The sequence below is a fragment of the Melanerpes formicivorus genome, unplaced genomic scaffold (genome assembly GCF_026170545.1).
Source record: "Melanerpes formicivorus ecotype bairdi unplaced genomic scaffold, bMelFor1.0.p_v2 SCAF_14, whole genome shotgun sequence".
NCBI classification, from domain to species: domain Eukaryota; kingdom Metazoa; phylum Chordata; class Aves; order Piciformes; family Picidae; genus Melanerpes; species Melanerpes formicivorus.
The window spans coordinates 3,163,484-3,224,431 of record NW_027142366.1 but is presented as its reverse complement, the minus strand read 5'-3'; the positions used below and the strand labels follow the sequence as shown (position 1 = coordinate 3,224,431).

Sequence of the window (60,948 nt, the reverse complement as noted above, 5' to 3'; positions counted from 1 at the left end):
CTCCTGCAGTCTCACCACGAACCCTGCAGGCTCACTTACCTTTAAAAATGGATCACATCAGTTTTGAGTGATCTCCTGCTGCTGCACCTGCCTGAGGTGAGCTGATTTGAGCACAGGGGTGTTTGAGCAGGTACATCCTCTTCCCCTCCTCAGCCAGGTGGAGTCATCATCCCTGGAGGAGTTCCAGAAGCTGTAGATGTGGCACTTCAGGATGTCCTTTAGTGGCCAAGGCAGTTGGGTTATGGCTGGACTCAATGATCTTAAAGGGTCTTTCCCAATCTCAATGATTCTCTGATCCTGTGATGGTTGTTCTGCCCCCCAGCAGCACAGCTCAGCAGTTGAGATCCAGGGAGGAAGAGTTTCCTAAACACCAGGGAGCTCCTGGAACACCCAGCTGAGCCACAGCCATGAGCACCAAGGTGCACAGAGCATCCCCTGCAAACCTCAGACCTGGGGGGATTGAGGCTGTAAACTCCATGGGCACCAACCACCCCAGCACTCCCACAGCTCCCAGGCCAGCTGGGGCTACATCCCTGCCCACACATTCCTCCATCTCACATCCCTGCCCACACACTCCTCCAGCTCACATCCCTGCCCACACCCCCCTCCAGCTCACATCCCTGCCCACACCCCCCTCCAGCTCACATCCCTGCAGCTTCCAATGCCCCCCGAGAGGATGGCTTTGGGGCTTTGGTTTTAAAGGGAAAGAGGAGGCAGGAGGCAAGGAGAGAGCCCTGGTTCCAGCTCAGTTTCACTCTTTATTTGAAGTTTTACATGCCACCAGCATACAGGAAAGTTGCACATTCAGAACTCGACTCACTACTAGAACAAAGGGCCAGATGCAAACACAAGTGGCAAACGAGTGCACAGATGGAGGAGCCCAAACCCAGCAGCTTGTCGGTCTTTGGGACCAGGTTATGCCACATTCCGAGGGCACCTGAGGCCTCAGAGGTGAACCCCACAGTTCTGAGGGCCACCTCCCTGCAGGACCATGGTTGTGACCTGGGTCTTCTCTCCTGGACTGGCACTGTTCTCCCCCAGCCAAGCTGAGGCAGCAGTGTTGGGTACCCACCTCTAGCAGAGCCGAGGGCGTTTGGGGACCGGCTGCCCGGGCGATGCTTTTCTGCGCTCCCCCTGTCCGTGGATGCCAGCAGTTTCCACCAGGAGGAACAATTCCCACTGCTGCTCATAGGGGGAGATGACAGAACCAGGGACTCTTACACTGACATTTTCTTTTCAAAGAAAAACTTTTGACAGAAAACCATTCCCCCCCCCCTCACCCTCCCAGCCCCCTCCCTGGCAGCCTTGGGCAGGGACTCGCAGCTTCCACTTCAAAGGACAAACTTCAAACCCCAAATCCAGTGTCCTAATGGTTTTGTGCTACATTACTTAATTGTCATACAGCTAATTAGCAATGCCTGATTTCACATTCTCTGTGCAGAGATGAAGTCCACAAGAGAAGGGGGAGGGCTACTTAATAAATAAAACAAGGCACCAGGCAGCCAGGCTCTGACGGCAGCAACATAAACCGTTACACTTGACCATTTAAAACAACAAAATAAGTGAAATAACACCACCCCCCCCCCCCCGCCATGATTAAACCTATATTGATCTGGCCTCCTTCAGACCTCAGAGCTCTGCAAGGTGGGGGGAGGGAGGGAGAAGCCGAGGCAGGGAGCGGGGGGCTCGGCCGGCGCGGCCGCGGCTCGCCGGCGTGCGGCAGAGATCTTCACCGCTCTAATTATTTCCCTATCACCCAGCAAGATCAGGATCGATAGAGGGTACAGGCTGACCCTTCTCCTCCAGTGGCAGGGGGAAATGACAGGAGGGAAGAGAGAGGAAAAATAAAATAAATAAAGGGAGGAGGAAAAAAAACCCCAACCCCGAAAGGGGGAGGGTGAAAGGAGAGCGTCAGAGGTCAATGCCACAAAACAATAGATATTGATGTCTCCATTCATTTCAAACAGCGGAAAGGTCAATGCCTCCCTTGCCTCGTGTTTTATGGCTGAAATCCTGCTGCTAACAGCAACAATGTTAGTAGTCAGACCTCATCCATCCTGCTTTATTATTATGATTATTTCTAACCAGGTTAGCCATTTTGAAGAGTGGAGGAAAGCTGGGGAGGCAGCAGTGGGAGGCAGGGCAGGGGGAGAAGAGGGGAAGCTGCCCTGCAAATCAAGGGCAGGGATGGTTCCCGTTAGTTTTTGAGCCAGCCTGTCCCATCCCCCCCCCCCCCCCAAACCTGTGCTCCAGTTTGTCCCTCACTGCCCCCTAAAAAATGAAGAGGGCCTGAGGCAGCATCCCTTCACTATTAATCATTATTCCCTGTACAACATCCCAATTGGTTTCTATGGAAATGATTCTCCTGCTAGAGTACCCTGGCTGCACATCTCATCAAAGAGGCAGGAGAGCTGCAGTGGAAGGAGATTTGCCTCTGCAGTGCCCAGCACGGCTCCTCTGGCTCCAGCACAGGTCTCCCTGCAGGCAGGGGAGAGGAGCCTTGGCTGGACACTCTCTGCTGTGACCAGCCATGGAGGGACAGCATCTCCCATCAGACACAACACTTCTGCACCCATCAACTCCACCAAGGGAAAGGCCTCAGGCCCCTGTGGCTGTGGAGGACATCCCATCCCACAGCACCCTGCACCTCTCAACTCACAGCCCTGCTGCTGTATGCCTGTCATGCCTCTGAAGAGCAGCAAGTTGAAGGGACATATCCTGCCCTGCCAGTCTCAGGTGCCTCAGCAGAGGAGGAGGTGGTCATGCAAGTTAAAGCCATCAGGGTCACTGTCCTGGTCCCTCTCAACCTGCATTCACAGCCCCAGCCCTGCCCTCTCCTCACACCTTGCCTGGAGGGGACAGTGTCTTGCACCCCTGCAAGCTCCCTCGGGCCAGGCAGGTGAGTCCTCCCCTTCCACAGAAGGGGAAACTGAGGCCAGTGGCAGTCACCAGTGTGTGCCTGGCTTCCAGTTCGAGGTCCCTGGCACAGTCCTGCCCTGCTTTCCTTTCACTCCCATCTCTTCTCCTGCTGAGCCACCTGCCCAGCTGACAGGCTGCTGTAGTCCCAACCTGGCCACATCACACAGCCCCTCTCCAAAGCTGGGCAGTGGGTTCACTGCCATTTCCTAAAGAGTCTGAAATCAGCTTTGCAGAGCAGCTCAGGAAGCATCCTTCAACCTACAGTCCCTCCAACAGACCTACTGAAACCCCAAAGACAGCCCCACCACACACCAAACCCATGACCTCAGAGCCTGCAGGAGCCAGCCAAGCCTTTGAACATCAGCAGAGCAGCTTCTGATTGTCCACTCCACTGGAGTGTCCCAGAGCAGCCTTCTCCCAAAGGAGCAGGGACACCTCAGGGGTGGGCAAAGCAAAGATCTCTCCTGCAGTCCCCCAAAGATCAGAGGAGTGGATTTGGAGCACAGCAAGAGACAGGCCAGCAGGGCCTGGGAATCCTGCAGGGGCTCTCCCTGCGCGAAGGGCACCTTCTGTAACCGCACTCATTTATCGTGGGCAGCGGCACCAGCAGGCTCCCAGATCACCTCATCAGATGCTCACAGACAGCAGAAGGCGGATTTCTGGGGAGAGAAGGGGGCAGACACCAGAGGAGGGGGGGGGGGGGAATTCACATTCACTGAAAGGCAGGAACAAAACCTCCAGCTCTCCATTCTTCTCTCCTCCTCCACCGCCGCAGCGCGGAGCCTGGGTGCTGCGCGGGCTCCGAGCCCCATCCACTGCTCGGCTCAGAACATATGGTGCTGTGTTTAATAGCCCAGCTCTGCCAATTGGGGACTATTAGGGTGGGTTCTTTTCCCAGTGTAAATGTTGCAGAATATAAATTGTAATTAACACCGATGCCAAAATAGCACTTAGAGAAAATAAGCACATTATTAACATCTGGTGGATCCTGCCTGGAGTGCAGAAGCAGCGGAAATTCTCACTCACCAGAAGAGGATCTGGAGTAGAGACGTGGAGCACTGGCCCAGGGTTGGGGGTGGAAGGAGGTTTTTTCAGCTCCTCCTCATTATTTGGGGTCCTGTCTGCATCACCTGTGGGTGACCTTTCCCAGCCCTGATTGCCACTGGGAGGATTTGCAGCAGGACTTCTGACCCGCTGGTGGGTGGTCAGGTGTCAGAACGTGGTGCCCCGGGCACCAGAGCAACAGTGCCAGAAAGCATGCCTGCTTGCCTGCCCTGACCCAGCCAGGCTGGAGGCAGGTGGGCATTGCTCTGCCAAGCAAGAGGCACAGCAGGTTTCACCAGGTGACTCCAGCCCCCAGACCAAAGCCTTGACACCACCATTAAGCAACTGGTGTTTTCTGTCCCCCATCACAGGTTTTCCAGCTGGGCAGGAACAGGTGAGTTGGCAGTTCTGCCAAACTCTTGCCTGTGCCATGGTGTGGATGTGGAGGGGACGCCCCTGCTGAGGGTAGGGATGGCCTCACTCCTCTAGCACCAAGCACTGGGATTCCTCCACAGGACAAAAAGGTCCCTGCAGGCAATAAGAGAGCTGCCTCCATCCCCTCAGCCTTCCCTCTAGCCTGCCCGGAGGCGCAAGGAGGAGAAAGCAGCTTTGCTAATGCTTCAAGCAAGGAGGAGGAAGCAGCTTTGCTTTACCAACACTCACTGCCTAGCCCTCACTATTCTAGGAAAGAAAGCCAGACAAAAACTAGGCAGAGCTGAAGTGGCCTGAACTGGACAGAGCAATGGCTCACGTTCCTGCCAAAGAGCACAGCTGATTCGCTGGAGCGAGGGAGGAGAGGAGAAGACAGCTGCTGGAGAGGGAGGAAGGGATTCAAACAGACAAGTAATATGACAAGAGGTAGAAAGAACGACCTCGTTGGGAGAAGAGGAGAGAAAACAGTGGCAGGATGCCAAGAGCAGGGCACCAGCTCCTGGTGCTCGCCTGCCTGGTGCCTCACCTGAGGCAGAGTCTCCAATGCTTCAGGAGCGATCGCGGCTCAGCCACGCCTGCACCAGGAGGAGCAAGACCCAGCAGCACCACCCTGTCACTGGCTGCAAACTGGAGACTGCTGCTCTAACCCTGGCCCAAGGGGGGACTGGAGAGAAGCTCAGGGCAGACAGCACATGCCTGCAGGGGTCACTTTTGGCAACGCACAGGCTTGTGCTTGTAGAAAGGTTGGCAGCAACCTGCTCGTCAACACCGTTACCTACCCAAGCACCAGGCCTGCTGCAGCCTGGCTCAAGAATCACAGCAGCAAGGCAGATTTCCAGGCAGGTTCACACCTGACTGAGGGAGAAGTAAGGAGGGGAAATCCTCCAAAGCTGTAAGATGCATTTAGCTTTCTTCTATCCCATCAGACCAGGCTTTCTATGCCCTGCTGATAGCAGAGCGTCGTGTGGGAGCTGGCACCTCGTGTAGAAAATGCCAACGAGGCTACGGGGACATCACCTCTGGGTGACACTGGGCCTGCCCCAGAACAGCACTGCTCAACACATCAGCTGAGATGGAGATGTCAGACAGCTCCAGCTGATGGCTGTTTTGCAGAAGATAGGCCCAGTGTGCTGCCACAAAGTACTCCAGCAGAAGGGAAATCCGACTGCCACCCCGAAAGATAGCTGCAGGAACTCCTGTCTCGGCTTTTGGTACAGCTGTCTGATGCTTTCAAAAGTGCTCAGTAAATAAGGCAATATGAAAGTGATCCAGACCACTACTGATGCCTGAGGAAGATTCTGTGGAGCAGAGAAGCTGACTGAAATCACACACTGAAAATACTTCCTAACATCTCTAAAATTAGCAGGAGCTGAAGGCATGGGATCTAAGCACAGAGCTGGAACACCACATTCCCATCCGCGCTGCGAGACGGACCGCGCTCAAAGCGGATTCCAGCCCCCCACGTACTCCCTGGAGGAGGCATCACCTACCCTAGCACAAGGATTTCCAAAGGAGCTGATGGGACAGCACCAGCAAAGAACACACTGTGGCTGAGGTGCCAATGACCTTAATTTGTTGCTCACAAATATTAACTAAAAACCAAAAATGAGTCCTTGTGGTACTTCTCAGTCAAAAGCAAAACCCTCCTTTAAACATCAGCAATTGCATCTGTGGGGCTGCCAAGGCCTGCCTGCAACACGGAGGAGATGTGATGCACTTCAGCAGAGCAACACAGTTTTGTGCCCCTTCGCTGGCTCAGGCTTTCTACTTTGCCAACAACAGACTGAAGCAAAGAATGATGTCCACCAATATCACAAAGCACACTGCCAAAGTACACAGGGGCCCCTAGGAGACACACCAGGCGACACGGGGTGGGGGGGAAAAGAGCATCGTCGAGTCAGCTGCTCTTACCTTTGACTTCAACAAAACAACAAACCCACTCATAATTAACTGCAAGGAAAATACCCATCAGATTGCAGAAGCCTTGGAGACAGGATTGTTCAGATGCAAGCAATATCCAGCAGCAATATCCCCACTGCAAAGGAGCAGCCTCTTCCATTCTGCAGTCGCACTGGTTGGAAGGGATCGTGCAGCGTCCATCGAGGCGGCCGGGACCGACCCGGGGGAGCCCAGGCACGCGAGAAGCTGCTCCGCGTGCTCACGCCGTCCTTCCCACGCCCAGACAGTCACCACCACAGGTTGGGAGGCTCCTCAGCCACTCTGCTTTTAAACAAGGTAATTTCATCCAAGTGTCGCATGGGGACATCTCTGATGACCTCTGTCAAGTCCTCGTGAAGCAGAGGGAAAATGACGACATTTAACGCCGGGCGGTCCGCCTGGAAACTGAACCAGACACAGGTTGTTAGCTGAGGGAAAATGCAGAGTCTCCAGAGCAAGAGAAGAGGATTGCAGTGGGGGGGCATGGAGAAGTTGCTCAGCTGGAAGTCAAGATCTCCCACTCTCTTCTCCATGGGTCAGCAGGGAGTGCAGGCTGGGCTTGCAACCCTTTCCAGCGAGCCTCTTGAGCTGACACAAACCCAGACCGGGCCTGACGTGGGGAGAGAAAGGTTTCAAACATTAACACAACATCTTGGTATCCTCAGAGGACCAGAGATCCTAAGAACTCTGCCCAAGCTGGGCAAGATAACGACTCAAACCACCTACAAACCAGCAGCAAGTTGCAGAGCCATTAAGGAAATCAGGCCAGAGCAGTGCCAGGCATTCCCTGGGGGCTGAGCCTGGGATTATCGCTTCAGGCTGGGCTGCTCTGCATGCAGAGGCTGGGCTCTGCAATTAGAGCACCAGCCAGTTTAGAAAGCTCAGATCTGCAGATAAGCAGTAAGTGTGCACACACACACACACACACACACACACACACACACTGCAGCCTCCATATAAATCCAAACTGCAGAAAATCTCTCTTGGCACCACAGGAATTTGCCCCAGCAGAACCACACGTGAGTATCTCTCTTTGCTACTCAGAATTTTTGGGTTCCAGTTTCTCAGCCTACAAGCTCTTAGAGAAACCTGTGTTCTCCCCTTACCCTCCCAGTTCTTCATGCCAGCATCACACCACTGGGTCTGCCTTCCTGCACACAGCCCATAGCTTGTGAGCAGGAGGCCTGGTACATGAGAGAGGAGCAGCAGGGTTATAACTACAGAGCAGAGCAAGAGAAGAGCACAAGTTAAAGCCATTTATACAGGGTAAAAAGAGCTGAACAAAAAAAGCCCAGGTCCCCATCAGCAATACTCTAACTGATAGCAACCTGGTGAGTAAGAGAGCATGGGGAGAGAGGACTAGTGTTACTCAGTGGAGCATAACAAGAGCTCAGTCTTTTAAAGCTGGAGGTAAAGGGAAGTTAGGCTACAGCTCAAGCTACACCCTTAAGATGAAAAGACTTGTGACTGTTAGCCCCATGCCACCAAGATGCTTTCTCCCAACCCTGTGACAAGGCCCAGTTCATTATCACTCTAAAGGAGGCAGAGTCAAACTGGCAGCATCAGTCCCTCGAGGCTGAGCCAAGTTGTGCCAGGTCAAAAGAGGAGTTCACTGCTCAGCACACTTCTCCTACACAGAATCATGCCTGGAAAATTCCCAGCCCATCTCTACCACTGAAATGGCTCCAGATTCCTGGCAAATGGAGATGTGGCTTCTGGCAACACACATGAAAGCCCCAGGTAGCAGTACCACCAGCTGAAGAAAAGGCCAGGAGGCACTGGCACTTCCTGGGAGACAGGAAGGATGTTCCCATCCCACTGATGATTTGGAGCAGAGCTGCCAAAAATGCAGTGGAGAAACTCCCATTCCAGGGCTGGTTGCTTAGTTCTGGTGGGTTAAATTAATTTGCCTGAACCCAAGCAGTTGCAGGAGTCAGGATTTCCAGCAACAAAACTACCCAAGGGCAATTTTATCTCTTTCTGCATCGCAGCCCTGCCCTTCATGCCTTGTGCCTAAGGGCTGGCAGAAAAGGACACTGCTCCTCAAGTGGATCTGGGGGCTTGTGGAGGAGCCTACAAGAAATCAACCAGCAAATAACCACTGATCTGGGGAGGCAGTTGGTAAAGCCTGCAGTGAAATTACATAAAACACAGCAAATGTCTGTTTGATAGTCCCTCCTCTGCCTCAGCTCTTCAGGTTCCTTATCCAACACCACAGTCCTGCAGAGAAAATCATGTTAATAGAGCAAGTTTACTGAAGTTCAGTGAGGAAGAAACAGCCATCTCCCCAAGGCAAAGAAACCTCTGCCTCTCTCTCTCTCTGCATTACATAGGCTCTCTCGAATTAGGTCTGCGTGCTGCTGCCTCTCACCCTACACCAAACTGCAGCTTAGAAGCAGCCTTACCATGCAGCTATATAAAAAGCCAAGAACCTAGACAAGTTTAGAGGACAATCTGCCACCACCACAGCTGAAGAACACACAAAAAAACCCAAATCACCCCAAAAACCCCACAAACCAACAAAACCCAACTGAAACACCCACCCCCAAACTCCAGCGCAGTAAATATACCTCGCCGAGAGAGCCTGGGTTTAGAGGAGAGGTTTGCACTTCAGCTTCTTCATCAATGATTAAATAAATTAAAGGAAAGCTTTGTAATGTTGTTCTTCCCCCTCCCCATATACACACACCCCCCAACAGGAAACTCTCTCTTACTGCAAACCTTGTAAATTCCATACCCCAGCAAGTTGACGCCGGAGAATTCTTTCCATGTACAATTTGGGTGATTTAAGAAAGAGGGAGCTGGGGGCAGGGAGGGGTGAGGGGGGGTGGAAATCCCAATCAAATGCACATGGCTCACCATTATTCTCAGCTAAACGTGCGTGCAAAGCCTCTCCTTTAACTGCCTCTTTAAAGAAACACCCTGATTCTTAACGAGCAGCTGTCACAACGTTCGGCTGGGATTAGCGGCTCCCCGAAAGCAAACTCCCCCTCCGTGCGCGCCCTGCTCCTTCAGTCCTGCCCCCGGAAGGCAATTCCGTTCTTCATACACCTGCCCAGGTGGGCTAGATTAAGTGAGAAGCACTTAGAGCACCGGTTTGAAAGGCCCGGGGCACGGGGAGGAGGAGATAACAAGAAGGGGAAGAGATTGAGTTAATGAGTTGCAGAATAGCTCCTGTAATCTTCCTGACGGTTCTTTCCTCATTCCACACCTGGATGGACTTCAAACTGGAGCTGGCTCTGCAAGCCCAGGGCTCGTAAAATTAAAACCCCAAGGACAGAGAAGGATGTCGACCTGGGGAGACAAAAGAGCTGCAGCTTCAGACATGAAACCCTGCTTTTTTTGCCCCCTTTTTCTCCTTCCCCCCCCCCCCCCACCTCCCCAAGGGAAAGAAGCCAAGGACATGCTTGCTTGCTCCCTCCTACAAAACCTCCAGACTAAACTCATCATGATTAATTAAAGGAAAGTAAGTTTTCTAAGGCAACTGACTAGCAGCCCCTTGAAAACAGATCCTTTAATCAGAAACAACCAGTGGGATAACAAAGAAAATGCCCCCTCCCCTCATCCCCCCCTTCATCCCCACGCACATATTTTCCAGCATAGCTTCTGGTCCAGCAGACTCAGCCCCAAACCAACAACCACCCAGGGGGAAACTTCCACACAGAGGTCTATGAAGTGTCCTGGTTTGGATGTGGACACGTCACAGGCCTGGCTTCAGCAGCTGGCTAGAATCATGCCTGGAGCTTGGAAATGAAAGCAGGGAGCACCCCGTGTCACACATCCCTCCCAGCACCCAGGGAGGTTTCACCTCACTCTGCACTTCCATCCCCAAGGGGCTGTGTGTGGCCGAAAGGGTTAACGGTGCTTCGTTATTTGCCTCCAAAATTATCCCAGAGCAGGTGTGGACTGGCCACAGAAAGGTTATTTTCAAGTGAACAGCTTGGTAAATAGCCTAACACTACGATCTCAATTACTTCCAGCCAGCATGGCAGGATCCAATATGTAGGTCAGGGACAAAGTCAAAGAGAAAAAGTCTAAAGCAAGGCTGCACTTTGATCAGATTTCCTCGATTTTAGCAAGACAAAAGAGTCCCTCCCTGGAATGCAGTTATCTGCCGGCAAACATTCTCTCTGTGTGTTTTCAGACATACCTCCAGAGAGGCCACCAGTCCCCAGGACTCCACCTGCTGATAGAGCTAAAGGGCAGCTCAAAGCCATCAGAGAATCTCATCAGCCAGCCTGTAGGGATGGATTATGCCCCACTGCATCTCTCTGCACCACAGACCGTAGAAGACAGCAGCTCCGCTGCGCTGGCTGCTGCTCAGACTTACCTTCCCTTACTTGTAAGGCAGCATTTGGGACTGAAGAATGCCTTTCCCCTTGAGATTTCCAGAGAAACCTAAGCCCTGTGCCAAATTCAGATGTTTCAGCACGTCCCACTGCACAGATGCTGGCAAGCAGGGCTAAGGGAACACAGGGTGGTATAATTAAGCACTGGCAACAAAAGCAGCTAACACCAGATAAAACAAGGAAATGTGGTGTAGCAGGAGTGGAGGAAGGCCAGAGCTTCCAGCTCCACAAACAGAGAGGAGCTTATGGGAAAAAGAGGCTCTAGAGAAAGAAGAGGACCAGGAGAAGCTTAATTTGGGGGGAACAGAGCAAAGAGAGGATGGAGCAGGTGTGGACTCCAGCTTGCAGGACCAATATATGCTGCAGCCATGCACCTTCCCCTCGCTCCATATAGACTTTCCTTGGGCTGGTGAGCTGCTTCAGGAGAGGCACAAGCTTCCCAAGAAAAAAGAATTCAGACCAGCTCACTTTTTGCCATGTACACAACTCTTCCAGCCACAGGCACAAAGCCCTGTTAATCCCCTGCCAGGCACAGCCTGAGTCTGTTTTCCCTGGAAGGCTTGCCCACAGCTGAAAGTTCAAACGTGGCATCAGCCCTGAAAGCTTCCGCCAGCCTACCTGAGCCAGGCTGGAAACTCCCATCCCTGAAGCATGGCATGGTGGAACAGAGGAAGTGCCAGGACAAGCTGGAACAGCTGACACTGGCATGACCCACCACACATGCACACATTTTTCTCATCTCTTCACAGCAGGTCAGACAAACACCTAGAATGTGTTCCGCTGGCCGTGCCCTGAACTCAGGACCAGGGAATGGCAAAGGCTCTCCCTGCTTACAGTGACTGCCAGAAGTGCAGAGCTTCTCCAGAGCATCTTCCAGACATGCTGAAGAAACTGTGGGGTGGACTTGATCTCTGGAGTCCCTTCCAACCTCTAACATTCTGTGCTGCTGTGTGCAGGACCCTTGCACCCCGGTCATCCCCCAGAAACCTCTCACAAGGGGGCTAAAGCCTCCACACGCTGACTCGGAAGCAGACCCATTCCTCAGTGCCACTCTCACTTCCATCCCTGCCAGAGTACCCAAGCTGAGCAGACTTCATTGCCTAACCTCCAAAACAGACTTCAAATGTTCTTGAGGAAAGCTGTTGTGATTCCTTCAGGCTGTTCTTAACTTCACACACTGAGAGATTTCCTCCATGAAGTGCTTTCCTTCAAGGGTGTCTTCCGCCCCCTCACTTCCACATGGACCAAGTCGAGTCCTCCCAAGGCTTGCAAGTTCCCCTCACCTAAAGCCCCACCACTACAGCCTCCAGCCCCAGACAGAAGGGTGCACAAGGCACTCTGGAAGCCATTCACACACAACACTGCCAACTCTGCCACTATCTTCAACACAGCATCCTCTGCCACTGCATCACGTCAGGGAGAAGGAGCAACACACATCAGACTCATCCCCAGCAAAGGCAAATTGCATCTCTCAGCTGTGGTTTCCCTCTGCAAGGCAGGAATGACACTCTGCTGCTTCTCCTGTGAGCTGAGGTTTCCATCAAGCACGCTCACAGGCACAGCTTCTTCCATTCTTTTGCCAGCTGAACTCTGCATCAGTCAAATGTGACCGGACAATTAGAGGGGGAGGGCGCAAGAACCCAAAGAGCGATGCCAAGGCGCCCAGGACACGTCCTAGGGGAGTGCTCTGCCAGAGCAAGCTGAAAGTTATTTCCTAATCTCTTCCACAAATTAAAAAGCTACTGCAATAACTGCTCAATTAGATTTATTTTACTATGGAAATGCTTTAAAGCTGCAGTTAATGCTTCCGCTCAGCCTTTTACACCCTCGTGAAGGGAGAGCACGACAGCGCTGTTCCAATCTTATTACTCAGCCAAGAGAGAGGAGAGGACACTCCTTGAAACCTATTTCATGCACAAACCAATCTGCCCACTGAGGAAGGACTCAGGACTGAATTCCCTGAGCCAGCAGTTAGAACATGCCATTTGGGTCAACCACAGGAATGCATTTAAGCAGGGGGCTGAGTTAGTAGCCCCTAAAGAAGCTACACTAATGTGCCAAATGGGGGGTGGGGTGGGGGGGAGGGTGGTCTCACAAGCTTGTAAAATACTTGAAACACCCCCCCAACCCCCCATAAAGAACATCCCTGGTAGAAGCAAAGGTGTCCAGGCCACACCTCAAGCAAAGTCAGCCTTTGCCAAGCCTGCCAAGGAATTCTTGGGTAACACAAGCTGACAAGGATGCAGTTTGTTATTCAGTCTGTGACAGAATGATTCAGGGGTTTCCAAGAGCAGGAAATGAAACAGACAATGAAAGCTGGAACAGGATGCTAATGATTCACTACACCAGCCTAGTAATACATTAAATCTTCTGCAATCAGATGCAGGGCCTGAGCCCACAACATGCTTAGGCTAGTGGAGTGGGACTGGCAGCTACTGAGCTGGGATCCAGGGAAGCCAGTGGTGCACTCAGAGGGACTCTTTCAAGGTCAGAAGGAAGAGAAGGTGGTGAAGAAACTGCAAAAGCAGCTTGAAAAATCTCAGCTAAGCCCTAGGTGGTGATAGCAGCTTGCTGCAGTGTCACTACAATTGCAGCGAGGCAGGTGGGCAGCGTAGCAGGGACGCTGCAGGGCTGGGCTGGATTCAAAGACCCATTCTGCACTCCCTCACTGCCCTAGCAGCCCCCTCCCACCCAGCCTAACAGGGAAAAGGATTACCCAAAAGGGCTTTTCTGAGCATGAGCCCACCAGGAAAATCCAGGCAAGGAGACACATCCAAAGCAACAGCAGCAAGGCTGAGGGGGAGATACTCAGCTCTGAAGTAAGCAAAAATTCATGTGTGACAGTTCAGTCCTGTGCTAAATGCCAGCAGAGGGACTGGCTCACTCAGCACTTCCCAAACACTCAGTTTCACCCCCATGCTCCCACCTGAAAGCCCTATCACTGCCAGTGAGGCCCAGGAAGGTGCTTCACCCCTCCAGCAAGCAGCGTGGCTCTCACTACCACACAGGGCCACGGCTTGAGGAAAGGTAAGATCCAGCCAAGAGTTTCATGTTGAAAGAGGACAAGAACTAGGAGGGGAAAATTTAGGTAATGCCACAGAAGCTTGAATAGCAAGATCTAATTCAGACCAAAATAGCTGTTCCTGGAAAGTGGCAGGAGTCCTGTTGTGCAAGTCACTTCAAACTCAGCAGTGCTCACGCCTGACACAGGCAGGAGGAGGAAGGGTAACTCAGTGTTTCTCTGGGCCCTGGATCCTCAGATTAGGCAGACTGGCCTAAAACTGTGAAAGTCTCTGCACTCCACAGCATTGGTTAACCCTCAGAGTCATACACCCAGTCTGCAAAGCCATTTGCTGGAGCCAGGCAGCCACTGTGGCTAGAGGAACAGCGGCAGAGTGCTTGAGCTAGGACTGCCAACTCCTTCCTCCAACCCCACAGCTCTCAAAGGATGCTGCACCAGCACCCCAGACAGCACCTTCCACACCATCTCCCAACAGCTGTCAGACCTCAGGAGATGACAACAGTGCTGGTGGATGAGAAGCTCAACATGAGCCACCAGTGTGCATCTGCAGCCCAGAAAGCAATTCACATCCTGGGCTGCAGCAAGAGGAGCAGAGCCAGCAGGGTGGTGGAGGTGATTCCCTCTACTCGGATCTGCTGAGACCCCACCTGGAGTACTGTGTCCAGTTCTGGAGCCCCTAGGACAGGAAGGATCTGGAGGTGCTGGAAGGTGTCCAGAGAAGGGCCACGAGGATGAGCACAGGGCTGGAGCTGCTCTGCTACAAGGACAGACTGAGGGAGTTGGAGTTGTTCAGTCTGGAGAAGAGAAGGCTCTGAGGAGACCTCATTGTGGTCTTCCAGTATCTGAAGGAGGCTACAAGAAAGCTGGGGAGGGACTTTTGAGGGTGTCAGGGAGTGATAGGACTGGGGGGAATGGAACAAAAATAGAAATGGGTAGGTTCAGAGTGGAGGTTAGGAAGAAGTTGTTCCCCATGAGGCTGGTGAGAGACTGGCACAGGCTGCCCAGGGAGGTGGTGGAAGCCTGATCCCTGGAGGTGTTTAAGGCCAGGCTGGATGTGGCTGTGAGCAACCTGCTGTAGTGTGAGGTGTCCCTGCCCATGGCAGGAGGTTGGAACTGGCTGAGCCTTGAGGTCCCTTCCAACTCTTAACAATTCTACGACTCTAACAGAGCTTCTGGGAGATGGAAGCAGCTGGGCCCAGCCACTCACCCACCTCCCAAAACACTTCAGCTGGACCTTGACCTGTCCCTTCCTGACCAATATCTGTGCTGTGGCTGAGCCTGGAGTGCATCTCTGTAAACCACAACCCACCTCCACGCCTCGCTGCCTTCCCCCTGTGTGAGAAGAATCCCCAGGCTTTGGGACTTTTCTTTTATTGTTGCTTTCCTGATCCTTTTCAAGGTGTTTATTCAAGGACTTTTCCAAGGCTTGCATTCTCTGTATTGTTTGTGAAGTCCTTGAGATCGTTACAAGGGCAGGAGCTATCCAAACGTTGAAGCTAAAAATCGACCAAATTCTAACAGGAACCACACTGGAAAAGCAAAGCTGTCCTTGGGGCCAAGGGGATGGCTGCCAAAGCATTTCTCATCCCCTCTCTTCCAAGCCTGTTTTCTGCTGGTATGCTCCACCAGGAGAGCAGCTTCTGCACGTTGGTGAGGTGCCCACTAACCAAAGCAGGGAGCTGTGCGATCCTGAAGTCATCCAAATTCCTCGCCCGCAAGATTTCTAGGGCAGAGCAACACCGCCGTACAAATCCCAGCGCTGGGTATGCCAGGCACGGGCGAGCAGGGGGACAGCTTCCACGGGTCACAGCTCCATCTACTGACTACTGCTCAGCAGCACAGCCCTGCAAACCCCCGGGAAAGCTGCCGCTGGTCCCCCTGGAGCAGCCTATGGACACACGGCTCCTGGCGAGCCTGTAGGAAGAGTCCCAGCGCAGCAACTCAAAGAGGGAGAAGTAGGTTGAGCAGGAGCCAGCGATGTGCTCTTGGGGCCAAGGCGGCCAACGCCATTCTGGGGTGGATTAGGAGGGCTGTGGCTAGTAGGTCCAGGGAGATTCTCCTCCTCCTCCTCTACTGCATCTGGAATAGTGTGTCCAGTTCTGGGCCCCTCAGCTCAAGAAGGACCTCAGGGAACTGCTTGAAAGAGTCCAGCACTGAGACACAAAAATGCTGAAGGGAGCAGAACATCTTCCTCATGAGGAGAGGCTGAGGGAGCTGAGGGCTCTGTAGCTTGGAGAGGAGGAGCCTGAGGAGTGACTTCATTAATGGTTGTAAATATGGAAAAGGTGAGTGCCCAGAGGCTGGAGCCAGGCTCTGCTGGGGGCTGCCCAATGGGGCAGTGCTGGAAGCTGAGGCTGAGGAAGTGCCATGGAAAAAAATTCTCCCTGTGAGGGTGATGGAACACTGGAACAGGCTGCCCATGCCCAGGGGGGTTGTGGAGTCTCCCTCTCTGGAGATACTCAGAGCCTGCCTGGATGAATTCCTGTGTGATCTGCTCGAGGTGATCCTGCTCTGGCAGGGGCTGGACTGGATGAGCTCTCAAGGTCCCTTCCAGCCCCTAGCATTCTGTCAATCTGTGTGAAATGCCCCTTTGCTGCAAAGAAGCCTCTTTGCACAGCCAACTGGTCTGGGCTAACAGCTGGACATACACCCATGGGTCCACAAATTGTGCTAGTGTGGTGTTTCTGGGATGGCCATGGCAGTGGTTTTAACAGAAGGGTTACTGAAACAAAGCAAACAGGCACCTGGAGCCAAGCACTTTGGCCAAGCCAGGGTCTAAGCAGAAAAGGGGCAAACATTGCTGCTGCTTGGATTTGCTGCTGTCTGAAGGGTGGCAGCAGCTGAGCACCATGTGATAGGAAAAATGATGTAAAAAGAGTCATTTTACAGCAAAACTGAGAGCAGACCACTGGTCACATGTGAAACCCCAGGAAGGTCAGGGAAGTGGATGCAGATCCACTCCAGCCACATCTCCCCCTCTAACCACCAGGCTCTTGTCTTATGCAGAGTATCTCCCCCCCACCCATAAAGGAGATCACTCCTCCCAGTCACACAGAAGAAAGAAAAAACACTGCAATGATTTATCTGCCCAGAGGGAAACAGTCTTCCCTAAAGCCCAGAGGAGACCTTGCCCTTGCAAGCCTCGTGGTTGCTGATGAGGGCTCCAGATGAGCGCTGCTCTGCTCGCTGTGTTTCGTTGCAAAAGAGGCAGAGCTGAATCAAAGGCTGTTAATGGCTTCAATGCACAAACTAATCTGTCCCAAATAGCAGCAAACCTCAACCAGAAAACTGCCCAGGAGAAAACTGGTCACCCCAGGGCCTGGTTTAGAGCTGTCACAAGACTAACAGACAGGAAAACAACTCTCTTTTCAGGGCAGGAGAACAGAAATACATAATACAAACCTCATTTTACAGTCAAGGGGAAGAGGTTGAGAACCACTTCAGGCTTTAAGCCATCAGCATGAGGCAAGAGATTTAATACCCAAGCTCCCATCACCACACCCTCTATGCACATCATCTTCCAGCACAACCCTGCAGCAGAAACCAGCCTGTTCTCCCCAGATCAGTCCCAGCCTCTTCTCTGAGCTGAATCCTCCTGTGCACCCATGGCTGGAAAAGGACTGAACTGCACTAGATGGCATTCTCAAGTCCTCCCAGCTCTACCACTTGCACCTTCCACTCAACACTTCTTCTCTTTTTAGAGGCCTTTGGAGAGGGGGAATCACTTTGGTCCCATCTCCCTGCTCAAAATCAGCAATCACCTGGCTGCTCTCAGCCTAAACAAGATCATCTCCAGAACCCTTGCTGGGACTCAAGGAAAATGGATCAATTCCACAGAACCACAGAATTGTTTTGGTTGGAAATGACCTTTAAAGTCATCAAGTCCAACCACAGCCAGGTCACCACAGGCTTTTCAATCCCTCTGCAGGTGGGGACTCCACCACTGCTCTGGACAGCTTGTTCCCAAGGCTGGACAGCCCTTCTGAGGAAGAAATTGCTCTTCATGGCCAACTCAAACCTCTGCAGGTGGGGACTCCACCACTGCTCTGGACAGCCTGTCTGTCCCAAGGCTGGACAGCCCTTCTGAGGAAGAAATTGCTCTTCATGGCCAACTCAAACCTCTGCTGGCACAACTGGAGGCTGCTTCCTCTTGTCCTATCCCTTGTTCCTTGGGAGAAGAGAACACTCAAGAAAGGAAGCAGAGAAAGGCTGATGACATCCTTGCCTTCCCTCCTCTCACCTCCTCCTTCCCAGGCATTCTCTGTTTTTCCTGCACACACAGCATCTGCACACATTCAACAAACAAAACCCAAAAACCCCACCCCACAACACCTTACTCCACTCTGGCACAAGGGCTGATCACTTCACACTGGCTGCCCAATGGGCTCTTCCAATTTAAAGCCTGGATTAGACAGACACTGGCAGCTCATTTCCAGAGGAAGCCACGCTGGGTGCTTCAGAGCCCTAACCACAGCTTTAAGCCATGAACTAGCTCACACACAGGTTCTACTGCACAGCTCTTTGCCCTTGGAGTAGCAGACAAAATGCAGCCAGGAGAAAGCCAATTGCTGCCCCCTGTCCAGAGGCAGATTTGTGCAAGGATGAGGATGGGCTCGCTAGGAAAACTCACACGGCTGAAGACTCACTGATGGCTCCTGGAGGACTCCAGGCTTTGCTTGCCCATCATTTTGTGTATTTGGTTCCTTCCATTTTATTGCTAGAGACAGTTGCATGAGAACTGGATCCCTGCTGCTCAGGAGAGCATCTGCTCCCACTGCTTCTCCTCCTCCTGAAGTCGTAATCTTACGTGACACCAAAATCGTTTCCAGAGCCACCGATTACAATGTCACAGAGGATTATGACTTCAGGTGGAGAGCTTGCAAGGGGAGCAGCAGATGCTCTCTTCAGAAAGGCAAAAGATCCCCAACCCCCACCCCAAAAGCCCTTCAAAAGAGCCTGTTTTCCTACAAATGTCTCTATTAATAAAACACAAAAGAAGAAAAAATAGCCTGACAGCCAGAACCGCTCCTAGGTATAAAAATAGGAGGGGGGTAACATTTCCAGGAGGCATCAGCTGCTCTTTGGAAAGTTCCCAGGGTTTGAATTATTAAGAGGGACAGAGTGGAGTGAGAATCCAACCACAATGGGAGGTAAAAAATAAAAATAGGGGGAGAAAGACCACAGGAGAGCCTATTTCTGCTCAGTCAGTGGACATCAGCATCCTGGCCAGCACTGCAGTGGCATACGAGATTCTAGAGGATAGCTGTTACTAGCTTTAGTGTCCAGGATCACCAAGGTTGGAAGAGACCTCAAAGATCATCGAGTCCAACCTGTCACCACAGACCTCATGACTAGAGTAGGGAGGACACTACTGCCCACTGCAGGCCATTAAGGGTCTTATGTGCTACCAACTGAGCATCTCAGAGGGGAGAGCTAAACAAACACACCAACAACACAACCCAGGGGCTGTGGGGTTTGGGTTCTTTCTAAGGATCCCTGAAGCACAACTGAAATCAGCCAAGGGATGTTTTCCAAGATGGGAAGCTCTGTGAGAAAGAAGCTCCCAAGCATCCCTCAGGACATCACAAGGAATACACTTGGCTGTTTCCAACAGCCACTGCCCCCCAGAAGGACACAAGAGCCCTTTAGAGGCAGCAGCAGCAGCAGCAAACTGTCTGGTGTGTGGTTTGGTAGGTAGCTAATACAGTCATAGGCCCTCCTGGATTTGATCCGTGGAAAGAAGCCAAATGCAATAAGTCAGTTTGAAGCTGGAGAAAAGGCTGGGGGGAGGTGGGAGGGGGAGGAGCAACCCTTTAGGATGCAGGAATAATGCTGTGTGATTTGAAATTTTTATTAGAGCTTAACAGAGCAAAGAAACAGCAGGTGACAAAAGGAAAACAGGCTGAAGGCAGAGCAAAAAGCCTTACAGGGAGGAGGGGGAGAAAAAACAAACCCCCAAGCAAAACCAAAACAACAAAAAACAACCCCCACACCAACAAACCAACCAGTGATGGCAAGTCTGGTGCATGGGAAATGTTTTGTGAGATGACTGCCACTCTAAGGAGGTTTCAAGATGCCAGGAGTCATTAAAAGCTCTCTTTTCAGATGCAGTTCACGGCTGGCACACAAACGTTCCCCACCACGTGAGCCTCAGAACACTGCAAGGGGCCGAGCAACATGCACTTAAGAACTGCCAAACGTGCAAAGGCAGTTTGTAGTGATTCTCTCTCCCCCCACACACACCCCCCCCACCACCTCACACACTTCCCACCCCCACCAAGAAGAACCCTTCACAACAACCCTTTAAAGGCTTTGAATTGCGCTGCCGGGGGGCGGGCGGGGAGGGGGGCTGTCAGTAAGTGACATTTACAAGTGATTAGAGGACAGAGCATTATCTTAGTCACTTGTGAGGAAGGAGGGAAGCTTCAAGGTCAAATCTCTCCGTACTTAAAATGCCGGCAGATGTTTTGTTTGGGCAAAAAGTGTCCCTTGGTTTACCGTGGGAGCTCTGCCTCCAGATCTTCCACTCGGCCAACAGAGCTGCAGAGAACACGGGTGGGAATGGAGTCAACAAATTCATGTAATGCCTCCCAACGTTTCACTGATTCACTCTTATTAAAGGAAGAGGCTGGTCCACGTGCCAAGGGGTGACACAGTACCTCTTGGCTCCCTGGAACGAGCGCCGTGAGCCTCAGAAGGGAAAGGGAGATAAACCTTCAACAGCTCCAGAAACCCCACACCAGCCTCCTTCTGCACTCACCTCCGGACAATGGACTGCTGGAGATTTCTGCAAGCAGTAAGAGACTCTCCCATAAACATGTGGCACATGATGACCTCAAGGCAGCTGGCCATGAATGACATCACTGCGTCAGACTGCAGAGTCCCGCTCCGGGAGACGATGCAAAGCCGCTGGAGAGAGGAGCAGTGACTCAGGGCCTGGAAGAACTGGGCACCTGCACAGAAGTAGGGCTGCTCCAGCCTGCAGGAACACAGACAGACAAGTCAGTGGGCAATCCATTCTTGGGCTGCTTCCAGCCAAGGGAGAAGGTAGGCAGCACCTTCATGGAGGGCTGGAGAATGGAGCAAATGGACAGGATAGGATAGGACAGGATAGGACAGGACAGGACAGACCAAACCAGGTTGGAAAAGACCTTTGAGATCGAGTCCAACCTCTCCCCCAGCACCATCTGATCAACTAAACCATGGCACCAAGTGCCTCAGCCAGGCTCTTCCTAAACACCTCCAGTGATGGTGACTCCACCACCTCCCTGGGCAGCACATCCCAGTGGCCAGTCTCTCTTTCTGGGAAGAACTTCTTCCTAACATCCAGCCTAAACCTCCCTGGCACAGCTTGAGACTGTGTCCTCTTGTTCTGCTGCTGGGTGCCTGGGAGAAGAGACCAACCCCCAGCTGGCTACAACCTCCCTTCAGGGAGCTGTAGACAGCAAGAAGGTCTCCCCTGAGCCTCCTCTTCTGCAGGCTAAGCAACCCCAGCTCCCTCAGCCTCTCCTCACAGGGCTGTGCTCCAGACCCCTCCCCAGCTTTGTTGCCCTTCTCTGGACACCTTCCAGCAACTCAACCTCCTTCCTAAACTGAGGAGCCCAGAACTGGACACAGGACTCAAGGTGTGGTCTAACCAGTGCTGAGCACAGGGCACAATGACTTCCCTGCTCCTGCTGGCCACACTCTTCCTGATGCAGGCCAGGATGCCATTGGCCCTCTTGGCTGCCTGGGCACACTGCTGGTGTCCCCACCATCACCTGTTTCAGTTACAAGTGATAACACTCTACCTGCTTGTGCCAGCAGTATGGCCAAGCAAACCCAACAGTGCCAGCTCAGAACTCTTGCTTCTAGTTACTGTTGAGTGGGGTGTGCTAAAGGGACAAGGACACAGAGGCAGGAAGGCCCTGAACTGCAGAATGCCAGTGCCTGCTGGGAGCAAGCCTGATTCTGCACAAAGGACATTGGGTAAGATGAGCCATAGGTCTGACCAGCAGATAAGAGCACAGCCTGGCTTTGCTATCTGACATACAGAACAGAATACAGAATGAACCAGCTTGGAAAAGACCTTGGAGATCACCCAGTCCAACCTATCACCCACCACCATCCAATCAACCAGACCATGGCACTGAGTGCCTCATCCAGGCTCTTTTGAAACACTTCCAGTGACCTCCACCAAGCAGCTGATGTGGATACAGGGACTTGCTGCTCCAGTGCACCAAACTGGTTGTCTTCAGTTTACTGCCCAGAGAGAAGCAGGGATATAGAATCCACACCACACACACATGGTGACTGTGGAACTTGGGCCTCTGAGCCAAAGCTGACCACAATCAGTGCTCCCCAGTCAGAAGGTGGCAAGGGATCTCCCACAGGAGAATCAATCCCATCATCAGTTCAACTTTTCTCTGAAGCACCCAGCCCAGAGGAGAGAGCCAGGATCCTCTATCATGGCTATCCACAACCTCCCACCACAGCCCAGAGCAGGGCAAGGAAGTGCCATGGTGAAGCCATGCCTGACCAGCAAGCTGGAGTTCTGAGCTGGCACTGTTGGGTTTGCTTGGCCACACTGCTGGCACAAGCAGGCAGAAGGCTATCACTTGTAAGTGAAACAGGTGGTGGGGGACACCTTTTGCTCCATTCTCCAGCCCCCCCACCTTAACCAGCAGCAGAACTGGACAGCTCCTTCACACAAACCAGTCTGCAGGAAGCAGAAGCTGCTCGGGGCTGGTGCCACCAGGAGAACACATCTGCTTAGTGCAGATTTACTACAGAGCCTCAGAGCACTTGGGAATCCCAGTCATTGGGTCAGCAAGGCTGAGAGCTCCAAGAAGGTTAATCCATTAGGTGGCACCAAGCTGTCGGCCCCAGCCCGATCTGGATAATCTCTGTGCAGGCTTTTGGAGTACCTGGGGGGTGTCTCACCCATTTAATCCTGCTAACTGATAGATTCTGGGTTAGACTCTCAGCCTGTGACTGTGGGTCAGGTAGCACTGCCTGAGGAGATCCTAGCAGCCCATGAGCACTTTCAATAGCTTTGCATTAATATAAAGGAAAGGAGAAGCCTCCCCAGTTTTTCGACGGTGTGGTTAGTCCACTGCAGACTCAGCAAAGCAGAGAACCTCCTGGAACCTGGCAGCAGGTTTCTAGGTTCATCTCAGAGACAGGACAGCCACACTTGCAGTACTGCCTCTCACTCACTAGATGACAATGTTGCTTTGGAATAGCCTCTGAAGCTCATTTCTCAGCGTGGAAAATGGAGAAAGGGGGAAAAAAAGGGCAGAAGCAGCAGAGCATCAGTCACATGGAAAGGAAACTACACTATGGGGAGGAAGTGCTAAACGTTGAAATCCTCTTAAAGCCACATAAAACCTGAGACTTGACTCAAGAAAGAGCAATGACAGCTTGTGTGGCAACACCTGGCTGTCACAAGGAGAGATCCTTGTCCATCCTTCCTTCAAGGCTCCATGCTGCCTCCCATCTCTATCACTCCTGGCCTTCATTTCAAAGTCCCTGGAAACTACAGGGTTTAAACTGAGCCAAGTAACTCTGCAGACCCAAACTTCCTTCCCCAGATCTTAGCTCCTCCACAGCTATTTAGCCTCCTGAAGGTTAAAGAGACATAACCCAAGCCCCCAAACAACTGAATTTCCAACAGGTGCCATCCATTGGATGAGAGGCCAGCACACCCCTTCCCCGTTAGAAATGGGAAGCAGTGGAAGATGAAAACTCTCCTGAAGTGTCTCAGTCACCCCTGGCTCCCTCCCCTATGGCAGTGCAGCAGGGATATGCACACAGAGACTTGCCTCAGCTGCCAAGCAATGATTTTAGTCACACTGCCTCTGTGAGCACAGGAGTGACCTTGCTGTTAGTGCTGTTAGGCGTTTCAGACCCCTTTGTGAACGGATGATGACAGGGGGACTGACAAGTCTAGCAGTCTCACCAAGAGAAGCTGATGGAAAGGGGAGGGGGGAATAAGAAAGAAAAAAAGGAAGGAAAGAATTAAGAAGGGAAAAAAAATAGGCCTCTTTCTCAAGTAGCAACATTGGTGTTCATATGCACTGGTGCAAGGAAACCATCACCAGTTCCCTGTGCCCTTTGCTTTCATAAGCACACTTTGACTACTGTAAAGCACCTTTGTGCACCTTTCAGAATCAGACCTTTGGGAGGGTCCTTCAAATCCTAACAAGACAGAAACACCCAAGAGGACAAACTCTAAAGCTGGGATGGTGTCAATCTATTATCCAGAAAGATTTTAATACATATATCTGGCAAGATTTTAATACAAACCTAAGGGAGAGGAGTATCTCACTGGGAAACCTAAGGAGAACTCTGCATTATCTGGACACTGCAGGAGTCTTTTCCTCCCTGGAAGTTTGAGAGATGTGCATGCACACAGAGCCACAAAACCAGCAAGAGTGCATAAGCAAAGGCTGCTAGCTCCTAAATGTGCAGCATCCACTCTTCCTTATCTAAAAGGAAAGCAGTTGGAGCAGAGGGGCTTTTTGCTCTTCAAACACTGTTTTTAAAGGGCATACCCTGAGCCTTTGCCTTCCTGCCCTCCACAAGCCAGGAAGGAAAGCACCCAGTTTTCAAGCCACTGCAACTCCTTCTGACCAGGACAGGGACACACGCAGTTTTAACACCAGCTAAAACAAACCAGGCACTGCATTTCTATAAAGCCATAAGCACAATGGAGATGTGGAACAGCAGCCCCTCACCTGAGATCTCTCAAGCACTTGCAGTGTTTCAGCATGTCCATGAGAGCAGACATATAGCCCACCTTCCCCATCATGCCCAGGTTGGCCAAGGAGAGAGTCCGCAACTGCTGGCACTGCAACCCGATGCTAACGAGCCCGGAGCCAGTGAGGATGTTTGGCAGCTGTGCTAAGGTGAGGCTCTGCAAGTAAGTCAATTGGCTAATGGCAGCCACCTCTGAATCCCCCACGCTTTGTGCCCTGACACAAGGAGGCAAGGAGTTGCGAATGGCTGGCTCGTTGCGGGGCATGGCGGAGGAGAAACTGGACCCGATGATCTCCAAGGTTTCCAAGAACCGGAGGCTTCCCATCAGAGCCCAGAACACCGAGGACTCTATCTTCTGATTCGCCTGCTCTGCCAAGCTCCTCGGACACGTCTGTATCCCAATCCGAACCTTCCTCCCGAAGGCCTGGGGCACCAAGCTGGAGGCCGCAGGAGGCTTTTCCACGCTGGCAGCAACGTTTGTGATGGAGCAGACGGGCAGTGCTAAGGAGAGCAGGTGCTTCAGCCGCGACAGGAGCTGGCACAAGTGATTCCCTATGCTCTCTGAGCTGTGGTGGTGAGCGGCAGAGAGGTTGAGGTGTCTCAGGTTGCAGCAAGACACCACCAGGCTCTCCAGAATGCTGCTGTCAATGTCATCCTCTGCTTTTCGAAACAGGGACTCCGGGGCCAGACAGTGAACACAGCCACTGAGGTTCAAACTGGTCAAGCTTTTAAGATCCTTCCCGCCGTTAATGACCCTCTGGATCAGGTGCCCACCGGACAAGGTGCATCGGCTAAAGCTGAAGTAGAAAGGGTTGTTGAACTTCAAGTGTTGCAGGAGCCCAGAGCCGTTAATCCAGGCTTTGGGCAATTGTAAAGCATCCAGACGTACATTTCGAGCCATAGAGTCCAGGAGGTTTTTAGTGGCCCCTGTCTCCGCAAAGCTACCAGGGGCAGAGATGAGGAAGGCGTGGAGGTTCTCCGGTGTCCGATCACTCAGCACAGCCAAGTACAGCCTCACCACCTCCTGATTAACGTAGCCAGGAGCCAGCCTGGCGTAGAAGACACGGAGGTTCTGGTAATGAGGCACATTGCTCTCACCTACCATCAGCTGCCCAGAGAGCATGAAACCTTCTCGGGATCGATCGAGGATCTCAAAGTAAAGCAGCAGCTTCTCCAGGCTCGTGCAGCAGGGGACGACGCCGTAGGAGGGCGTGAAGAGCGTTTGCTTCAGCTCCGAGACGCGGCTGAGCGTGGCTTTGCACTCGCTGCTGAGCTGGCTGGCATCGAAGCCTGGATTCACGTCTATGGCCAGGGAGCGCAGGTGCTGGAGCGTGGACAGCATCTTGGAGAGACGCAGGGAGGTGACGTGGCACCCAGACAGGTTCAGCTTGACCAGGTTCTTGCATCGTGTTACGTGGTCAATAGTGGAGCTGGGCAGCCAGTAGCACCCAGCCATGTTCAGCTGGTAAATCTCCTTCCCGATATCCCTCATCAGTTGCTTCACTTTGTCTTTGTTTACCTGCACTCAAATGAAAACCCACATGCAATCAGATATATGGCAGTGGCGTGCACTGACTCAGTTTCCCACCTGAAAAGCGGTTAGCACTGAGATTACATGGCTCAGACAAAGGTTTCAGGGTCCCTAGCACAGCCTGAGAATTATCATCCTGCTGGGAGCTGGCTTAGCCTGCCATGCTTTGGACTCTTAAGATTACACTTCCTTTAGCTGCTTAGCCTGTGCAGTTCTGCATTACTGACTGTGAGGCCAAATCTGTTCAGCAGCTGATAGTCAAATGGAGGAGCAGCTCCATTTTCTAACACTCAAAGCTGTTCCAGCAGGACTAGCTATCTGCAGAAACTCAGACTGAAGAAAGAACATTCCCATTTCCCTTCCTCTAGCTTCCTCTTCGGGAAATGAGGAAGAGAGGCTTCCCCTCTCCTGCACTTGGTGATACAGTCCTTCTAAAACTTATCACTCTTCATTCCCAAGCTTTATCTTTGTTACAACACACATCCAATCTCTGGCTTGAGCTGACTGCATGCCTGACAGCCCTATGCAGAAAGATTTTCCTGCACAACAACACGGGAAATGTATTTTGAGGACTCCACTCATCACCCTGGCTGTGCAGAAAGTCACATTTACTGTCATTTTAGCTTCCAGAAAGACAGAGAAGACAGTTTTCACTGACAGTATTTCATACAGCTGAGGGAACACAGAGCTGTTCCAACAAAGCATTCTGGAAAACAAATGCTTTTATGAAACAGCTTACTGTTTATCTGATTTCAGAGCTCAAGAGCATTTCATTTAGGCAAACACACTGGAACGTTCCACTGGCTGGCATTTTTGTTTTCCAGCAGTCAGTTTTGTCTTCCCAGCTAACAGAAGCAGCAAGCTACTCCCCCCACCTTATAGTCTTTCTGAAGTAAAACTGTGTGGGTCAGGCTCTTGTCAAGGCAAAGCGTTGCAAGTTTCCTGCAGGTTCTCCTGACGCTCAGGACGAGGTCAGTGGAAGGAACGTAACTGAGGATGTGCAGAAGGATCTCATCTGAGAAATCCATCAAGTTGACACCATTGTTTTCCTCTTCGCTGTCCCCACTTGCAACCTCCTGAGGAGAATAAAAGGGAAACAAAAAATGAAAAGGAAAAAAAAAAAAAAGCAAATAAAAGCTACTGGCTCAGAAATCTCAGCAAAGCTTTGGAGAAAGCAGATCCTCCAAGTCTTGTAAGGATCTGCAAAGCGAGACAAAACAGAAACACTTCAATCTTTAAGTACCTCCACCTGCACAAAGACACCAAAATCCCAAAAAAAAGACACCATTCCCCTTAGAAGGCAATAAGGAGGTAGAGCAAAACTTCACACAGAGCCACAGTACTCTTTTGCTGCTGGCTGCTTCAGAATGCGGGGAAAAAAGCAACCATGTTTGTGCTCATTCCACTTCTGCCACTTACTGTGCAGCTGGAAAAGTGACCGCCCCTGATTCATTCTCCATAGAACACAGCAGCCTCTTTCTACATCCTGTCTCTAAGTGCCATCCATTTCACTCCCCTTAGGAGTTATATAACCATATACAGAGCTAGACAGGTAGATAGACAGAGATCCACCCAAACAAAACTGCAGTCCAGCATCAGATCACCCGCAGCTCCTCTGCAACAGGCATAAATCTCAACCACATGAAGCCACACAGCTGACAGCTGGGCTCCAAGAAACCCTTTGCTCCTCCACCCCACTTCCTTCCTTCCACCCTGGGGTGACAAGAGGCACCCTAAACTCACCTTGGCAACAAGATAACAGCGTGCACACAGCCTTGTGTCGTGTGGCAACACGGCACGGCCCCCATCTTTCATAGCACCACCGTTAATGAAGCTCCAACTGGCGTTAACGCCATGGCGCTCCCTGAAGGGAAGGGGGGAGCTGGCCCCGCTTCGCAATTCCTGTAACCCTCCCCCGAAAGGCAGCCCAGAGGAGGGGGCGATTTCGGTGTCTGTACCCAGACCCGCTAGACGGCGGCAGGGCCGCCTCAGGGACCGGCTCCCCGAGGCCTCCCCACGCCAAGCCTCGCAGGGATGAGTGGCATCGGCACGTCCCGGTCGCATCGCCACCATCCGAGTCCCCTCGCCTGCCCCGGGTCCGGCTCCAGCCCTCTCGCCTCCCCTCCCTCCCGGAGCGGGGCTCGCCTCCCCCCACAGCCCCAGTCCGGGGAGACGCCGGCGGAGGACGAGTCCCGATTAGCGGCTCTCCGAGGGGTCGGGACAGAAAGGGAGGGTGAGTGCGACAAGAAGCACCCCTCGCCCCCGCAGCCCGCCCCGGCTCACCTCTCCACAGCGGAACATGGCGGCGGCTGCGCGGTCCTGCCGCCGCCACCGCCGCCGCCTTCCCCGGGTACCGCTCAAACCAGCCGCGTCCCGGCCTGGCTCCCCGCCGGCCCGGCCGCCGCACGGTTCTTCCGGCGCTGCCATGACCCAGCTTCCGCGGCTCGCCACACCCCCGCCGCCCCTTCAGCCGCCCCGCGCCGCCATCTTGAGCGTGGCCCTCCGCGCGGCGGGAGGCTGCTCGGCGCCATCTTGAGCGCGGCGCCGCCATGATGGGAGTGGCGAGGCCATGTCGGGCCGTCCCGCGGCTCACAGTGGGGCGGTTGTCTCTGGCGGAGTCCTCATCTTGGGGGCGGCAGTGATCTGCGGAGAGGAAACCTTCATTTTCAGCCGCCGGCACTCCTCTGCCCCGAGGCCGCCAGTGCTGAGGTGTCAGAGACGGCAAGAGCAAAGCGAGCGGCTGCTCGGCCTTCTCCGCCCCCGGCAGCCGCCCGCCGCGGGCACGGTGCCACCCTGACAGCTGACTCACGCCGGGCCCTCGCCCCGCGGCTCTCTGACTCGGCTCCGAATGTGTAAATCCGCCCTGCCAGCAGCCGCGGGCTACGGCAGTGACTCAGCGGGCGAGCCGGGGCCAGAGGGAGCCCCGCCGGTTTGTGGGACCCTGTCCCTGGGCTGTTGTGCAGCCCTCGGGGTGCTGGCCGCGCTGGCACCCTGGTGTGCCCAGGAGGTGAATTGGGCTGGCCACAAAGTGATCCGAGGGCTGGAACCCTCTGCTGCGAGCACAGGCTGAGAGCGCTGGCGGTGTGCATCCCAGACAAAAGCACACTGCTGTGGCGTCTCAGCACTTGCGGAGGTCTCTGAGCAAGGTGGGGACAGGCGCTTCGGCAGCGCCTGCTGCAGCAGGACAGGGGCTGCAGGCTCTAAGCAGAGACAGCGAGATTCAGGCTGTGTAGGAAAGTAATGAGGCACTGGCCCAGGCTGCCCAGAGAGGTGGCAGATGCCCCACTCCAGGTCAGGTTGGACAGGGCTCCGAGCAGCCTGCTCTAGTCCCTGCTGCCTGCACAGGGGTTGGACTTGATGGCTGTTAAAGGTCCCTCCCCACCCAAACTGCTCTGATTCACTGAAGCAGCCAGCACAGGGAAGACAGCACCACACGCTGAAGGCAGCAGCACACACGGACAAGTTGATGCCAGCAAGGGGGCTGCACGTGTCACCCCCTCCCCAGAGAATGCTGAAGCCTGTCAGCTCCAGGTTGTCACATCAGCAACAACAATCACCTCTCTGGGGTCTAACCAGGCCAAGTATTCTAACTCTGGCTGCGAGATATGGTCCTGCCACTCTGCTGATGCACAGAGGGCCGTGCAGAAGTCACCCAGGGCTGCTGTGAGCACAGCCACTGCACACAGCCGTGTCCAAGCTGCCTCAGCACTCAGCTCCTCGTCCCAAATCTCAAGTGTGGCCAGGGCTGGAGGGCTGGAATTTCCAGTTACATGTATGCTGGGGGAATTTTGCTCATAGAAAAGGTACTTTAAAGATGACCCACAAAGGAAGATGAATAGGTTGCTGCTTTCTCCCTGTTTGTTGCTGTTTGAGGCCATGAATTAGATTGGGGTGGACTCGTGGGGGGGGGTTGCTTAGGAATAGCAAGTGTCTCAAGTCTTGATGACCTGTTTTGCTTCTAGGCCTGTGAGGAGGCTCTGAAGTTGAAGAGGGAACCCCCTCTTAGCCCTTAGATGAGAGAGAGCCTCACTAAGAGAATCTGTACCTGCTTTGTTTGTCATGTGTTTCACTTCAGGAGGCCCTTTAGTCAAGGCTGACTCATTTGACATCTGGGGGAAATACCAACCTGCCACATTTGCAGTCATCAGAGAGAGCAGAAACCACGGTGGAGGAGATCTGCATTTCCAATGCAAATGTAAATAAAGACATCAAGGCCCCTAAGATGCAGAAAAGCCCTGCCCAGAGACCCAGATGGAGCAGGCTGAGTTTGGATTAGCCACAGGTTCCCTCCAGCCCTGGGGTGTACCTGGACCAGACAGCAGCTGACAGCCCTGAATAAGAACTGTGAAGAGTGATAGGTATGAGAAGCTCCCAAGGAGAACCCAGGTTTGCAGCAGATCAATGAGAGGAGCTGCCCTGGAGCTCAAGATCCACCAAATAAATGAGCAATGTGGTGGGGTGGATAAAACCTGGAGGTTGAGCACAAGGCAGCAACAGGACATCAGGTGGGTGGTGAATGAACAACTACACCAAACTGTGCCACTTCTCTGGGAAGTGGGCAGCCAGGGAGAGGAGAAACCCTCCCTGCTGCACCTCACTTCAGGAACACTCTTCTCAGTGTGGGCATTTGGGAGCCACCTGTACAGAGGGGTTCAGTTCCAGGCTGGGCCATCCCAGGGCAGACTTTGTTTGGTTTATGACTGAGAGAGTTTTCTCAGGCCAGAGAAGGCAGACACAGCTCATGCTGTCACAGTCCAGAAGGGCAAACAAACAAATCCTAGCATCAGGATATTTTGCTCTGTATAAAACAAACTCTCTGAACTGTTCAAGGCCAGCCTGACCTGGGGAGCCCTCTAAAAAGCCATTTCTCTCTTCTGATTCCTAAGACTGATACAGTCTGGACATCTCATCTCTTTGTCAGCATGGCTAAAGCCCAGCTGGACTGCAGTGGCCAGAGCCCTTGGTATGCTTGTGCAGACTGCTAGCTCCACCACTGCAAGTGATTCTGAATACTTGACATGGTTTAATACCCTAAGGCTGGCTAAAGCAGATTACAGATGGGTAGAACACAAGTCAGGGCAGGCTCCAGGGCAGGCTCCAGAGCAGCAATCCCTCTGCAAAGACCAGATTCAAAGACCAGGACTCCTCCTGCCCCAAGCACAGCTGATAGCCACAGTCCCAGCCCTGGGCTTGGGGAGCCCATTGTCTGAAGCTGACACTTTGCATCCTCAGAAGGGACTTCTGTGAGGAGGTCACTTGTGTCCAGGTGCTCCTGGGACTGTTGTGTGCAGCCAGCTGGCAGCTCTCCTGAAGAAGGACACACTCAGTAGTGAGAGGATGGGACCCCCCTCACAGCCCCAGAGCATTCTGAGACGCTGAGGCCCTTCAGGGCTAAAGCCCTAGAGCCACAAGAGTCTCCTGTGCCAAGGACGTCACTGGCTTGGCTCCATAAGCAGCTCAAGGAGGTGACTCTCCAGGTCACTAGTTAATTGCAGGTGAAGTGCCAGTGACTGTCTCTGGCAAGAGGGAAAGTTGAGAGCTCTGGGGGAAGAAAGGGTGTAAAACATGCTTGCTCAGCTCCTTATAGCTGAGCCAGCTGCCCCTGGGCAGCTAAAGGGAGGCAAGAAAGGGCTGGGTGCTTGCAAGGATTTCCAGCCAAGTTCTGCTGCCTCTGCAGTCTGGGAAATTCCTGCAGGTCACCACTGCTGAGCCAGGCAGGGGGGACATGCTCAGCCTGGCCCATGGGTGGCCCTCTGGTCCCCCTATAGTGCCCTGCTATCTGTGTGCTGCAGAGGAGGAGGTGGCCAGGGGACTGATGATTCCCTGTACATCTCCTTGAAGGCTTGTCCATAGCTGGTTGTGGTGGGTTGAAATTTCCACCCCCCCAACATTAACTGGTGGTTTCAAGAGCCAGGATGATGGCTTAACCAAGTCTTCTACCACCCTTCCTGTGACATGTCCCTCAGCATCTCCCCACCTCTGTGAAACAGCAAGGGGAGAACTGAGCACCCTCAAACACAGTGACAGAGAAACTGTGGTTGAAAAAAAACAACCCAAAACCCTCTTCCAGTGCCTGCTGCTCCTGAGAGGAAACCACCCCAAGTTCCCCCTTGCTCACCAGAGTTGGGAGCAGTGAGTAATGCTCACAGACTTCCTTGCACAGCTCCAAATTCTTTTCTCCAGCATGTAATGGCCCAGAGGAGGAATAAACCAATCCTTGCTGGAGCAGCCTGCAGAGGAGCTGTGCAGGCCACAGCCTCGCCGTGGAGAGGCATTGAGAAGGGTTGTGAAAGCCTCAGCCTCATTTTATTGAGGGCTGGTGGCCTGGAACAGCAAGTGAAATGAGAGGAGAAAAACCATCACCCTGCAAAGCATTAACTGACAGCAAACCTCAGCTGCTGTGCTCTGAAGCATGAAAATCATCCCAAATCCCCTGGGCCCAGCCACCAGCACCAGCCCATTGCTCACACCCTCCCTGTGCCCACACCTCTGCCTGCCTGAGCTGCTCTTGGCTGTGCCATTTTGCTGCCCTGGGGTTTCTCCTCACTGCCACCATCCTCTCTCCTCTTGTGTCTCAACACCTTTTGCCAGTGGTCAGTGACCATGCTGAGGAATGCTGAAGAAAGGTGCCCCATTTACCTGTTCCCATCATCCCTTCTTGCCTCCTGGCCCTTTTCCTGCTCCACTCCCACCATCTCTCTCCCCAGGAGCTGCCATTGCCTCCTCTTCACCCCATTTCCCAAAGACCTCAGGTTGTAAGGCCCAGGTTGGGCCTTGCTCCAACTTGTTTCACCTCCCCTTTTGCAAACTGGTGCTTCCAGTAGGACGTCTGCACCTACAGCCCTGCCAGGCTCCTGCTGCACCTGGAGTGGAGGTTGGGGAGATGAAGGGCAGAAACCGGCAGGTCTGCTCTGAACACAGCAGGATGCTGGAGCAGGATCAGGCCAGGCAGAGGATTAAAGAGCCAATGGAACCTGTTCCTTGCTTTTCATCTGCTGGGAGCATGACACAATCCCAGCCATTAGCTCTTCAAAGAGAGGTTGGAAGAGCCCTGGTCAGCCAGCATAGCTGTGAGCAAAGCTCCAAGGCCTGCTCTGCCCAAGCTGCAATGCTTAGTCTCACCTGACTTAATTCTCCTTGGTTCCTCACCTGGCAGCTTTGGTCCTTTCCATCTCCTTCCTTCCACAGCAGCAGCTCCAGCTTCTGGGATGCACAGGTTTTGCTGTGCCAAAGTCTTGACTCCCAGCACAGCTCTGTGAGGATCCCCACGCAGGCTGCTTATCATCATGAAACAAAAGTCTGACCCATCAGAAAGGGCTGAAGCTTCCCAGGAAATTCAGGAGCCCAGCTGGGGAGAGAACCAAGAAGCCATCCATGCAAACCTCTTTGTTGGGAGAGGCTGAGTTAGAGGCAGGTACCTGCACTGCCCAAGGGGAATCCTAGAGATGTGTCACTCTCAAGGAAGAGCTTCCTCCCTCTTCACACCCTTTTCCCAGCCCCACCCTGCCCAGCTGGGTGTAATAGCCCAGTGGCCCTGCTCTCTGAAGTCCCTGTGCTCCACCTCTCCCAAGACTTTCTCTTTTCACGTGGAAGTTGCTCCACCCAGCAGGCAGTCTGCCAGAACGTGAGTCTTCCCCCAGCCTGAACCCAGGACTCCCTCCAGGACCAGGCCAGCCAGAGCAGTGAGCTCAAGCACCTGATACAGGGACAAGGAAGACTGCTCTCCATGGGCCAGAGACAAACCCAAGAAGCCTTGGCTGAGGCAGAAAGCAGTTGTGGCATGGTTATGGTACCAGCACCACTTAATTTCATTGAGCCAAAGCTGGTCACACTGCACTAAGGAGACATTTCAAGAAGTGCCAGTGGATGCCCACAAAACCCAGCTCCTCACTGCACACAGGGGGTATCTAGAGCTCCACAGCCCAGGGCAGCCTTGGAGGCACAATGGCAAAGAGCTGAGCTTGCCAAGCCTGCATATCACGAGCCATCTGGCTTGGAGAGCAGACAGCACCAGTAACCACCCCCAGATAGCCAACCTGTGCAGCCTGGCAAGGCGAGATCAGGGCAGAGAGCAACCGTCAAGCAGCGAGACAATGACGAGCCAACACCAGTCGAGCCTCTATGGTGTGCACTTTTATTTGAACTGGTCTTTAAGTCAGTGTACAGGTAGCCCCCTCCCTCCCCCACGTACTGGCACCGCTTTTCCTAGACCCTGCAGGGGGACTGTAAAGCCTTCATTCACATCTATCACTGGGGGAACAGAGCCTGCTTCGCTTGAACAAATTGAAGAGAGGAGAGGGGAAAAAAAAACCCAAAACCCAACCAAAAAGAGAAGAAGAGGATCGAGTGTGGTTTGTTTTTTGTTTTTGTTTCTTTTAAGGCGGAAAGATACAAAAAAAAGACACTTGTTGGGTTACATAATTTACAGACAAGCAAGTATAACCTAACACCGGTGAGTGGCATCGGCTCCCTCCGGGCGCGGGCTGCTGCCTTCACAGAGGCGAGTTCACTTCCTGTAACAATGCAGTAGGAACAATGTTTGGAATGACTATTAATCAAAAAAAACCAAACAAACAAAAAAGGAGGAAAAAAAAAACCCAACCAAAAAGAAACAAATGTACAATCAAAGTCCTCAGATGCATCGTAGAACTTTGGGGGGTTGGAGGGGTTGGGTTGAGGGGGAAGGGGAGGGGAAGGGGAGGAGGGGGGGGCGTTCGCTCCGACAGGTTTCGTTTCAAGACTGTTGCTGACACCTTCGCCGTTCCAGTTTTTTAATCCTGAGTCAAGCGCCAAAGAACAAAACAAAAGAACAACAGATAAAGCCATGCCAATCTCGTCTCGGTTTATGAGCATTTATGGGTTTCGTTTCGTCACGAGGGCGTGGGTGGTGTTGGTAACAGTCCGGTTTAGAAGCATTTGCGGTGGACGATGGAGGGTCCGGATTCGTCGTACTCCTGCTTGCTGATCCACATCTGCTGGAAGGTGGAGAGGGAGGCCAGGATGGAGCCTCCGATCCAGACAGAGTACTTGCGCTCAGGGGGGGCGATGATCTGCGGCAGAGAGGAGGAACGGGGTCAGAAAGGCGGTGTGGAGCGCGGCGTCCTTGCGCGCTTGCTACCCACGCGCGGCCTCGCCGCACCAAGCTGTCTGGTTCTTTAGCTAGCCTTGGCCGAGATACCGTGAAGTCCGACCAGGCTTAAAGACAACCTCAGAGCCCCGCCACCTCCCCGCCTGCAGCCAGCATTTACACTAATCCCATTATTCAGGGGGTTGGTCGGATGCCATCTTGTCAAGGCAAGGCCATGAAGGCCGCGCCAGACAGCAGCAGGGCTTCTATCTCTCCTAGCAGGAGCTGAGCTTAACCCCCTCCCACCCGCTCTGCTTTTCAGCATTAAAAGGGGTGCCAAGAGGCTCCCCTGGCTCCATCCTACCTTGATTTTCATTGTGCTGGGTGCCAGGGCTGTGATCTCCTTCTGCATCCTGTCAGCAATGCCAGGGTACATTGTGGTACCACCAGACAGCACTGTGTTGGCATACAGGTCCTTACGGATATCCACATCACACTTCATGATGGAGTTGAAGGTAGTTTCATGGATACCACAGGACTCCATACCTGTGAGGAAGAAGCAGGATCAAGTCAGCAAAGGCTCAAACAACCAAAGAAGCCTGAGGGGCTACTGTGGGCAACCAAGAGACCATCAGCCCTTTCAGGGGTAACACTCTACAAAGCCACAGCTCTTGACAGGCTGGAGCTGAGGCTAACAGGAGACAACAAAAAAACCTTTCTACAGACCAGCAATAACACAGAACTGGCTGACATGGTCTCCAGGTCACTCTTCACAGAAAGGAACACTCAGTGGGGTACAAAGCACCCTTAAGAGTTAACTTACCCAAGAAAGATGGCTGGAAGAGGGCCTCAGGGCACCTGAACCTCTCATTGCCAATGGTGATGACCTGGCCATCAGGGAGTTCATAGCTCTTCTCCAGGGAAGAGCTAGAGGCAGCTGTGGCCATCTCCTGCTCAAAATCCAGGGCAACGTAGCACAGCTTCTCCTTGATGTCACGCACAATTTCCCTCTCGGCTGTGGTGGTGAAGCTGTAGCCTCTCTCTGTCAGGATCTTCATGAGGTAGTCCGTCAGGTCACGGCCAGCCAGATCCAGACGGAGGATGGCATGGGGGAGGGCGTAGCCTTCATAGATGGGCACAGTGTGGGTAACACCATCACCAGAGTCCATCACAATACCAGTGGTACGACCAGAGGCATACAGGGACAGCACAGCCTGGATGGCTACATACATGGCTGGGGTGTTAAAGGTCTCAAACATGATCTAGGGAGATAAAGAGAAAGGGTTGAGTCAACAGCAGGAAAAAAAGACTTCTTGCTACAGGTCTATACCAAGTCCATGCTTTTGTCCCTAGATATGAGGCTTTACACCCCCCTCAAAGTCCATGCTTATCTTGCCTGGTCTCCACCCACACCTGCCAGGTGAGAACCCAAGCAGGAACACCACCACAGACCCATCCACGTGTCACAGCAAGGAACAAAACAAATGCCAAGTAACTACAGTAGTCACTCAAGGCTGGTAAATGGATTAGTGTCTAGTCAGAAACAGCAGTTAGACAGTTGCTAGTTCAGTCTCAGAGAAAGCCAGCTTAGAAGAGCAAACAAAACCTGTCAAGGTCCAGCAAAGAGGAGACTCAGGTCAGGAAAGGAAAACCCTGTAAAGATGGCAAAAAGGGAGAATAGTGGTGAAGAAGGAGAGAGGACAACATAGATGAGGAGAGCTGGCCTGCAGCAGCATCTGCTGTAGCTCCAAGCTCTAGTTTTACACACCTGTGTCATCTTCTCTCTGTTGGCTTTGGGGTTCAGGGGAGCCTCTGTGAGCAGCACTGGGTGCTCCTCGGGGGCTACTCTCAGCTCATTGTAGAAAGTGTGGTGCCAGATCTTCTCCATGTCATCCCAGTTGGTGACAATGCCGTGTTCAATGGGGTACTTCAGGGTCAGGATACCTCTTTTGCTCTGGGCTTCATCACCAACATAGCTGTCTTTCTGGCCCATACCAACCATCACACCCTGCACAACAAAGAACAAGCAGTAAGTACATCTGAAGGAAAAGCCCCACTGGATGGATAACCTGTTTCTCCCAGAGCTGGGTCCCCAGTCACTGCCCCACTCCATCCAGAAAGGCATCCAGGCAGCAACTGCTTTGACACACCCTGCACAAGAGCTCTGCAGGAGGCTGCATTCCCCACCCATTGTGCTGCAGCACAGAAGATTCTTTTGTTATGAGGCCAGATTTAAAAGCTTCTGGAAAGTCAGTGCCCCTAGGACAACCACTCCCACCAAAACCCCCTCTCTTCTGTCCAGGAACAAGCACCCTAGCCACCTACCTGGTGCCTGGGGCGACCCACGATGGATGGGAAGACAGCCCGGGGAGCATCATCCCCAGCAAACCCGGCCTTGCACATACCGGAACCATTGTCAACAACGAGCGCGGCAATATCGTCATCCATGGCTGGCTGCCGAAGAAGAGAGACGGGGACATCAGCATCCCTGGTCACCCAGCCCCGTCCCCGCGGCAGCAGGCAGGGAACGGGAAGGTGATGCCGCCAGGCCTCCCCCACCCATTTCCTTCCTGCCGCCTCAGCACCGCTTCGCCCTCCGCCCGCTAGAGGGGGCGACGCCTTCCCGGCTGCGGCGCGGAGGGATTTGGGACAAAGGAAGTGCCCGCGCCCCTCGCGCTGTGACCATAAAAGGCAATGGCTGGAGCACGCCGCGCCTCGCCCGCCGCCAGCCCTTGCTGGGGGGCGGGTACCGCCGGCCACACCCACCGGGGCCAGCAGGGCGCGGCTGCCACGCCCCAGCGCCCCGCCGTGTGCCAGCCAGCCGGGCTCGACGCCTCGCTCCGCTGCGGGGTGCTCGTGCTGCTGCAGCGCGGCTCAGGGCGAGGGAGAGCCCCGCAAGCCCCGCACGGAGGCTTTTCCGCGAGGAGCCTCCTCGCCGAGCCTGCTAGCCAAGCGCCGGCAGCGCTCTGCCCCGTCGGGCGGCGGCAGCGCGCTGGGATTAAAGCCCTGCTCTTATGCAATGGCCGCCTGCCCCGAGCAGGGCGAGCTCAGTGCCGGCGCCTCCGACAGCACCGGTTTAATCCGTTGCTAAGGCGGAGGGAGGAGGGGAGATGATAAGACTGTGCGGCAGGGGCCGGCACATGTACCAGCCCCGCACGGGGCAGCCTGGGTAGTGTAGGCGCTGCCCGGAGCGGCTAGCCTGGCTGCACAAGGGAGGCGCAGCGAGGGGGGGCTTCTCCTCTTCCCCCACACCCCTTGCATGCAGCTTTTGTTCCGATGCAACCACCTCGCCCGGAGAGGTGGTGCCGCTGCCTCCCCCTTCCCTTGCAAAGGGCAAGCCACACTGGTTGTACCCAGCGAATAGGGGAACCGCGCCCCTTCCCGGCGGGGAACAACGCCCCCAGGCCCAGCCGCGCCTTGGGCCCCTCAACCCCCCCCATCCCTCACCAGCAGCTGCGGAAGGAGGGGTTGGGGGGGACCGCGTCGTACAGACAAAGCCCCGCGTCCCATTCCCCCCTACCGGGCACACAATAGCCGAGCCGCCCGCTCCCCCCCCCCGGCCGCCAGCAATCCTCTTAGGAGGCGGATTAACCCCACGGGCAGCAAGGGTGTGACCCTCCCCCCCTACTACAAGCAACAGTCCTCAAGCAACCACTGAATCAACGTCTCCTTCCATGCCCCTCCAAAATACCGCAGCGCACGGCGGGCCAGGCGCACTCATCAAACAAAAGGGCGCCGCGAGAGCGGGCACGCCATCTTCTACCAAGCTTAATTAAGCTAACATAAAAACAACAGCCATTAAGCGCTGGAGGAAAGCTACTCCTCCCTTACAACCACCCATCCTCGCTCACCTTCGGGGAGTTCGGTGGTCGGAGCCGGAGCGGGCGGCGGCGTGCAGCGACAGCGGCGGCGGGAGCTAAAGGGGAGGGGCGGGCGGGCGCGCGCGGGAAGGCAGGCAAGAGAGCTCGCGGCGGCTCCCGCCCGCCGCCTCGCGCCGCCTTTTATTGGGCCGCCGCCGCCGCCGCCTCGCCATAAAAGGAAACTTTCGGAGCGCGCCGTTCTGATTGGCCCCCCGCCGCGCCTCCCCGCCTCGTTCCGCCCCGCCCCCGGCCCCGCCCCGCCCCGCCGCGCGCGGCGGCGACCCCCCCCCCACATCCCCCCTCTCCAACACACCCCCCGCCCTGCCAAGAGAAAAAACACTCGGGGGGGAAGGGGGGCGCTCTGTGAGACACATCGGGGTATGGGTATTGTAGGGGCAACACAGCACCACCACCGTTTCACTCTGCTTGGCTGGGGAAGGGGCTTGTTGGCCCCCAGCGCTTTCCCCCCAACACCGGGGGTCGCGGTGGTCCGGTTAGTCCCGTGCAGCGCGCACACACACACACCCAAAGTAACCCTCACACAAAGCCCCGTGGCTGGGGCAGCACGGGGGATCACCAGCCCCTTCACTCCCGGGCTGTGCTGCAGACCCCCCAGGAGAGGAAAAGGGGTACCCCGTCAGCATCGTGCTGCAGGAACCCCCCGAGGAGGGGTGGAGTTGGCCGCTGCCTGCCCGTGGCTGCAGCGCTGTCCCTCGCCCTGGCCACAGTAAGGGTCAGTGGCCTGCACCCCCTTGCCACCTGGGGCAAACACCAGTATCCCCCCAGTAGGTCCCAGCACAGAGCAGGATGCAGGGCCAAGTTCACTGCTGATGTCAGCAGGCAGCGGCGACAGGGCTCCTGCCAGCCTGCTGCCAGGCCTTTGGCCCTTGAACCCAGCTGGGAACGCCGCAGCCACCTCCGGGCACCGTTAGAGGCACTGTCCCTACGGCAGTGGCGATACCCAGGGGAAGGAAATGCTCCACCGGCTCGAGTCAAGCAGGGGGCCCCGGTCCCCGGTCCCCATCCTGTCCTGGGGCTGGCTGGGGGGTACTGTGGGAGCAGCGATTTGGTCAGATTTGGGCACTGTTTGTTTCTGTCCTCTTTAATCCCAAAGCTTGTCGGAACGGGAGACGTGGCCGCTGCTGCCCGAGCTGCAATTCCCTCCTTGGCTCGTTCCCATCAAATACTGGTTGGAAATAAAGGCGAGGGCAGCATCCGCGGAGCAGCAGGCAGCAGCGACAAGAAGGCTTTGCGTCTCCAGAGCGCTGTGCGAACGCGGGCTGATTAATCAAGTTAATTAAACAGCCCTGTAAGTAAAGTACAGAAGCCACTCGCAATCTGTTGCCGGTTGGAAGCGCCCAGACTTTGGTGTGGGGACCTTGAGTGTGTAATCTCAGTGCTCTGTAAAGAGCAATGGCAGGGAAAAAGATTAAAATTCCCTGGAAAAGCATAAAAATGCCAAAAATGAGCTCTTCTTTATGGGACACCCCTCGCCTGGCAGCGTGGTGGGGGGAGCCAGCCTTGACACCAGCATCTTGTGGTCCACTCCAGCGAGCTCTTTGTCACCAGGGAGCCATGGAGATCACAGTGAGGATGATGGGGTCTGGAGGATAGATTTCCTTCCCTAAACCACCAACTTCCCTCCCCAGCGTATGGTCTGGCCGAGGTGTGAGACCCAGGTGTTATTTCCCCCACTCCCCAGCAGTGCTCCCTGCTGTGTGACAAACAAAGGAGAAGAGCAGCAGGATGAACCTGCTGAGATTTGCAATTAACTCGGGGAGGATGGGAGGAGATGGGGCACTAGGTATGGATGGGAACACAGAGATCAATACTTTTCCTCTTCCCCAGGAGTGCCTTATCCAGGACCTGGTGGAGGTGCCCCAAAACCCAGCACCATGGCTGCTCCCAGATGGGTGCCTCAGAAGGGATGGTGTGGGGAGAACAGAGGAGAGCCCTAGGGGCTGCTGGGCCATTTCAGGGCCATGCCACATCCCTCAGGGCAGAGGTGGCCATGGTGATAGACACACCCTGCCAGGCCACCTTGGGACCCTGCAATCCCCTCCGCTCCCTCTGGAGCTGGCATGGTGATGGGGCAGAGACACCCCAGCGCACAGGTACCGTCCCAAGAGGAAGCCCCTGGTGGAAGGAGGTCCAGCCTGGGCAAGGCAGGATTTCTGCAGGGCCATGCCAGAGCAGAGGTGCCTTAGCATGGTCATTCCCCTGCCACCTTGGCTGGATCGTGCAAGATCTCTGTGTCGCTGCTCCTCCTGCAGTAAAACGGGAGCCATGGCTGTTAATTACCTACCTCACAGAGAATTAATTAATGTTTGTGCTCCACTTTGAAAGGGCTGATTATTAATTAGAGGATTATACGTCAAATAAGGGGAGCCACAAGGCACAGGTACAGCTGCCGGCCCTTGCAGGTGTAAAGTGTGGTCCATGCATGGTCTGATAAGAGGTCTGCAGAGCACAGCAGCAGGGAAATGTCCTACAGTAGCACTGAGGTGATGGCTTTGCACGGGGAGCTTCAGGAGGAGGTCACAACCAGGTGGGGGAGGCCACCATGGCTCATGGAGGGTCTTGGTCAGCTGGATGGGGGCATGGGCCAGAGCAATGGGATGCTCCACTGCTTCCTGGTGAGCTGGTTGGGTGGAGTGGGGCTGGGGAGCCACAGATAAGAGACAGACCATTAGGCAGAGGTGGGGGGTGGGGGGAATTACGGGCAATTAGCATCTCTTGATTATGGCACTGAATCAGAAAGCAATCAACCTGCAAGCATCCGGCGGGAAGAAGCGCCGGGCCCGCACCTCCTGGCTTTCAGGGCAGGAGGATTTGGCGTTGCTGGAGGTGGCAGGATGTGGCCTGCAGCACACAGCTGCTGCCACAGCTTCCTCCTGCCACGGCGATGTTTGATAGCAAAGCCACCAGCCAGTCACCGTGTTCACCACCCTGCACAGTTTGGTGAACCGAGCCGGCTCCACTGGCCTGAGCTCAGGGCTCTCCTCCCGGCAGCTCCTGGGATGTCGCAAGAGCAGAGAGGAGTGAAAGGGGAACCGAGCAAAGAGCTCCTCAGCCATTGTGTTACCCTTGGGCAGGCATTGCAGGCTCCCAAGTTTCCCTGGTTTGCTTCATTTCTCCCTGCTTGGCCTTGGCACTCGTCTCGCCCCAGCTCTGGACAGAACTGTCTGGGGGAGGATCCTGCTGCCCTTCGCTGGCTGATACAGCCAGGCTTGAATTTCTGCACTTGTGGGACAACATGTGAGCTCTCCTTTCCACTCACTTCTTCCAGCCCTTCCCCTGGAGCAGTCTCTGTGCTCATGCAGGGACAGCAGCTACTGCACATTTGGGGAGAGGAGAGTCAAGGAGGGGGAGAATAATTCCAGCTGCTTTTGGGGCTGGTTTGAATTCCTGCATGTCCCCTTCAGCTCCTCCATTGCTGCCCTCACCCTGTGCTCAGGTCTCCACTCCCTCCCTCTTGCTGTTGTGACAATGAGAAGAGGGGTGGAAACTCCTGGAATCATCCCAGTCACTTCAGATCACCCTCCCACAAAAAGCATGGAGGTTTTTCAGAGCGCTGCCTTTCTCCTCCTGTCCCACTCCCCAGGGGGAAGAAGGAAGGGCACTGCCCACATCCCCTGTTTCACAGGCAAGGCAACAATCCCAGCACCTTCCTCTTTTTCAATTCACTCCTCACAGCACCAGCTGCAATGGGAATGTGCAGGAGGTAAAATCTGAGCAGGATTCCCCAGGCCCATCCCCCCCGTTGGAGATGTTCAGAGGCCTCAGCACAGCCTCCACCTCTCTCAGTGTTAAAACCTGAAGCAAACCAGCCCCTGACATTTTTCTGATTCACTGCATTGCATCCCTGATGCAAGCTCATCTCCAATGAGCTGCAGACCCTCCTCTCCCACACATCCCTCCCCGAGGTTCCTGCTCCTTTGTATCGATCCTCCAGCTCTCTCCCATTTATCAGTGCCTTTTACCAGGGGAGATGAATGCCTTTCCCTCTGCAGACCTCCTTGTCCAAGGGACCATTCCCCCCCAGTCCACAGGGACAGGCTGTCTGTGCATCAAGCATCACAATGGAAGCAAATCATTTTATCATATCCCACTGGAAAACTGGATGAATTCACCACTTTCCATCATCAGGGCACCAGCAGACAGCCTGTGCCAGGTTTTGCTGAGGCTGCTGGATAGCTGCTCAGGTAGCAGAGGTGGCAGATGGGGCCACATGCCTGCTTTACAGCCTGCTGTCCCTGAGAACAGGACTTTGCTGGAGGGGCTGAAGCTCTGAACAGCGCTTTTCTCCACGCATTTCCCCAGCCATGCCTGTCCTTGATGCCTCCAGCACCGTTTCTTCATGTCCCCATGCCTTCCCCAGCCCCTTCATCGCTGATCCCTGCACCAGCATTTCCAGATCGTGATGCTGGCCCCAGGGTGCTCCAGCCCACGCAGGCAGCAGGAGCTCAGGACTTTGTTCCCAGCCCTGCAGGCAGCCGAGTAAGCAGCTGGCAGCCAGTGCCTAGGCTGGGCATCTTCTGCCCAGCTCCTTCCTGCCCCTCAGCAGCCATACCATGCTTCCAATCTCCCTGGGCCAGGCTGGCCCAGCTGGAGCAGGGCAAAACCCTCCCTTCCCCCACCAGTTAAACGTGCTGCTGGTGTGATCTTGGTTGACCTTGACAGCGAGAGTTGCTGAGGCCCAAGCGTTGAATTGTTTTCAGCCCAAGGTCACTCCCCAGCACATCATGCTTAGACTGGCACAGCCAGACCCCAGGGCAATGCTGGCCAGGCTCCCAGACTCAGCCCTGCTGGCCACCCCATGCATCTTTGGGGTCCACTTCTCCCACAGCAATGGGACAGCTATAAGCTAAAACCCTATGCTGGCCTCCTTGCATAGGAGAAGACCTTCCCTGAAGGGTTTGAGACCAGCCAGAGCAGGTCCTTCCCCTCCAGCCAGAACTTGCATCAGCTTTGGGGAATATTTCCTCCAGCTAAAAGCAAAAGGGGAAGAGAAAAGGCTGATTGTCCCTGCAAGGCTCAGTCCTCTGGTCCCACATCATTTCCCAAATGCCACTGAATGACCTCCTCCATTGTGATGCAGCCCCGGGGGGGACTTTCCCCAAAGGATGCTCGCCTGGGTTTGGTTCCTTGGCACACCAAAAGGCTCCTACACATGTTACCCAGCACTCCACCGAGCTCTATGGTGTATTTTCAGCTGCTTCTTCATTACTCTGAGAATTGATTTCTCTTGGTCACTGATGAAGGAGGCAGGGAGGCAGCTGGATGGAGTTTTCTGCTTGTACTGTACCTAGGAAATGAAAGAGACCCTGGGCTACCCAAGCATACCAGGAAACTGCCTTTGATCTCTGCTGAGCTAAAGGCACTTTCCATCTGAGGGATTCAAGCCTTTGGAAGAAGTGACCTGTTCCACCTCAGAGAGGAAAGCAAGAACTCTGCCTTTGTTTTCCGTGTGGGAAGTGGAGGAGAGGGAGTGGAGATGCTGGCAGAGACCAGTTGGGACAGCTCTGCCACCCAGGCCAAGTAATTAAGAACACTTCTGACTCTGCAGGCAATTCTGCTTTGGGTTTGGGGTGTAATCCCCACTTATCTCTAGCAATTGGGGGTCACTTTGACTCAGAGGTTAACTGGAAGGGAAGTCTGGGAGAGCTGTGCTATGGTGGCTGGGGCAGCCCTGAGCACCCCCACAAACAAGAACCCTCACCCCTCTGTCAGCCCCAGACCTGCACCCAGTTCCTCCACCCGAGGGCATGGGCATGCTCAGGGAACAGGTAGGCAAGGGAGGGTTTGCCCATTCCTAGAAGGAGGGCTGTGGAGCCACTTTGGACCCCAGCCCAGCCCCTGCTGGCCCCCGGCTGTGTTTGCGCAGCCAGCGCCGAGCCCTGACGTAAGCGGCTCGCCCCAGGCAGGGAGTCATCGATGGAGGAGTGGGACCTGTTCTTATCAATGCCCCATCCACTCCCCGTGCTCCCCTGGGTTAGAATAAACCCTCAGGGGCGATCCAGCCTGTACAGAACACTCAGGCCTTTCACAAGAGCCACCAGAAATGAAACCCAGCTGACATCTGTCCTCCCACCTTGGCTCCTCGCTGGGGAGCAGGTGTAGGGGGAGGAGGATTGGGAGGTTTTCATCCAATGCCAGGCAGAGCAGGCTGGTTTCTGCTCTCCATGGCAGGGATACCAGTAGGGTGGGCAGGTGGCCAGGGAAGGAGAGAGCCTGTGTGCCCCGAAGGGTGATGCAGCTTCCAACCAGCCCCTGTGGTCCGGCTCTCAGTGAGACCTACAGCGAAGCCAGAGAGCTTGCAATGAGACCAAGCCTCCATTATCACCCAGAGACCATTCCACACACAAACTGGGGATCAAAAGACAGTACCACCACCAAGCCCCTGTGCAGAGGCACCATCCCCACTGCATTTTACTGCCTTCTCACCCCACTGCCCCTGAAGTTTCCATCCCTCACTCAAGACAGTATTTCCACGTGTGCTTTGTTTGGCTCATTTCACACATTCCAGCTGGCACGAGATAAGATCTCAAGAGAAAGGCAAACAAACGCAGTGGGTGCCATGAGCTGACTGTCACTCCCCTGACTAAGGTACTCTGCAACCTCCTCACCAGCTCTGACCTGAAAGTGAGGACACCCCAGGCTTCATCCCACCGTGGACTAGTCTGTGGGAGGGAAATCTGGCAAGAGAAAGTGTGATGGGTTTGTGAGTTGTCAGGTCCCTCCTTCTCCAGAGAGGGGGTCATCAGACCTCTTGCCTGGCACCAGGGTCCCTTTGCCACCCTTAGGTGCCCTCTTTGCTGTGCCATGTGGGCACTGTGTGCCTGGGCAGGTGGTGAGCCCCTCCAGGCTGGTGGAGCTGGTATCAGCTCAGAGAATATTTGAGAAATGCACTTAGGTCCCATTGAGACCTCAAGGGCTTGCAGCTCACAGGTGGCACTCACTGGCACCACCCCTGGGACTCCCCACCTGCCCTGGCCCAGGAATCCCTTAAGGGCCCCCATGCTGGCATGTGCAGAATGGTGTATGAACACCTCTGCCTGCTCCAGCCCTTCATCATAAATAGGCTCAAGAATGCCACATTCCTCTTCTCTTCCCTTCTCCATGCCAGAGCTGGAGCCATGTGAGGGGTGCAGAGGTGACTTCCAGACCTCCTCCACTCACAGGCAGCAGAACAGCAGAGGAAGCCAAGCAAATGCAGGAGCCACCAGGTCCACAGCAGGGCTCAGGCAGAAAACAGGCTGGGACATGAAAGGTGGCTGCTGTCTCTGGGGCTCCTCAGCCCCATGAAGAGGCAAGCCACCAACAGAACACCAGGGAGTGATTTTCCTGTGGGGACTTTGCAGAAGCCCCTGTGGTTCCAGTACCACTACCATGGCTGTGAGATGGCTGCAAATCACCTTTCACTTTCTGGGAAACCTAGTTCTTGTTTTGCAAGAGCCCAAGGCAGGACCAGCAAGAGGAAGATGCAGCAGGAATGAGGAAGCACTGAGCATGGGGCAGCTCTGGCCTCAACACAGCCTGGGCTTGGTCCTGGCAACAGTCTGGCAGAGAATAGTGTCCCTGCTTCGCCTGAGTGTCAGCTGGTTCAGGCTCCTTGCTCAGGGCTGGCTTGGTGGGCAGGAAGCTGCTTACCCAGCCCCAGCCCCATGGGACCACAGCCCCCTACCCAGATCCAGCAGCTTCTAAGACCAGGAAAGGTTTTCTCCTGCCCATGCAGCATGGGGTATATCACTGCAACCAAACCCAGATCCCTTCCCTGGGCTTCTTCCTCTGCTGCGGAGGTGGGTGACAGGAGGTATGGGAAGGGGAGAGGAAGGGATGGTGACAGTCCTCCCTTCTCTCCAACAAGCACCCACCTCTCTCTGCACACATGTAATGAGTCTAGAGTGCTCAAGGGATGCACCTACCCAGCAGCTCTCAGCACATCCCTCAGCCTGGAGAAATCAGCCTTAGATGGCAAAACCTGACCCAGTCTCTGCATAACCAGCTGGAGAAAGAGGCAGCAGAACCAGAAACCAGCAAGCAGCTGAGGCCTGCCGCCCACCATCCCCTCCATCACCTCACAAACCTTAAAATGTCACCTGGAATGCCCCACAAGATGGGTGTCCTGGATCACCCTGCACCCCTATTCCCAGGGCAGGCACAGGGTAGGAAAACTGGCTGTCAGTTTGAGGAACAACAATGGACAAGAGCCTCCTTGAGCCCCTGTTTTAGCTTTGTCTGTTAACTTCCAGAAGATGCCAGGGCATGAGCTGCTGAAGTGCTGCAGGCCTGTGCTTGCTTCTGAGAGAACTCTGTGCTCAGCAGTGAAAACATTTCTGAGCTCCCAGAGTCTCCCTGGACTGAGATGGAAAAGAGCTTGAACGCTCACTCATCTCCTTGGGGTTTGGAGGTGTCCTCTTGAGCCCAGCTGCCTGTAAAGCAGAACCAGTGATGATCTGCCACCAGCCTGAGCTCCTCTGCAAGGCTGATGTTCTTCATTGGCTTGTGGGCAAGGGGGGAGCCTTACAGCACAGGACAAGCCCACCAGCATCATGAATTTCCTCCCATAAGTCACCAGTCCCATTTAATGAACCCTGCACTGGTGCCCAGCATGCCAGCAGCTCCCAAGGTTTGTCTTGCCTGGCTTGTTGGCCATCCCATTTCTGCTTGGCTGAGCAGATCTCTTACAGTTGCTCTAATCACAACCTGACAGTGAGCAGGGCTGTAGCAAGCTGCTCCTGGTTGATGCTGGGGGTGCAGAGCAAGGTCCTTCACCCACCTGCTCCCACGGATTCAGGTCTCTGGGATGGAACAGGACAGCCTGGAAAGCTGCACCATCCCAGTTCCAAGAGTTGCTGTGTTTCCATTTCCCAGCACTTTCCTCCATCAGGGCTGTGCCAGCAGACATCTCTTTGAGGCAGCCATCCTTGGGGGAATTGGCTTGTGCACAGGAGGGCTGGTTTTGGCCTTGCCCTTTCCCTCCCCATCTTCAGATGGGAGCAAGGACCGAGCGGTGGGAGAAGACGCATCCCTTGGGATACAGGCAGCAACTCCCCTTGCTGCAAGGGACCTTCTGCAAAGGGAAAGTCAGAGGGAGAAGTCTGCACACATCAAAAAGAAACAATCTCAGCAAAGTCATGATTATTTCAAAGCTGTGCAGACAAGTCACCTCCCCACAGCCCTCCCTGAGCCTGCAAAGGAGATGGATGGCTTTCTCCTGTGCCAGGACCGGTTTCCAAGCTTGCCAGCCCAGTGGAGATGAAGCTTCTCCTGCCAGTCCAGCTCTGTCACAGGGTCCCCACCCTGGCTGGCTGGGGGATGGGGAGTTGCAGCACCCACAGCCCCTGGACTGGGAGCATTTCCTCCTGGAGAAGAAGTATGGAAAAGACCTGGAAACTGGCTCCGGGTGGATTTAATCCTGTTTGATTTCCTCTTCTCTGAGCTTCAACCAAGTCTTTTGAAATTGTTTCCACTCCACTCCTCAAGGAGTGATGTTTCCATCATGGGACATGCTCTTCCTCATCAAATAGTGTTATAAATGCAGTAGTGGTTTGGGAAGCACCAGCCCCTTCATCTCCCTCTGCTACAAAAGTCCTGAGACTTCAATTAAATAGGACACAACCATCCCTGCTGGGAAGGGACCCAAATCCCCTAAGCCTAACCCAAAATTTAAACAACAAAATGGGACTGTGGGAGGCCAGCAGAGCAACCAAACCCTGCAGCCATCCAACACTTTGCTGTCCAGGGTGGTTGATTTTCACCATTAAAGGGGATGCTACCTCCACCAGCAGCTGGCTGTGGTCCTGCATCACTGGGTCACCTCTGAGCTGCTTCCCATTGCTCAGTCTTGCAGGAAACTCACATGAAATCAGGCTCTGGGGACAGAGACCCCACAATCTGCATGGGAAGGGCTTCCTCACCTCTAGCCTGTGTCTCTGCTGCTGCTGGTTCAGCCCAGAATTCCTGCCATTGGTCACTGTGCCCCCAGAGAACAAGGTGGTCCCTTCCTCTCCACCTTGTCGTGTTGTATCTCCTCTCACTTCTTTCCTCCACACACTGCTGCTAGCAGTGTCCCAGCACCCCAAGCACCGGGGATGACTCTGAGGCAGGGGAGGCTTTTTCCATCCCATCACAGCTGAGTCTGGAGCTCAGGTCTCCCAGCCCACCTCCAGCCTGCTTCAGTGCCGATATTTCCCACGCTGGGGGTGGGGGTTGAGCATGGCCAACTCAGCCAGGAGAAGAACAAAGATGAAAGAGTTTTTCAAACCCCTTCACCCTACCTTTTTTTCAAGCCTCAGAGAAGCTGAGCCCCTCTCAGCATGAGCTCCTGATCCCAGGAGGACCTCATTGTCCCTCCAATGCAAGCAACAGAACCAAGCCATAAAACCCCCTCGGAGCCCCTGCTCCATGGTTTTATTTTCCTGTGGGCAGCTGCCAGGAGCAGTCATGCTGCTCAAGGAGGTCGGGCAGCGTTTTGTCCCCGTGGGATGTCTTGACCCAGGGTTGAGCGAGCCCTGCCCTCTGGCCAAACCCAGCTGCCAGCAGCCGCAGCCGAGCCGGTTGCCCGCGGGGCTGCGGGGACCGTCCTCCGTCACACCGTTCCCACAGTCCCAGCCCTCGAAGGTTTCACCTCCTCGGAGGCGGAGCGGTGCCTAATGACAAGCGAAGGATGGTGCCACACCTGCAGAAAGCCATTTTTGGAAGGACACCTGGGGAAGAAATGATTCCCATGTTGCTGCTCTGTAATTAGCATTAATTACTGGGGCTTGTGAAACCTCATCCCATTTACTCCAGGCAGCACCTGACGGAAACTGTGGGAATCCCGTCTGGCTGAGTCAGCCGGGAGCTGGGGAGGGGATGATGAATCCTTGGGGTCCCTCTCTCTGCCCCCCCAGCCCACAGGGACGGAGGTTTGGGAGGGGGTGTGCTGCAGGATTGGTTAATACACCAAAGGACAGCCAAGGCTCATTCATCTCGCCCTTCCCCAACGCGTTCCCAAGGTCCTTCCCCCCTCTGATGACAACCTAGCATGTCCCAAGTCTGAGGGGCTCTCATCTGCTCCTCTTTAAAGCACCTTCACTCCCCAGCCCTGCCTTGCACAGCAGAGCAGCACATTGCCTTGGGGAGCTGCCTCTACCCCAGCTTGTTGCCTTCAGCAACCCCCTCGAGGTGTTGTTATAGACAGGAGGGGGAAATCCACCCCAAAAGCCTAACCCCAAGCAGCCACTCCATCAGCACCAAATGGCAGGGTCCTGCTGCTTGACTCACTTCTCCTTTATTCTTTTTTTTAGCATTAGTGATTCAAGTGAATCAGGACATTTCATCATTCAGAGTCATCTCACCCTGCCCCAGTGACTCCTTGGTGGCCTGGGGCTGGGGTCACATCCATCCTCCTCTCCCTTATCCACATCCTCTCCCTGAGGGGGCCCAGCTGCTGCAGCCTCACCCTCAAACCAGCAGTGTTTGCCTTCAAGAGGGCACCCCTCACCTCACCCATCAGGCTCTTTTCTCCCCAGCTCCTAGCTCAGAGTGCTCCAGCATCCACCCCAACCACTACCCTGGATGGATCACAGTGATGGTCCTAGGGGCATTGTCTGGGTGTCCTTCGACTTTCCACACACCACCACTGCTGTCACCCCCAGGGGTGACCATGGCCCCAGTTCCCCACATGGGATCTCTGTCCCTCCCCAGGGACCCAAAAGTCCCCTCATCCTCCCACTTGACCTAACCTCCTGTCCATAAATGGAGAGGTTTGAGAGCCGTCCCCGGGGTGGAGGAGGAGGAGAAAAAAAGGAGAATAATGCCAAGAATGCAGGATACAACTGAGGAGCCCAGACTCGGCCCCCCGGAACGTGCTGGGGACTGTGGGGCTGGTGGCCGTGGGTGCTGGGGAGCCCGGCCAACGCTGGGTCCTCACCCCATCAGCCACCCCATCTGCTGGCAGGAGAGCTGCTGCTTTCATGTCTCTGCATTCCCCCGGTGCTGGGGACTTTCCCAGCCTGGGCTGCCCCATTTCCACCTCAGCCCCACGGAGCAGCCCAGGTGTGCAAAGCAGCACCGACCCCCGGGGCTGTCCCTTTGCAGCGATGTGTCCCCTGCAACGCTGTCAGCTTGCAGCAACCTGTGTGTCCCTGTGCAGGCGACGTCCCCGTCCCTGCAGCGGCGTGTTCCCCTGCACAGACACGTCCCTCCGGGTCCTCTCTCACCCCTTCACCCCAGCGTGGCTCTGCTGCAGGACCCCCAGCCTGCAGGAAAGCCACACTGGATGGAGAGGTGGCCTCAAAGGCAGGCAGCAGGGAGAGTGCCAGCAGCTGTGCGTCCTGGCTGGCACCACGGGCCAAGCCTCCGCTCGGGGCCAGCAGCCAGCTCCTTAAAATAGAAAGTGAAAACATTTGGGTGCCCTGTCCGGATAGGGAGTGTGGGGGGGGGTCCATCCCCGCCTCCACCAGCCGCACGCTGCCTCAGCATCTCGCCACACGCCCTGCTCCCCAGCCACCCTGTCCCCAGCCCAGCCGTGGCCGTCCCTACGGTCAGGGTGGATCCCTTTGGGTTCTCTGGGAGAATTGCTCCAGTGGCTCACTCGAATCCTCCATAAAAGGAAAAACAGCCGGCAGGTAGCACTGCCAAACTTAGTCATCCCCAGTCCGGCAGCGCTTGCAGCTCCGTCAGCAGCAATTTCCTCCCCGCGTTCCCCTCTGCGCGGGGGGGACAGGGCGGAGCGGCTCTGCCTGGGCAAACGCCCTGCCAAGCGCACCCTGCGCTGGCCACGACGTGCCCGCCTCGGCCAGGGGCCGCTGCTGGACTCGGGGAGGTCCTGCCGCGATCCCACGCAGGATCCAGTGGGGAAAAGCACAGCCTGGGGAAAGCAGAGAGCTTGGCACCCGGCGCGGTGGTGCTGTGACCCAGCCGGCACCCACATCTCTCCCTCTGCAAGGAATTTGGTCCAGAGGCACCACAATGTGAATGCACCTGGGAGCACCTTGAAGCACCTGAAGCACCCGAAGTCTGGGGGGGTGAAGCCTGTTTGCTGCCCATGGGACAGGCATCACAGAACCATGGAATGGTTTGGGTTGGGTAGGGACAGGCTTCACAGAACCATGGAATGGTTTGGGGTGGATAGAACCTTAATGATGATCTAGTTCCAAGCCCCTGCCACGGGCAGAGACACCTTCCACTAGACCAGATTGCTCAAGGTCCTGTCCAGCCTGGCCTTGGACACTTCCAGAGCTCAGCATTAACGTAAAGGACCTCCAGCCCATCCAGAGCACAGATCCTGGTCCCATCCCAGTGCCAGGCTGGCTTCAAGGGTGACCTTTGAGCGAGCCTATCCCTTCTCCAGCCATGCCCAGAGCGGGACATGGGGCATCCCTGGGTGTACCTCATGTCACCTCTTACAGACCTGGCTCTGCCTTGATGCCTGCTCCGACCTGGGGTGATTTAACAAGCCCTTGAGATGTGGCCAGGGCTCAAGGCCACCACAGCTTGGCTCGTGGCTGCCAGGGATTGCCCACATGAGGCATTCAGCCAGGATTACATCACAGGAGCAAACGCCCTTGGGCACGAGAGAGCAAACAACATTTTCTCCCATAGCCCCAGGGGATAGCCCAGGTGGCCCTGTCACCTCCACACCCCTTGTCAGCTCAACACAGGGATGTTGTAGCACTGTGCAGTTCAGAGACTTCCCCTAGCTGCCATCCCCACCTGCACCACAGGGCAAATACCCCAAAACACTCAGGGGGAGGCCAAAGCAGAAAAGGGACCACAGCCCACCCTGTGATTGCCCCAGAGGTGCCATCTCAGCTGGGTGCCCACCTAAGCTGTCCCACCCTGGATGGGCAGCCCCAGCTAGCAGTGATCTTGGCCACGCATCCACCATCTGTCCCCTGATTTCCTCTTTTGCAACCAGTTCCTTGCAGAGCAGAAAGGAGCTGATGCTGACCCCCTCAGCTCACAGCTTCACTCAGGAAGCCAGAGCCCCCTATCCTGACTGTGCCCAGCTGGCACTGACTGTTGTGGGCAGCCTGCCCGTGCTGGTAAATGATTCACTCACATGATGAAAGACCGAGGAAATGCTCTGGTGATGTCCCACAGCACTGAAGGTGTGTGTGGGGTCAGAGGGTATTCAGTGTCCCATGGGTGAAAGGAGCCCTGAGGGGTGGCCAGGGCTGCTTTGGGGTAGTTGTGGTTTCTGGTGGTGTTTTCCTGCCTGCTTTGGGGAATAGTGACCTAGTCTGTGCCAGAGCATGTCCCTTCCTAGTGCCACCAGGCACAGGCAGCAGCAGTGGGCACAATGCTGAGAGCATCACATGGGGGGAGGGTCTATGGGACCACAGCCTCTCTTGTCCCTGCACCAGGTACCACTGTCTGGATCTGGCTGTGATGGGGTAAGCAGTTACACCAGCCCTGTGAAATCCCCACACAAGACAACCAGTCTGAGTGCCCAGGCTGCAGTCTGCTGTCAGTGGCACCGAGCCTCTGGCTTCACCAGTGGGGATCAGCTGGTGCTGGGACACCCAGTTCCCCTCACTGTGATTCTCACTCCCACCCTGGTCTCAAATCCTGCAGCTCCAGCTGCCAGAGTGCTGCAGAGTCCTGCTCTGTGTTCACAAGCGATGCACAGGAGCGGGAGATCTGCTGCGGGAGCGGCGCAGCATCCCTAGAGGAGATCAGAGGCACTCCGGTGGGTCCCGAGCAGGCGGCACCGCTCCGCGCTCACTCCCCTGCGCTGCTTTGTTCTGCTCCCTGCTGTACGCCCTGCCGAGGGCTTCCAGGAGCTGCAACACCCATCCGGGCCTGCTGCAGAGCACGGGCGGGCTGCTGGGTGGCAGTGTTGGGATGCACACTGCGCAGGGCTGCAGCGCTGCGCGCAGGGCCACACGCAGGACCACGCACGCATTGGATGCGGGCTGCACGGAGCATTGTGCACGCCAAGGTGCTTGCTGCATGGAGGATCATGCATGCTGCACAGAGCATTGTGCACTCCAGGGTGCATGCTACATGGAGGATCATGCATGCTGCATAGGGGATCACACCCCCACCTCCAGACATGCTACATACAGGGTCATGCATGCTGCAGGGGGATCATCCACTCACAGACATGCTACATGCAGGATCATGCACACCAGGATGCATGCTGCATTTGGGGTCATGCATATGGGATCACACACACCCAGATACATGCTACATGGAAGACCATGCCAAGAGGCAGGTGGGTTTGTGCATGCCAAGGAGCATGCTGCATGTGGGATCACACACACCACAATGCAGGCTCCATGCAGGATCATGCATGCCAGGGTGCCTGTGGGATCATGCATGCAAAGCTACATGTTGCAGAGGGGATGGCATGCAGAGCTGCAGGCTGCACACATGCACCTCAGGTACCTGTGTGTGCATGATCCCAGCACACGTGGAGCCACAGGCACCAGCCTGCATTTTGCAGAGGGAATTGGATGTGTACAGCCTGTGGGACCACGAGCACCAAGAGGGAATTGGATGTGCACAGCCCGTGGGACCACGAGCACCAAGGTGCATGCTGCACACAGGATGACACACAGCCACATGCCTGTTGTGCAAGGAATTGTGCCATCAGGTCCATGCTGATCCCACCCTGACCAAGGACCTCACCCAGCCCCAGGCCCCTCAAACCCACCCGTGGTCCCTGCTCCCCACCAAAGGCTTTAGCTGTGTCCTGCAAAGTCCCTGCGCTATCACTTCTCCCTCCAGCGACCCTCAGGGTGGCTCTGCACAGGGGACCCAGGGACTTGCCTTAGGAAACCCAATCTCAACACAAAACTCCTGGGGCACACTCCCTTGCTCAGGGAACCCCTAGACCCCCAAGCCCCACATCACCCGTGGTTCCTTGTCCTCCATTTCCAGCAGACTTAACCCCAGCACAGCAAGAGGGAGCTGGGGAGGGGGTTCCCAGCACCTTCATTAAAGGGGGGGGTGAGGGGGGACTGCACAGGCCGCCCTCCCCGCGAGTGCAGCAGACCCTGCCCAGCTCGAAGTCGAGAGCCTCCCCTCCATCTTCTCCTCCATCCCTCCCGGCTGCAGCCGGATGCCTGGACCCGGGGCCCCTGCTCGGAGGTTTTGGGTTTCAGCAGCCGCCCCCCCGCCCCGCATTCCTGCTTTCCCGGGGGCCTCCCTGCAGCCAGCTCTGCCCAGGCTTGCTGAGATCCCCCCTCCCTTCCAGCAGCCCTTCCGCGGATAAAGCTGGCCTGACAGCCCTGGTAATGGGAAGCGAAAGCAGCGGGGGGAGGGAGGGAGGGAGGGATGAGGGAGGCGAAAGCCCACCCCAACCCCCAGCTCCCATCACCACTGGTTTCACACTGGGAGCTCCGGGTTTTGCCGGTAGGGAGGCTGGGTCTGCCGCTCGCTGCGGAGCACTTGGGGAGTCACGCTCAATTCAACAAGCAGCTCCAAATTCTGGATGTGTGCCCCCCCCTACCACCCCTCCCCGCAGATCCCACCGGAAGGACGGCTCTGTTTTCATCCCAGATGTGGTTTTCCACATGCCAAACACAGCTGATCTCCCCCTGCCTCAGTTTCCCCATGTGCAAAACTCCCTCCAGCGTCACTGTGGCCCTGGAAGGATGCATGGGAAGCCCAGATACCAACAGGAGATGGGCGTGGATGCACCCAAGGAGGGGAATCAGAGTTAATTTTGGTTGGGAAAGACTTTTAAGATCATCAAGTCCACCCATTAACCCAGCCCTGCCAGGACACGACTAAATCATGTCCCTCAGCACCACATCTACACAGCTTTGAAACCCTTCCAGAGAGGAAAGGACTCCAAGGCTGTGCAAGAGCCAAAATCCTGGTCTGGGACAACATTCCTTTCCCCCCTGCAGCCCTGAGCACCCCCAGCCTGCAGCTGCCCCCAGCCCTAGAGAACAATGAGCCGCAGGACATCACCCTTCCAGCAGCCATCCCCCATCAGGGGGGGCAGTGGTCAAAGTGGCACAGTCCCCTGCCCTGGGGGCTGCAGACCTCTCCTCTCCTGCTGCTGATGGGAGGGGATGGGATAGAGTTGCAAGCACGTAAGAAAATGGAGTGGTGTGAGGAGGGTATCAGATCACTTAGGGGACCCAATTCACCCTTCTGGCAGCTCCCCCATTCCTCAGACCCGCAGCTCAGTGGGAGCCCCATTCCCTCCTGCATCCAAAAGCAGGTGCCCCGAGGGGGCAGAGGATGGAAACCCCCCAGCCCAGAGCCTGCAGGAGGCAGGGGAGAGCTGGGTGGGAGGTGCAGGGCTAATCCCCAAAGGCCCCACTCCTAATCCTGACTAATGGACTCTTTTCACCATCGACAATGGAGCTATCCATCTGGAAGGGGATCTCCGGGCCCAGGAAGGCACAGCTGGTGGGGGCTGTGCCTGGTCAGAGACTTTGACGCCCCCTCCATCCTCAAACCACCTCTTCCAGCCCCTTCCTTGGGCCGAAATCCCAGCCCCCACCAGTCCCAGTGCTCCTTGCTGCAGGGATGGGTGCATACACCCTACCCGACCCCAGGGTGCCCTGATACCTCCACCAACGAGCCAGAAAACCCCCTCAGCTCTCCAAGACATGGATTGTAAACGCTCCCTTCCTTTGCCCCTCCCACCTCTTTATAGCGATCCCCTGGGGCTTCCCAGCTGGCTCTCTTTACTGTTCACATCACTGCTACCTCCTACTTAAAGCGATGCCTCCTCTTCTCCGGGGGTGTCTGGGGGAACCTCCTGGTCGGGTTGGGGCTTGGCCTTGGTTTAAATCCACTCTCACCCACCAGGAGGGTTTCCACTTAAACCTGAGCATCCATGGCTTCGGCCCCCAAAGGATGTGGGGATCTTGGCACAGGGCCCTCTGCAACAGCATCCTGCAAAGAGGGACCACACACCCACCCCAAAGCTGCACCTTCAGCCTGCAGCAAGAAGCTGAGGAGATGGCAGACACAAAAACATGAGCCCACACCTTCTCCTTGTCTCCCATCCCCAGAGGCTTCCTCCCAGCCTGCTCACCTTGTCCCTTGCTCTTGCCATCCCTCCCTATCACCCTCTGACTCCTTTCCAGCCTCTCCAAGGCTTCTCCATCCCTCTTTAGGATGCATTGTGGAGCATCCTGAGGTGGGGTGAGGCTGGAGGCACTGTGCTGCACCCAGTCACAGTGATGTTGTGCCAGGGAGAGGAACCATCATCCCAGCCATGCTCAGGCCAGTGTTCTGGAGCTCTGTGGGCTGGGAGAGAGCAGCTATGCCCTGGGGATATGGGTAGTGCCATTCCTTCTCCCACTAAACATTTTGGCAGCCTTGGACAAGGCCATGAGCAGCTCTGGGGGGCCAAGTACCGGGCACAGTGCATTGACCAGAGCAGGAAACATGGATCCAGGCATGACAGAGCAAGAAAAATCAGAGCAGAAAGGAGCTGCTGTCGCAAGCTGAGTCACCTGCTCTGCCTGGCACTGCCGAGCGGCTGGGGCTGGGCTATTTTGGAGAGCTGTGTGGGCAGATGCTGATAACACACTTTCTTCTTCCCTGAGAATTCTTCTGGGTTGACTCCATGCTGCAGTGGGAGATTGGAAGCAGGGGACAAAGGCTGGCTGATGAGGCTGGTGCTGAAGTCTTCCTCTCGGCCTCCTGGTTTGGCTCATGGGTGTTAGGCACAAGCTGTAAGTGAGAGCCGAGCTTGTTGCACCTCTGGGATGTGGCACTGCTGGAGCTTCCCCTGGCATCACCTTCCTGCCTGCTGCCTTGCACCGGCCCAGCCCAGGTCAAAACCTCTGTGTTGGAGCAGCTGGAGGCTCCTCTGAAGTGCTTGGGGACCAAAATTCACTGCCAGGTTGGCACGGGTGGCCAGCAAGAGGCAAACACACCGCAACACTGCCTGTGAGTTCCTGGAGGAACCTGCCTCCAGCACACCAAGGCGGCTGCTTCTTCTCCCTAGTGGGCTGCAGAATGCCCCCAGGGCTCTCACACCACCTGCTCACAAAATGCACCACACTTTGCTGCGGGATGGGCACCAAAGAAGGGACACAACCCTTTCTTCTTGACTTTTTTCCTGGGGCTTGGATGGTTTGGGGTTTGTAGGTTTGGTTTGGGATTGTTGGTTTGGTTTGGGGTTTGTTGGTTTGGTTTGGGGTTTGTTGGTTTGGGGTTTGTTGGTTTGGATTTTGTTGGTTTGGTTTGGGGTTGTTGGTTTGGTTTGGGGTTTGTTGGTTTGATTTGGGGTTGTTGGTTTGGGGTTGTTGGTTTGGGCCTTGATGGTTTGGTTTGGTTTTGTAGGTTTGGTTTGGGGTTTGTTGGTTTGGGGTTTGTTGGTTTGGTTTGGGGTTTGTTGGTTTGGTTTGGGATTTGTTGGTTTGGGGTTTGTTGGTTTGGGTTTTGTTGTTTGGGTTTGGGTTTTGTTGGTTTGGTTTGGGGGTTGTTGGTTTGGTTTGGGTTTTGTTGGTTTGGGGTTTGTTGGTTTGGGGTTGTTGGTTTGGGGTTTGTTGGTTTGGTTTGGGGTTGTTGGTTTGGTTTGGGATTTGTTGGTTTGGGGTTTGTTGGTTTGGGCTTTGTTGTTTGGGTTTGGGTTTTGTTGGTTTGGTTTGGGGGTTGTTGGTTTGGTTTGGGATTTGTTGGTTTGGTTTGGGATTTGTTGGTTTGTTTTGGGTTTTATTGGTTTGGTTTGGGGGTTGTTGGTTTGGTTTGGGTTTTGTTGGTTTGGTTTGGGTTTTGTTGGTTTGGTTTGGGTTTTGTTGGTTTGGGGTTTGTTGGTTTGGTTTTTGTTGTGGTTTTGTTGTTGGGCTTTTTCTGTTTTTGTTAAGTCTGGAAAGTGTCCCCTGCTGCCTGACTGTTCTGTCCCACAAAATGCCTTGTGTCTCTCCTCTGATGCTGATGGGTGCCTCATGCCCCAGCAGAGCTCCTGGGGACCAGGCAGGACACTGGGTGCAGGACAAAGAGCGTTGTCCCCAGTGCCGAGGTTAGGAACTGCTACACAAAAGGTCTTCCAACCTCTCCCGATAAAATTCATTCTCCTGCTGTAAGAACCGAGGTCCAGCCTCCAGCCCACCTCTGCGGGGTCCTCTGGGGGGAGCTGGAGGAAGGGGCAGACTTTGGCTTTAGCTTCTGAATAATGGAAAAACCACAGCAGCAAACAGGCTGGAGCAGGAAGAGAGAAGCACAACATCCAGCCCCAGCCCGGCCCGGCCCTACGTGCCTTCCTGTCCTCTTTCTTCCTTCATTTGTTTGAGCCTTGCCTCTGCCCCACACCCAAGCTGCTTGAACTGGGGTCCCTCAAGCACTTCCATCCCTTATGGCACTCTGGATGCAATTAAATCAGGCTAAGGGGATAAACCCAGCTAATAAAGTGCTGAGCAAGCCCCACAGCTGGTGCCATGACCACTCCTGACTGCTCTGAGACACATCTGAGCCCTGACCATGCTCCACCACCACTGTCCCTCGCTTCCCAGGCTGTGGGCTGAGCACACACACCCCTTTGGGACAGCATCCCGTGGGAAAACTGCCCTGGAGTGTGATCTGCCACTCTGAGCCCCTCTCTTAGGGCTGCTCTTTGTTTCCCCTGGTGCTGCTGCTGCTTTTTTTTGTTGTTGTTGTTGTTGTTTAATTCTGCCTAATACAATTTTAATGAGGCCAGGGCGCCTGCCAACTGTCAGCAGAGCTGCTGGAGAACCTCTGCTGAGCTGCCTGGCAGCATATGCCAGCAAGGCCTGGCACCCTGGGGTGTTCCCCATGGCCCCCCACAGTGGCAAGGGGGATCCTGTGGAGATGCAGCCTCTGGCTGGGGCGTTGGGTCTGTGCCTAGGGCTTGCTCCTGGCCCTGGTCCAGCACTCCCCAGTCACCAGGTGGTTTGGCAAAGCCCTTATTCCCAACAGGGGACAGCTGCTCGAGGTCACCCTGCCCTGCACAAGGGCTCCTGTTGTCACCAAGTCCTGTCCCACACAGGGATGGAAGCGAATGGAGAGTGAGTGGCTACCTGACAATACCATCCCCAGTCTCTGATGGTGGTGAGACACTGGCCCAGGTTGCCCAAAGATGTGATAGATGTCTCATCTCTGGAAACATTCCAGGTCAGGTTGGGTCAGGATGGGGCTCTGAGCAGCCTGCTCTGCCTGAGGATGTCCCTGCTGACTGCAGGGGGCTGGGCTAGGTGACCTGTGCAGCTCCCTTCCAACCCAAGATGTTCTGTGACTCTAGGATTCTGCCAAGCCTCTCCATGGGATGCCAGGGGCACTGGTGATGGAGAAGCTTTCCAGGCCAGCCTTGGCCATCCCACAGCCACTGTCACCACCACAAAGGACATCAGCACCCTTAGGACTTCTGTCTGCACATGCCAGCAACAAGCCAGGGCTCACAGTGAGTGGGGGCCCTGGGTTAGAGCAGTAAGCCTGTGCTGCTGGGATGAAAACCTGTGAGCAGCCCCCACAAGCACTCCAGCAAGGACAAGGAAGGCTCAGGCCAGACTGGCAGCTGAGCTGTGGCTTGAAGCCAGAGGACAGCCACTCTCTGAAGGATGACCTGGTAGCACTGGCTCTGGGCACCCTGTGACACAGCTGTGCCTGAAAGTCCTGTGTGTGCTGGGGGGCAGGCAGGGATGGACACAGCCCAGAGCATCACAGAATCATACAATTGTCAGGGTTGGAAGGGACCCTAAGGCTCACCCAGTTCCAACCCCCCTGCCATGGGCAGGGACACCTCACACTACAGCAGGTTGCTCACAGCCACATCCAGCCTGGCTGCAAACACCTCCAGGGATGAGGCTTCCACCACACTGCCACACGCTGTGTTTGCATCTCTGCCCTCCTCAAGCCCCTCCTGCTGCTGTTGGCACCACCCGGCGTGCCCTGCAAACCACCCTCCCTGCAGCGGCCCTGGCCACCAGCTCCCAGTTCAAACCCGATGTCAGCAGCTCAGCTAAAGCCCCCGGGACCGCTTGCAAACAAAGCTGAGCTGCAACAGAAAGTGCCCAGGCAGGCACGACAATCCCAGGGCGTTCCTGTGCCCGAGGCAGGCAAGACAAGGGTCACTCCATGAGCAGGGCTCCTTTTCTCTTGGCTTTTCTCTCTCGGAG

The 60,948-nt window shown here is 55.0% G+C and overlaps 2 protein-coding genes across 7 annotated transcripts; both read right to left on the bottom strand.

The window, feature by feature from the left end:
- Positions 1 to 738: 738 nt before the first annotated feature.
- Positions 739 to 33,186, bottom strand: FBXL18 (F-box and leucine rich repeat protein 18). 6 transcript variants are annotated; one of them, XM_068146622.1, is made up of 6 exons: positions 28,259 to 28,415; positions 26,851 to 27,051; positions 24,423 to 25,963; positions 20,465 to 20,683; positions 20,152 to 20,244; positions 19,547 to 19,862 (listed from the first exon to the last, which is right to left on the bottom strand). In XM_068146622.1, the coding sequence occupies exons 1-5, from the start codon at positions 28,400 to 28,402 to the stop codon at positions 20,199 to 20,201; spliced, it is 2,151 nt and encodes a 716-aa protein (XP_068002723.1). In that variant the 5' UTR covers positions 28,403 to 28,415; the 3' UTR covers positions 19,547 to 19,862; positions 20,152 to 20,198. The 6 variants fall into 6 exon arrangements, with proteins under 6 accessions (XP_068002726.1, XP_068002721.1, XP_068002725.1 ...); XM_068146625.1 differs by lacking the exons at positions 19,547 to 19,862; positions 20,152 to 20,244; positions 28,259 to 28,415 and adding exons at positions 739 to 6,738; positions 33,125 to 33,186; XM_068146620.1 differs by lacking the exons at positions 19,547 to 19,862; positions 20,152 to 20,244; positions 28,259 to 28,415 and adding exons at positions 739 to 6,738; positions 27,719 to 27,985.
- A 909-nt stretch (positions 33,187 to 34,095) lies between these two features.
- Positions 34,096 to 39,000, bottom strand: ACTB (actin beta). The gene is made up of 6 exons (XM_068146619.1): positions 38,894 to 39,000; positions 37,368 to 37,496; positions 36,811 to 37,050; positions 35,866 to 36,304; positions 35,407 to 35,588; positions 34,096 to 35,025 (listed from the first exon to the last, which is right to left on the bottom strand). The coding sequence occupies exons 2-6, from the start codon at positions 37,488 to 37,490 to the stop codon at positions 34,882 to 34,884; spliced, it is 1,128 nt and encodes a 375-aa protein (XP_068002720.1). The 5' UTR covers positions 37,491 to 37,496; positions 38,894 to 39,000; the 3' UTR covers positions 34,096 to 34,881.
- Between the last annotated feature and the right edge of the window lie 21,948 nt (positions 39,001 to 60,948).

Bases quoted from the DNA above. Each gene is read 5' to 3' on its own strand.
- FBXL18 (XM_068146620.1), bottom strand. From the start codon at position 27,790: ATGAAAGATGGGGGCCGTGCCGTGTTGCCACACGACACAAGGCTGTGT. The intron at 27,052-27,718 runs GTGAGTTTAGGG...TATTCTCCTCAG, and splicing joins GCTGTTATCTTGTTGCCAAG to GAGGTTGCAAGTGGGGACAG. The intron at 25,964-26,850 runs GTGGGGGGAGTA...ATTTGAGTGCAG, and splicing joins TACTTCAGAAAGACTATAAG to GTAAACAAAGACAAAGTGAA.
- ACTB (XM_068146619.1), bottom strand. From the start codon at position 37,490: ATGGATGACGATATTGCCGCGCTCGTTGTTGACAATGGTTCCGGTATG. The intron at 37,051-37,367 runs GTAGGTGGCTAG...TTTGTTGTGCAG, and splicing joins TGGGTCGCCCCAGGCACCAG to GGTGTGATGGTTGGTATGGG. The intron at 36,305-36,810 runs GTGTGTAAAACT...TTATCTCCCTAG, and splicing joins ACAGAGAGAAGATGACACAG to ATCATGTTTGAGACCTTTAA.